General features: G+C 42.0%; 2 protein-coding genes across 3 annotated transcripts; both read left to right on the forward strand.

Annotated features, from left to right (window-relative positions):
- The first annotated feature begins 16,331 nt into the window (after positions 1 to 16,331).
- Positions 16,332 to 31,514, forward strand: LOC139421230 (probable G-protein coupled receptor 146). Of its 2 annotated transcripts, none has more exons than XM_071171917.1 (2): positions 16,332 to 16,667; positions 28,103 to 31,514. In XM_071171917.1, the coding sequence occupies exon 2, from the start codon at positions 28,146 to 28,148 to the stop codon at positions 29,151 to 29,153; it is 1,008 nt and encodes a 335-aa protein (XP_071028018.1). In that variant the 5' UTR covers positions 16,332 to 16,667; positions 28,103 to 28,145; the 3' UTR covers positions 29,154 to 31,514. The 2 variants fall into 2 exon arrangements, with proteins under 2 accessions (XP_071028018.1, XP_071028017.1); XM_071171916.1 differs by lacking the exon at positions 16,332 to 16,667 and adding an exon at positions 19,153 to 19,305.
- A 25,687-nt stretch (positions 31,515 to 57,201) lies between these two features.
- Positions 57,202 to 58,308, forward strand: LOC139422222 (G-protein coupled estrogen receptor 1-like). Its single transcript, XM_071173390.1, has one exon. The coding sequence runs from the start codon at positions 57,202 to 57,204 to the stop codon at positions 58,306 to 58,308; it is 1,107 nt and encodes a 368-aa protein (XP_071029491.1).
- The last annotated feature ends 7,785 nt before the right edge of the window (positions 58,309 to 66,093 follow it).

The following is a 66,093-nucleotide window of genomic DNA, read 5'->3' on the forward strand; positions in this document are numbered from 1 at the left end:
CATATTTTTGTTAAGTATATATGATCATAATCCTAGAAAAACCTAACCATGCTAGCTGAGAAACATCAGCTGATTCGAAGTGTAAGAAACATTAAGAACACCTGCAGTTCTTGACACAAACTGGTACGCCTGGCAACTACTACCATACCCCTCAATTGTATCAAGGCTTAAAAATCCTTCTTTAACCTGTCTCCCCCCCTTTATCTACACTGATTGAAGTGGATTTAACAAGTGACATCAATAAGGGATCATAGCTTTCACCTGGATTCACCTGGTCAGTCTATGTCATGGAAAGAGCAGGTGTTCATAATCTTTTGTCCACTCAGTGTATAAAGAACATGTCTTCCCATTTGATGCTGATAGGCACTATAGAGGCATTTGAGCTTGTGACATTAATGTTCAGTCTATTGACACTGTCATGGAAAGAGCAGTTTGTTTTGTACACTTAGTGTATTTGTACTGTGACCTGGAGGACATTCTCTTCTAGTTTTCAGAGCTAGAGCCAGTGAGTCAGAATGAGGCCCAAAGTAACCACTCTGTACTGAACACTTTATATGAGAGCCAGGCCACAATATAATATACACACACACACATTAACACACACACAAACACACACACACTAGACTGCGAGCCAGGGCTCAAAACAAATAAAGAGTCCTACTCCACAGAGAGAGAGAGAGAGAGAGAGAGAGAGAGAGAGAGAGAGAGAGATCCATTGAAGAAAAAGTGCAGGAGGGTAGTAATTTTTCTTAACCTCTTCACTTTCCCGTTTCTTGGAAAAAGTATTTGATAGTGAAAGTGTGTAAGGGAAAGAAAAAACACAGCCGAGCCAGAGCCAGGGAGAAGGGAGTAAAACACCATATGCCAGAGAACTGGGGAGCTCTCTGAGATGTGCTTGACTCCACAGCCGTTACACACACCTTGTGCATATACATAATCAAGAACGTACAGACTTGATTTCCAGTTAGATTATTTAAGGTAGCTCCTCCACTAATTTCCTGTTTAAAATGGTTTGCTATTGCATAATGAGAATGTCCTGTATGTTGCAACAGTTTCCCAGTAACCAGGGAGTAAGTCATTTACAGTAAGCAGTTGAAACACCTACAAATGTGTTCATCAGAATCCCTGACTCTCACCATGAGAGATTTACCATCTCATATCTTCCATCAGGGAACAGCTTTGTTCGCCAGGTTTGTTTTCAGTAAATAGGAGCTGTCACCAGCCACCAGTGGCAGCCATGGGGACATGAAATATGAGCACACGTGCGGACAGGATCTAAACAGGACTTGGCAACCTCACCTACTCTGTAATGGCAACAGTTCCCTCTGTCACATACAGGTTGCCGATATTTAGTAAACCTTCATAGACATGGCATTTGATTGGTGCCTTAATGGTTATTGCGAAATTTTTATGTTGACCTTATGTCCTTGAAAGGAAATGGTTATGTTTGGGTTTGGATCAAGAACTCTCAAGAGAAGCAATAATACGGTTGAAAATACTGTAGATGCAAAACCCAATATAGAACAATAGTTTTAAAAAAAAGTTAATAACGTTTAAAATACTTTCTTATGGTTTCTATGATACAGTGCATTTGGAAAGTATTCAGACCACTTAACTTTTCCCACATTTTGTTACGCCACAGCCTTATTCTAAAATGGATTCAAATATTTTTTCGCCTCATCAATCAACACATAATACCCCATAATGACAAAGAAAAACAGGTTCTTAGACGTAGTTTCAAATGTATTAAAAATAAAAACCAGAAATACCTTATTTACATAAGTATTCAGACCCTTTGCTATTAGACTTGACATTCAGCTCAGGGTGCATCTTATTTCCATTGATCATCCTTGAGATTGATTGGAGTCCACCTGTGGTAAATTCAATTGATTGGACATTATTTGGAAAGGCACACACCTGTCTATATAAGGTCCCACAGTAGACAGTGCATGTCAGAGCAAAAACCAAGCCATGAGATCGAAGGAATTGTCCGTAGAGCTCCGAGACAGGATTGTGTCAAGGCACAGATCTGGAGAAGGGTAACAAAAAAAATTCCATCATTCTTAAATGGAAGAAGTTTGGAACCACCAAGACTCTTCATAGAACTGGCCAGCTGGCCAAACTGAGCAATCGGGGGAGAAGGGCCTTGGTCAGGGAGGTGACCAAGAACCCGATGGTCACTCTGACAGAGCTCAAGAGTTCCTCTGTGGAGATGGGAGAACCTTCCAGAAGGACAACCATCTCCGCAGCACTCCACTAATCAGGCCCTTACTCGCCCTTGTCCCAGGATGGTAAGTTGGTGGTTGAAGATATCCCTCTAGTGGTGTGGGGGCTGTGCTTTGGCAAAGTTGGTGGGGTTATATCCTGCCTGTTTGGCCCTGTCCGGGGGTATTATCTGATGGGGCCACAGTGTCTCCTGACCCCTCCTGTCTCAGCCTCCAGTATTTATGTTGCAGTAGTTCATGTGTCGGGGGGCTAGGGTCAGTCTGTTATATCTGGAGTATTTTGCCTGTCTTATCCGGTGTCCTGTGTGAATTTAAGTATGCTCTCTCTAATTCTTTCTTTCTTTCTCTCTCTCGGAGGAGGACCTGAGCCCTTGGACCATGCCTCAGGACTACCTGGCATGATGACTCCTTGCTGTCCCCAGTCCACCTCTCTAGAGACAACAGGAGCGGTTGAGATACTCTCAATGATCGGCTATGAAAAGCCAACTACATTTACTCCTGAGGTGCTGACCTGTTGCACCCTCGACAACTACTGTGATCATTATTATTTGACCATGCTGGTCATTTATGAACATTTGAACATCTTCGCCATGTTCTGTTATAATCTCCACCCGGCACAGCCAAAAGAGGACTGGCCACCCCTCATAGCCTGGTTCCTCTCTACGTTTCTTCCTAGGTTTTGGCCTTTCTAGGGAGTTTTTCCTAGCCACCGTGCTTCTACACCTGTATTGCTTGCTGTTTAGGGTTTTAGGCTGGGTTTCTGTACAGCACTTTGAGATATCAGCTGATGTTAGAAGGGCTATATAAATTTGATTTGATTTGATTTGTGGTAGAGTGGCCAGGCTGAAGCCACTCCTCAGTAAAAGACACATGACAGCCCGCTTGGAGTTTGCCAAAAAGCACCTAAAGGACTCTCAGACCACAAGAAACAAGATTCTCTGGTCTGATGAAACCAAGATTGAACTCTTTGCCCTGAATGCCAATCGTCAAGTCTGGAGGAAACCTGGCACCATTCCTACGGTGAAGCATGGTGGTGGCAGCATCATGCTGTGGGGATGTTTTTTTAGTGCCAGAGACTCGGAGACTAGTCAGGATAGAGGGAAAGATGAATGGAGCTAAGTATAGAGAGATCCTTGATGAAAACCTTCTCCAGAGCACTCAGAACCTCAGACTGCGGCGAAGGTTCCCTTCCAACAGTACAATGACCCTAAGCACACAGCTAAGACAACGCAGGAATGGCTTCAGGACAAGTCTGAGAATGTCCTTGAGTGGCCCAGCCAGAGCACGGACTTGAATCTGATCGAACATCTCTGTAGAGACCTGAAAATAGCTGTGCAGCTTCGCTCCCCATCCAGCCTGACAGAGCTTGAGAGGATCTGCAGAGAAGAAAGGGAGAAACTCCCCAAATACAGGTGTGCCAAGCATGTACCATCATACCCAAGAAGACTCGAGGCTGTAATCACTGCCAAAGGTGCTTCGACAAAGTACTGAGTAAAGGGTCTGAATACTTATGTAAATGTGACTTATGTCAGGAAACTAGGCGTATGTCGCGGGTTACTACTTCACACGAGAGCCATTTGAACATAATCTTTATTTTTATCAAAGTGTGGTTTGTGTGGCAGAAATGCCTTCTGGAACATATGAACTGTCATGTGCTTTAATAACAAATGTGTATGCCATCTGTAAATACCAATACAATTGTTAAATGATGAGCCTAGTTGGTTTAGCCACAGAAAAAGACAGCAACCTTTCTGCTAGAAATGACTGGCTGAGATAATGAGAGGGCTGGACATGCCAAGAGATGAGTTTGGATTGGTCTGTCATATAGCACGCTTATGTCTATTTGAGCTGGTTTGTATGTGTAGGTAATCCTGTCTAAGTGTTGATCTCCACTTTCTCGAGGACCGAGTTTTGAAATCAGTGGAATTAGAGTACGATAGCTAAGGAGATAGAGAAAACACCTGTCGCCGGATTACATCTTCAAACTAAGGGCAACCATGGCATCCGTGACAGGGAGAAGCATCCAACCATGATGTATATGGGTAGGATAGTCTACATGTTGTCAAATTTTGACAAGTCGTTTTCAAGTTTCTACGTTAGCTGGCTGGCTCACTAGCTAAAGTGACGTGAATGATCTCATTATTCATTTCTCAGAGCCATTTGCTTGGCTAGTTATAGCTAATGTTAGCTAGCTAACATTGAACCTGGTTGGTTAGCTACCTGCAGATTCCTGCAGGGTAGTAACATCATGAGTTGGGATTATGGTTCATTGTTTAGCTATCTAGCTTGTGTCACAGGCCGGCTCATAGCCTGTGGCAAAAATGACGGGATGCGAACAACAGGTATCGGCCAATTAAAAAAAAATCTTTATTGAAAACAAAACTATTAACTTAAACTAAGAAAAATGAATGAGGTGTGGAAGTATCATAATGCAAGGTGTATGTAAAGTGCATGGATGCGTGAATCTGTGTGTGTGAATGACTGAGTGAAAACTATGCAAAACTACAAAAGAACAAACAAAACAGGTTCATACCTGGAGGAGCAGAGAGAGCGAGAGAGAGAGGTGATTAGTGACGGTTTAAATACTCTGATCCCAGGTGACTCCAATCACTAACGACCCTCCTCTGCCTGCAGGAGGAACCGCCCCTGCAATGCAGAGGAGGAGCCGTGACACTAGCTACATATCTTAACAAAAGACTCCACTATGCTATATCCATTTCAATAGAATGTCAATGCGACAAATGTTGATAGACGTAGCTGGTAAATTCGCTCTTTGCTATCTACTCCAATTTCAGACCACAGGTAAGATAGTCTAGCTAGCTACATTTTTCAGATTTTACACATTTCTAATTTTGACATAAAGTATTTTCATTTCAAGTTAAAGTGTACTGTTAGCTAGCTAGCTAACATTACGTGTATGATCTTATTATTCGTATCTCAGAGCAATTTGCTTTTATTGTTATAGCTTAATGCTAGCTAGCTAACATTGAACTTGGTTGATTAGCAACCTGCAGATTCATACAGGGTAGTAACGTCATGAGTTGGGATTATGGTTCATTGTTTAGCTAGCTAACTAGCTACAAAAGACTCCACTATGCAAGTGTCCATTTTAATAGAATGTCACTGCAACAACTGTTAGCCTGGGTGCTTGACTGCTGTTGTTAGGACAGAACGCTCGGATCAACCTTTAAAGAGATTGGTCTAGTTAAAGCTTAAGAGGGTGTGAGTGATGCTAAATGGGTGGAGACAAAGAAGGGCTCTCCAGCAGGTACCAAAACATTCAAAGGCCATTTTCTCAAAGTGAGGTTACAAGTTTATCAACTTTCAAAGCAGAATCACTTTCCCATTATTCCTCAAATGCTGTGTATGATATACAATTTTGTAGCTCTGTGTCTCTGCTTTTATCCAATGTAAAAAAAAAACCCATACAAATTTTGCTGCATAAGACTGAATCAAGGCAGTCAGTCACAAAAGTAATATTTCAGAGGTGGCGGTGGGGGGAGGCTGGGGCATTATGAAACACAGAGACACACAGCTGTGTATGGACGGCCTCCTGCCGGCACCCGCTGCTCGGCCCCAGCAACCCTCTAATCCCCCTTATATATGTGCCCATTGAGGCCAGACGGAACTCATCCAGTGGCGCTGCAGCATCTGGTGAACCAAACAACGTAATAATCTTGGCTTATGCCCAGAGAAGAATGGGTCATGGGGCCCAGGCCCAGAGACATGGGCTGGAGGCCAGGCTGGCGGCCCCGGGTCTCAGCTCTGTTCTTCGCTATGTCTCTTTACACCCAGAGGGAGACTGATCCTGTACACACAGGGGAGGAAATCAAACAACATCCTGGGGTAGCATCCACTTCACACTCCCCGATGCACACACACACATCTGACCTGTAACATCCCAGACACCTGTAGTGAGTGTAAAGGGTTTGCGGCAGGTGGTCTAGCGTTTAGAGCGCTGGGACAGTAACCGAAAGGTTGCTGGTTTGAACCCCTGTGTTGACAAGGTGAGTATAATTTGTCAATGTGCCCTTGAGCAAGGCACTTAACCCTAATTGGTCCTGTAAGTTGCTCTGGATAAGAGGTAAAGCCACAGAGTTAGCGGCTACCACAGACAGGAAGTTCTAAGGATATCTCCTGTATAAGAGGTAACAATTGTACTGTAACGTACTACTACTGGGGCCAAAAATCACATTTCCTGATTGTACTTCATCACTTTGCTGATGTTCGAATAGACTGAACCTGTGAAAATACTTTATGACATCTTTTGAACCCCTGGGTTAAGAGATTATACAGTATATAAAAAGGCTTTGTCACTTTCCAGCTGTTCTCCATCACAGAGCATTTCTGGGAAATAACAATGATGTTCCAATATATTTCTATAACAGACATCAGATTACCATTACCAGGAAAATGCATTGTGTGTCATTCAAATATCACACAAACACAAGCAGGCAGGCAACACAGACACACACACACTCACAAATCTCTTGATATGATGAATTAGTTAATTTGTACTATTTGTTCTTCTAGTTCTTGTCCTCTCTATTTACCCTGGATAATCTCCACAGACTTTACTGCCAATGTTTCAGTCCTTGTAGTAATTCTACAATTGCACAGTCATTCTATGTGCATGTGCAACTGCATGTGAATGCAATGACTGACTCCACAGCATGTGCCGATTGTAGCATGGACATCAACGATCAGCATTAAAACCAACAAGGCTCTCTCTGACAATAAAAGGTCTAAACCCTACAAATTCCTAACTGGATTAGGTGCAAGAGGATTACCATGGACTTTCCTGACCAGGCGGCATTAATAAAAGCTGTGGATGCTGACCTGCTGTAAGATCCTGGGGTGTTTTATATGACTTAACCTAGATGTGACCACCACCAGGCTGAAGGTGTGGTGTCGGTCTGGCCTGGCTGACCACATATGCTGGAGTGGTTGGCAAGGGTTAGGATTGGAATTAGGATTAGGGGTTAATCTCAGTTTAAGGTCAATGTGTTCTGATAACAGAAGCCACCTGGGGTGTCTCGGGAGCCGTTCTCTGCCCTTACACTCAGGATATGAGTGTTATCCCAAGGTGGACTCCTATTATGTGACAGAAGAGAACATGTATTAATCTCCCCTCCAGGGGATGAAAAGGGGAAAATGAGGGAAGGTGCCATAGAAAACACTGTTTAAGAGTATGGCGGAGGTGGATGTTATTGAAAAGGCAACATTGCCGGGTTTACTTCAGGTCAGTCATCTAAGCCTCACTCACTAATGCATCGATCACACCGACAACGTCATTGCATTTTGGTACACCAGAAGTACACTCATTTCCAATGGAACGCTGCGTTTGCCCTGCAGCATTGCGTTGCAGAGGCAGTTGCAGTGCGTTCTGTGTGGTGCATACGTTGGATTTATCAAACGTATGCGTCAAACTGTTTGCGTAGACAGCTTAACAGAAATGGTAGCAGAAGGTGAATGTTGAACTTTTGTTGCACACATATCCAGATAACGCTGTGTACCATTTTGCGCAACGACGCTGTAGGTATGATCGAGGCGTAAGACACCATGGGTCTGCTTGGAGCTCGGCAGACTCAGAGGACTCAGCTGAGCTGCCAGGTTCTATGTGATGCTGCTGCCTGACTAACTGACTACTCTGAGCCAAAAACACTTTAACCTCGTGACATCGCTGTGGACACGCGTGCCAAAACACCATCTGCCCAGTTCACTTACTCCAGGAATGTCTCTCTGCAATGCAGGCCTCTCTTCAGCCAAGTAGTATGACGCATGTACGGAAACCTCCCATCTGTGTGTGAGTTGGTGTTTTCTTGCACGTGTGTATTTGTACTCGCATCTGCGTGCAATCCTGCACATTTGGGATAGGTTCTCTGGGAATTACAGCGTCAGTGTTTTGGCTGGGTTGCTAGTTTTTTTCGCCAGAGTAACTCTGCAATTACTCTTTTAACCTCCTTGCTTGATTTTCATCTGACTCTAAAGTAGCTATGGCCTACAGCCGCCCCCTTGAAGCTTGTTTTCTGTGGGTAGGAGACAGAGTAGAGCCCAACATTGGAGCAGGCTCCCCTTGGCCTCATCCAGGGAGATTAACCCCTCAGTGGAGGGAGGCTCTAGGGAGATGCTGCCTCTCAGCAGAGATGATATCAGCTCCCTGCCACCAAGGCCCACCACTAATTTGAGTATAAACAAAGGAGAGAGTCCTGCCTGCATGGCAGAGCCAGGGATCACCACTGCCCATGACATAATTTGCCTCGCAAAGCACAAAACGCTAATGGGGAAAATCATATGAGTACTACAGCAGATGGGGAGGGGATATCAAAATGAAATTGTATTATTGAAAAATCTTTCCAATGCATAATTTGTTCCGGCAGACAAACACACAAACACAGACACCACACACACACAGGCTTATGAAACTGGCTTACACAGCCTTATCTTAATCCAGGACCAATGCCATTCCATTCCCTCTCTGCAGTGCCTGGAAACGCATACATACATCTGCCCCCATACACACAGATGCACATCCATGCATATATGCAAAAACACACAGAATCAAGTGTCAACACATGCACACATGCACACACACAAACACACACAGCCTGTGCATCTGGTCCTAGTCCTACAAACATCAGCAGCTCCATGGGGTCCCAGTCCCCAAGGCCTTTTTCCATGAACCTATCTGACAGGATGACAACCTCAGCGTGGTGCATTCACAGTCATCACATCTCTATCACCAGGATAAAACACAAGCAAGAGGATGGGTCACAGTGATGTTTGTATCATAAAGCCAATGTCCTCCCTGCAGGAAGCCGGATCTGATAAACAACTTGATTGTTCTGTCTCCATCTGCGATTCCTCCCAGGAAAAATAACATTAGGTAACCTTACAGGTTACTAGGCATCAGGCCTGTTGCCATGCAACCTGTTGACGTGCCCTGTTTTACAGTAATAAAACATTATAAAAAAGACAGTTGACAAATGGAAGTCTTAACCTTTTACTGAACAGACAGTAAATGTGTACAATGCATTTTTTGTATGTGTATTTCCAATGAATCACTATCTCTTTACATAGCACTTATACAAGATCCACAGAACAAGATGAGAAAATATCTACGTTATTGTAACTGGCTCTGCTCAGTGTTCTGCTATACGGCATTAATAAGACATGACTGTCTGCCAGTTGTCTGAATGGGATTGGGATATGTGGTCACATCTTGAAGTCATACTAAAAGTGGGGGGTACTCTCTCTGTCTCTTCCCTGGGGAGGCCACAGATGCTGTCCATCCGCCTGCCCGTTCCTGTGCTGGGCTGGCTGCTATAGGACATAATCTCCACCAGACTTAATGGGCTTAATGTGCACTACCATCAGGCCTCTATCTGGGTTTACAGGCCTCTGTGTGTGTGTGTGTGTGTGTGTGTGTGTGTGTGTGTGTGTGTGTGTGTGTGTGTGTGTGTGTGTGTGTGTGTGTGTGTGTGTGTGTGCGTCTGTGCGCGTCTGTGCGTGTGTGTGTGTTTGTTCTACAATCTTTGAAAATGACTTTGTTTATGTCCTCCAATAAAAACAAGTGCAACCTCTAGCTAGCTCAGGACATGCCTGACAACACAGTTAGAGTTATGTGATGAGTCCTCAACATACAAGTCCACAAACATAGAGGGATGGTTCTTGCTGGGAAGGCCTTTGCCCCAGCGACAGGAAAGCAGCAGAGAGCATCAAAGGGAAAAGCTAGGCTTCCTGTTCGGGAAATGTATGGTATTTCAACAACCCTCCCATTTACCAGGAAGGACTTTACTCAATCTCTTTAGAATCCAAGCAATGAGCATTTCAATGTTTCCAGCACCACCTTGCTTTTCTATTCATTATCACCCACACGTTCAGTATCACCCACACATTCTGTATTACGTGTCTCTGGCCATCTGGTGTGAGATTGATTGAGCAAACAGTTGACACGGAGCCGTGAGCTGTGAGTGGGGCTGATGCTGAGAGTACTGGAGGACTTTCATTTGTCAACAGCCCATTTGTAAACAGTCATTTGGACTGACCATGAATTTAAAACAAGTATTCCTCTGCCATTTTTAAAGTCGTGCCACCCTCCATCCTTGACTTTTCCTAAATAAGTCTATATAACACACTGCTGATGTTAGAATGTTAATATCACAGACAGAACTGGAGTCATAACCAGTTTTATGAGGGCATGTCATTGTCTTTATGGATTTACCCGGTGCCCCTGCGTCTCCCGACAGTAGGGCCGCAAAATGCTATTGTGTTACTTGAAATAAAATATAAATCATATTCTAATGCTACCTTAGAACTTTGTAAACACAACCAAATTATTATTTTTGCGATAGCATATATGAAATGTATTAATTACACTGTTAGAATGTTGCAGTCAAAATGACTGCTCATTAGCTTGAAAGGGGTTCCCTCGAGGCCCAGTGGTTTTAGTGTTAGAAGGAAGGTGAATGCAGGCCATGGCCTTACAGTGCTGCTGGAGCTTCCAGGAATAGGACAGATTTTAGAGCCTGATTGGGGATAAACAGTGATTAACTCTTCAGGGCCCATGGTGGTTCAATCCTTTTCCCTCTCTCTCCCCCCCTCTCACTCACTCTCCCTCCTCAAAGCAAAGGACATGCATAGCTATGCTACAAATCCTTCGAACAGACACAGACAGAAACGTAAAACACGGAACAAGTCTGCTCCCAGTTAAGTTGGATTTCTTCTTCTTATCATAACTGTATTATACGAACGCTACAAAAAGGCTTTTAATCCTCTATAACAAAACATTAGTCCTCCAATTCATCACAGCAACTCCTCCAGGGGTCATACAGTGTAGTACACCGTGTGAAGTTAACGTTCTAGGAGAGCTAGACAGTCTCTGCTTCATCACTGTCGGTGTTTGGTCATGGTCAATATCAGGACGACTTTCAGAGCAGAACATTCAGCGCTGATTGCATCCTCATTCACAGCAGCCTGCATGCTCACTGTACAGCCCTCATACCACCAGTGATGATGAGATATCGTCCCATTAATTCTCAGTATGACTCACATCTTGGATAAAATCATAAAGGCCATATAAGGGGGCAGAATAACGCTGCTTATCTGAAATACATGCTGTTTCCTGTCAATGGAATACCTCTGACATGGCCTAGTTTGACTCATGGAACAGGTTCTTTGTGAGGGAACTGAACTGACAGAAAGGAGATTCAACAGGGAGATTGTTGAGTGAACGTTCAAGACTAAAGCCTCTGAAGTAGCAAACACAGTAACTCAATAACAGTTTAAAAAATGTGATAAACAACCAAATTGACAGTATGTTTGTAAAACCAGACCACAGTACAACTTTCCAAAATGCTATCACTGGGCAGATCCCTATATATAATATCACCATATCATACAGCATGCAGAGTTCTTAATATGATTTGTCAGTTGAGTACTGTAGAGATGTAGGATCTTAATTTGAGCCAGTTTGCTACAGCAGGAAAATAATACAGCAGCAAGAGGAAAATGTAATTATTATATATTATAATTAATGGACATTTGTATAGCCAGCCGTTGATGCATTTCTCCTAAGATAAAATTAAGTCTGAAATTTCTAAGTGTAAATTGCAAACTTCAGAAGCCTTTTTAAACCTCAAATACACTACAAGTTTTAAATGTCCTGTATTGCAGGAAAGTTCTCCTGCAACAGGATAATCAAATTGGGATCTTACATCTGTATAATGAAAAATGCTAAGTACCTAAGGGATATGGGATCTATCAAATCTCTAACTCGTATTCTGGGACTTAGAAGATCATATGAGGCTGTTCATTTCCAGCCTGTATCTGCCCTTTTACAGGGTCTGCCTGTCAGTGAGCTCATGTAGTGTTTATTTCCCCTGCCTTTCATTCACGGATACACCCATTAATTATTTCTCACCTCTGAGACACAGCTGCTCCTGCTGGAGCCGCCAGCAAAACATGTATTTATGTCGGATTAAACAAACAATAGTACATATTTAATCCCCATCTCAATGATAGGTTGTGATAAGACTCTTGTAATGCCATTATCATGGTGTTAATGTTACTCTAATATATGCGCATGAGATTGAGAGGGGAAAGTCTATGCTTGTGCAAGGTCAAGATCATAAGGTGTTTGGGGGAAATGCAACATGGGCTCTATAATCTTGTCAGATGGCACCCTTTTGACTTCTTCGTCGTTTACCTGGGAGATAATAAACATTCAAAGGACTAAAATGGGACAGCACTCCAGTGAATCAACTTAAATTTACATATTTTTATTGCCGCACAAACGTTTCGTATGTGAGCCCTTCTTCAGCGTGCAAAGGCAATTGCAATCATTGTCACAACAAGATCACATTATCAGTCAGTATTGGCCCAATCAAGAGATCCCAGTGAATTCAAATGTGCATCTGTGCTGTGATCCTAGCCCTGACAGCAGTGGTGCAAAGTACTTAAGTAAAAAATACTTTAAAGTACAGTCGTTTTTTGCGGTATCTGTACTTTACTTTACTATTTATATTTTTGCCAACTTTCACTTTTACTTCACTACATTCCTAAAGAAAATAATGTACTTTTTACTCCATACATTTTCCCTGACAACCAAAAGTACTTGTTATATTTTGACACGAAAATGGTCCAATTCACACTCTAATCAAGAGAACATCCCTACTGCCTCTGATCTGGCGGACTCACTAAACACAAATGCTTCGTTTGTAAATTATTTCTGAGTGTTGGAGTGTCCCTGGCTATCCTTCAATACAAATTGTGCCGTCTGGTTTGCTTAATACAGTATAAGGAAATTTTAAATGGTTTATACTTTTACTTAAGTATATTTTAGCAAATCAATTTACTTTTGATACTTTTAGACTTTTACTCAGCATTTTACTACTTGAGTCCTTTTCTATTAAGGTATCTTGACTTAAACAATGACAATTGAGTACTTTTTCCACCACTGCCTGACAGTGAAAGCTAACAGACACATGTGAGGTTTAAATTCCAGCATTACCTATCCAGCACCTCACTCCCCCAGATAAACTGGACAGCTCACAAATCCACTCTAAATTGGAGACAAAAGCCAATCGTCTCATGCTCTGGATACAGATGACCTCCCTTTCTTTACTCCTTCCCTAACTTACGGTTATTACTACAAATGCATACACAAATCATAGCAGAAGAAATAGTAATACCTAAACAGCGTAATCCTTAGGAGTTGTGAACATCTCAGAAGACACCTGGGAGAGACTGTGTTCCAGAGTCAGGAACTGGGTCAGACAGCACGAGACACGAGTCTCTGGCAAGGAGCACGCTAGGCCTGGCTGTCCCAGGGACTTTTAGCACAAGTCAACTCAAAACGAGAGGCCATTTAAGTGGCTTTATGATGGCGCTGGAGAACTGCAGGAACTGAAAAATAACCTATTTTTGGTTAGAGTTCCCTGAGTCTTAAACCTGTCCAGCCACAACCATGCATTGTACCCTGTAATTACGTGTTAGAACATCCTGGATTTCAGGAAGTTCGACATTAAAATGTGTTTATGTGTTTTTGTTACATAAATCCCACAGTGCCAAACAAAGGTACACTTGAATCTCTATGAATGGAAAACACAGACGAATCCCAATAATTTCCCTCACAGCACAAACAAGAAGAGGTAAACCATTATTTGTTTAGTTTTTTTCATGTAAAGCACATTGTGTTCCATTCCATGTATGAAAGGTGCTATATAAATGAAGCTTGATTTGATTTGATTTAAAACTTTGATATGCTCGTCCATATTCATTGGGGATATGTACTGTAAATATGCACATCAATCAATAGGATGACGTAAACTCTGCTCTTATTCCCTTTTTAAAAGGTGGAGATCAATACCATAACCTTTCCCCGAGGAGAACATTGTGGTCTGGCACACATATCCTTACTACTATGGTATTCATATACTCCCCTAGTGCCTCTGTATGGTCTTACAGTAACACATTGAATGGTTCAAGCAAAACACTTACACCAGGAAATCGGCGGCATGGATCCTCTTGGGGCGAACTATTTAGCTATTTACAAAAGCTGACCTTCTCAATCGTAGTTCACTGTTTGAGTAGAGGGTGTGAGGGATAGACAGGGCGTATACCAGGAAGTTTCAAATGAAACAACAGCAGCAGCAAGGCCATCACATGCCTCACACCACTGATGACCCAGAGGGTTTGGCCCAGGCTGTTCTTTTGACGTATTTCTTCTGCCCCTCAGGTGCAGAGCAGGAAATTAAAGTATGGCTCTGTGTTCATAGGAGCCCAGCACTAATAAAGACTTTATGTCACCATGTCATCAGAAGCCTCTGGTGACATCTCTTCAGAGAAATCTCAAGGAGCCGTTGAGAGAGGTGAGTTTTAGCAGGACACACAGACTAATGAAATGTAACATGATGGTGATAGTAGATGTATTCTCTGTGTGATATGGTCTAACCAAAAAACAACATTGGTTTCACTATCAAACTGAATATCCAAAATAAAATATATTTGATGTATTATCCACTTAAAAACTACTCTACAATGGTGAGAAGAGCAATCAGTGATTTCTCTCTTAACAAGATTAACTATACCCATCTAAAAACAAGCTTGTAGTATATAATAAGTAGGTTTCTAAACAAATTATCATGCTGGCATATCTGGGTCAGAAATCCATCTGTAGACATTACAACACTGTTATAATCATGATTATAAACTGGGTGGTTCGAGCCCTGAATGCTGATTGGCCAAAAGCTGTGGTATATCATATACCACAGTAATGACAAAACATTTATTTTTACAGTTCTAATTACATTGGTAACCAGTTCATAATAGCAATAAGGCACCTCAGGGTTTGAGGTATATTGCCGTGTTGCATCGCGCATAAGAACAGCCCTTAGCCGTGGTATATTGGCCATATACCACACCCCTCGGGCCTTATTGCTTAATTAATGAACAGATTAGTGTTTATTGACAATCTGATTTAAGATGGAACAGCATTATCAATAATATGTTTCACCCTGTCATTTGTATATGAGCTTCAACCTTGCTGTTGTCCAATTAGAACACACACAGAGTTAATTTCAAACCCTCTCTCTGTGTATCTATATACATAGATAGAGTATGTGGGTCATAAACAGTAGTGAAGTATTTACAGTTGGCCACTACTTCTGTAATCCTTAATCTTCTTAGCGAACTCCAGTAGTCTCATTCCAACCACAAACAGTGTGTCTTATCATGTAATAAATGTTGTTAGAACTAACAGAACATCCTTCTTGTTCATTTGAGTATATGCTTATTAAGAAAATGCTGTTCATCAGTACCTGTTTGTATTATACGATTTCCCCCTCTCAGTTAAAGTAAGCAGAGACTGCTGTTAGATTTCTGCCTGCCAAGTCCACCAGTACAGACCAGTGGTAGATTAGATTAGATTTGTCTGATTCCGGGATTTCTCCAGTAAGGTTTAAGTTAGACCTGCCTCTCTTGAACTTGACAGGGACAACACACAAACCTACCCCAAACCGACAACCCTCTCCTGTCAAACACCATTTAGCATTTCGTGCATATTTGGTAGATCTATTTATGTAAACACTACCAAATGAAAACACAGAGATGAGGTGTGAAAGATTAGAGTATAAAAATAGCCTTCGCTCCAGTTATCTGATACAGGCATTCCATGTCCAGATATAATCCTGTTACATCATGCATAATCACAATTTCTGCTTATTACTAGCTACATTTCTATTTCCAGAATTAGAGCAGTATCCGTTTGGAGTTGTCAGATTTATATTAGAAGCAGGTGATTGTGATGTACATTGCATACATGCACTTTGAAGACAGAGAATTTTCAGTGAATAGTAGGCTATTACTGATTGAGAAAGACAAAAACACAGGACACTGATAACGGCAAACTCAAAGTAAAACTGATTTCCCAACAAACTCTTTCTGCATTTAACAGCATACTGGCCTAAAACTGCTGTCAGGCTCCCTTGGTATGACTGGGTGTTTTGCGCACGTAAAAGCGGGGTATGTTGTTGAGAGTCCCCCCAACTCCCCCTCTGATCTGCTTCGTCCAATGAGCGCGTCGAGGGCGAGTCAGGCCTCATCGACGAAACGAAGGAGACGGTGGGGGAGGGTCACGTGTGTATACACTGTAGGGTTCAGTACCACTCAATTCGTAGTAAGTTGTCAACGTCCTCCCCTTTCGAGAACAAACCTCGTCAGACTAGAAACTGTGTCGCTAAATGCAGCAGTAGCCTAAGTAACTACGCAAAAAGTAATAGATCTAACTATACCGTTTTTGTATTTTTTTCTTCACGAATAGAAAAGGATACGACGTTTGTTACAAGTGAACACCAAATGTAATTACAGAGAAATGTCAGTGGAAGTACAGCAAAACCCGATGCCTCCGTAGACTTGTCGCCGTGCCAAATCTGTACTTTTCTGGTGAGTTTTCCTAAAATGTTTGTATAATTTTTCAGCAGACTGAATATTGAGTTACACACAAACATATTTCCTATCTATGTTCGGACGAAAGCATTGACTTTACTGTTTCATTTGGCTGTAGAATAAATAGGTGGGCTATGATAAAATATAGCGTGTGTTTGAATGTAGTGGTCAACAATATCCTCACAGATGTTATGTTATCTATAGTTTTATCAACTATAGATGACAGTTATCCTTGCTTAGCTCCCAATGGTCCGTAGCACCCATAGGAAATCGGTGCCGAATAGGTTACAAGCAAATGGATACAATGTATCCGCGAGTCTAGATTCTGTGACCGATATAATGATACATTGCTTTTAGTTTAGCAGGATGTATTACATTGGACAGTTCAACAAGTTACGAAAAAGTAATCAGCTTTGTGCTTTAATGTTTCTGGAAACACTTGCACAAATAGGTTTCGTAATCACTAAAGACCCTATTACCAGCAATCTGATTCATGCATAGGTAGATCATACTGTGACTATCATCTATAACATTGATTTGAAGGATGATGTAACTTACAAACATATTAACATTTTACATGAACCTACCGTTAAAGTCAGACTGGTCTCATAGACTAGACATAGTAAACGTAAATCCGGGACACTCAAATTAGTATGATAAACTGCATGACCAAAAGTATGTGGACACCTGCTCGTTGAACATCTCATTCCAAAATCATGGGCATTAGTAGGGAGTTGCTCCCCCCCCCCAGCCTCCACTCTTCTGGGAAGGCTTTCCACTAGATGTTCGAAGATTGCTACAGGGACTTGCTTCTTCTATTCAGGCACGAGCAATAGTGAAGTTGTGCACTGATGTTGGGCGATTAGGTCTGGCTCGCAGTTGGTGTGCCAATTCATCCCAAAGGTGTTTGATGGGGTTGAGGTCAGGGCTCTGTGCAGGCCAGTCAAGTTCTTTCACACTGATCTCGACAAACCATTTCTGTATAGACCTCACTTTGTGCATGGAGGCATTGTCATGTTGAAACAGGAAAGAGTCTTCCCCAATCTTTTTCCACAAAGTGGGAAGTACAAAATCGCTTAGAATATCATTGTATGCTGTAGCGTTAAGATTTCCCTTTACTGGAATGAAGTGGCCTAGCCCGAACAATGAAAAACAGCCCCAGACCATTATTCCTCCACCACCAAACTTTACAGTTGCCGCTATACTTTGGGGCAGGTAGCGTTCTCCTGGCGTTCGCCAAACCCAGATTTGTCTGTCGGACTGCCAGATGGTGAAGCATGATTCATCACTCCAAAGAACACATTTACACTGCTAGCTGTGCCACCAGAGACTCTGGGTTCGAGCCCAGGCTCTGTCGCAGCCGGCCGCGACCGGGAGGTCCATGGGGTGACGCACAATTGGCCTAGCGTCGTCCGGGTTAGGGAGGGTTTGACCGGTAGGGATATCCTTGTCTCATCGTGCACTAGCGACTCCTGTGGTGGGCTGTGCCCAGTGCACGCTAACCAGGTTGCCAGGTGCACAGTGTTTCCTCCGACACATTGGTGCGGCTGGCTTCCTGGTTGGATGCGCGTTGTGTTAAGAAGCAGTGCGGCTTGGTTGGGTTTTGTTTCGGAGGACGCATGGCTTTCGACCTTCGTCTCTCCCGAGCCCGTACGGGAGTTGTAGCGATGAGACAAGTTAACTACTAACAATTGGATACCACGAAAAAGGGGGTAAAATTCAAACAAACAAAAAAGTTGGCAGCTCTGAATTAGGATTCAAAGATGCAGAAATAATGGGGTGTCAGCTATAATTTGACACCTTGAGTTTGACATTTTAGTTTTTGTTTTATTGAACTACAGTAAGTGATGTGAATGTAATTACATCATGGGTCCCGGATCTGTACTACATAGAAATGCATAATTATGGGTATGTCATTATCTTCGTGGTGATGTATCCTGAATAGGTACACATAGGTAGAAATATGCAATATCCTCCTTTGCATTTTGGGGTATTATTCTACACATTAGCTATTATTCTAATGAACTCTGCCCCCAAACAAGACCAAATTTGGTTATTCTGGACCGGACCAAATTTCAACCAATCCTAGACTTATATGTTTCATAAGTTTGGACATCATAGTTTAGCACAGTAGAGCACAGTAGAGTACAGAGGTACCAATGCCTATAACTGTTAGAACCCCGAATTCACCCATATAGGGCTCCAGATTGTGGTGTGTGGGGCAACGATGAGGCTAGTCGCTCCTAAAGACATTGGACATTGGTACTCTTACTGTACTGTGCTGTCCAAACTTGTGAAACATAGACGTCTATGATTAGTTAAGATTTGGTCCGGTCCAGACAAACCAAATTTGGTCTTGTTTGGGGGCAGAGTTAATTAGAATCCAGCGACGGCCAGAGCAGATGCTGTTTACAGTAAATGGAAAGAGAGGGGGCTCATGGGTAGGTGTCAGTAAGAGCCGGGAGAAGTAACTTTAACTGGCAAGAGAGAGAAGAGAGAGGCAGAGAGAGGGAGGGGTTGTCCAGACTGTTTTCACACTTTCACTTTGACTACCAGACAACAGAAAGAGAAAGAATGAGCTGAACATAACAGTATGCCAGTGGAAGGGAGGACAGTAGCAGATGACCCAACTCTGGTTTGTGACTACTATGATTTTCCATTGTAGCCAATTCAATTACAGTAATTCTGTTACTGATTTTCACAATTCTGTAATTGATTTGGTGATAGAATTAAAAGTGTTAATAAATCAAAATGTGTATCAGTAAAAACATTTGTTGATAGGTCTACCTTTTTACTTGTTACATGTGCTAACTTTCATTATCCTCCCTCCTCATGAGGGCGAGAAATTCAAATCTATCAAAAACATGTGGGTTTTTGGTAACAGTGAAAAGACAGAAGGCAATGTTTCTTAAACTTACAGAAGGCAAATCATTTTGCCAAAAATAAATATAAATACTGATATTAGTTGTCAGAGATCTTTACTTCAACATTATTGTGTTTTGATGTTTTCCTAATTCCTGGTAGATGTTTTCTGGCCTCTTTTCATTCTGTTTGACCAGAAGTCAAAGTCATTAGTTATGCCTAATTTTTAAGATGGAAAATGGATGAAAAATGTATCTATGCCTTCATTTCCTGAAAATATAGACTGTTAGATTTGATTTGTCACCTAATTTGATACACATGAGTCATTTTACAAGTAAACTCATGACATGAGTCATTTTACAAGTAAATCATGGGAAACTATTTCACAGGTGGCATGATGTTCAAGAAGACTGACAGGCCATGCTCTCACAGATTACTTTGGTTTTAGAAATGTACTTGCACTGCAACCAACTACACACTTTCCTGTCAAACATACTTTTTTCAGGGTGTATTTACATAAGTCATTTGAGAAGGGGATTTTGGTTGTGCTTTGGCATCCCTTGATATAGTAGCCTACTGATATGTAACTTCCATATGACTAAATTTACTGATATCATCATGTTGTTGTTACTTAATTGGTAACTAATGCATTCAATTGTGTTTATGATATAGATGCACTTACTACTCGTTAAAAGTGTCAGTGGTGGTTAATTACAGTGTTAAAACATATATTTTGGAAAATATTCACAGATTCCTATGATTATTTTCTCCCTATTCTGCATTAAAACTGCTATTTAAAGCCCCCATGCAGTCTTTTTAATTGTATTCTTAAATCATTACTGTATGTCTAATAAATCACTGTGCGTGTTTATTTAAAAACATGTTTTCATTTATTTCCTTAAGGCTCTTTTCCATTGAAATGCTCAGTCTAATCGTGTGGCGTGTTGATACAAAGGTAAATATATTTACATACACAGCCCTGATTGGCGGATAGGATCTTCTAGACCAGGGGTGTCAAACTCATTTCACTGATGGCCAAGTGTCTGCGGGTCCTTTTTTTTCTCCTTTCAATCAAGCCCTAGACAACCAGGTGAGAGGAGTTCCTTACTAATCAGTAACCTTAATTCATCAATCAAGTACAAGGGAGGAGCGAAAACCCCCAGACACTCTGCCCTCCGTGGAATGAGTTTGACACGTGTGACCTAGACTATAGAGCCCTCAAACTCAACTCTGGACCTCGAAGCCAGTTCCACTGCTTTTAAAAAAAAAATTGCCCTTTAATCAGGCACTGATTTAGACCTGGGACACCAGGCTGGTGTAATACATTTTCAGGTAGAACAGAAAACCAGCAGGGTCTGGACCTCGTAGGGTAAGAGTTAAATACCTCTGCTCTAGATCCTTCCCGCTTACCCCTTCAAAGTAGGAGGATACATATGCAAATAAAATATGACTGGTCATTGGTCAGAATAATCAGATCTGATTATGATGTCATGCAATGGGCCAAAAACTCCATCCCACCTGAATAGGCTGAAATTCTAATAATACTGTATTATTTTGTCAAGCCATTTATGAAGAAAAACTCTGGAATGCCAATATAGAACAGAAGTTCATTAGTTTACATGAATTCATGCTTTTTTAGTAGCAGCATTCCCCTATATGAGAACTAGGGGAAGCACTCGGGTGTGTTTTTCCAAGTGTGTAGCTGACGTGTTTCTACTGGATTACATAAGAGACATATCACATTTTCCCATTTCGTCATCAACATTGTCTTCCTTCAATCACTTCACTGAGTGCCGTCCAGACAGGAATTATTGTTTACAGGAATTATTGTTTACAGGAATGATTGTTTACAGGAATGATGCAATATTTAAAAATTTTAATTTTCAAGACGTCCCTCTTTTAGACTGAGGCTGATCACTGTTCTTTATCTCCTCTAGCCTCTTGTCTAGCATTTATAGTACATAGACTGGCTTAGATTAAGGACCGGCTGGACTATCAATAGAAAGCACAGAGGTGAGGTGTGGAATAAAGTCAGTAGATTAGACTAAATTAACAGATCTATTTACTGCAATATTGTAAATAATTCTGTTTTTTTTTGCACTGAAGTAGTTAGAGAAGCCACCTGCCACATGACATACAAAATCAGAATGCATAGTTTTGCTCCTCATTTTGCTGTGATTGTGTAACAAAGTCATACTATGCCATTAATTATAATGAGTGAAAATGCACCAGGTTTTACACTGTTGAGCGTTATGGTAAATAACAAACTCTAAGCCTGCAGCACACCAGAGCGGGCACCTTAACACAAATCACACGCCACTCCCCTCGCTTGTTATGCTACCCTGAGGGAAGCGAAAGCAGGTGAGAATATCAAAGGGAGCTATTCATGAGAGCTGAATAACTTTCACAGGTGGAATTATTCATGAAACAGTAACGTGTTCTCTCATCGTTCTCAAATGTTCATGTGTGTTCCCTCCTAGCCTCTCCTCAAACGAAGTGCAACGGGGACAATCGGTGTGAAACCAGACGTGATGCCAGTGTTATCCTGTTTGGGAGAATAGCTAGATTTTTGAGCAGAGGAAATTGCTTGTATGGTATGAAATGAGTTTGAATGAAATGTTGTCCTAATCTAATTGCGGTTAGATTCAGAGTTGATTGAATGCTCTGTTGTTAGTTTGCGCAACATCTGAAAGTAAGTCTCCAAGTGTGCAGTATGATCCTTCCAAAAAGTTGCTCTAGCTATCAGACACGATTACAGACATGTATGTGCTCTCATGTGACTTCATTCAGGCGATTCTGAGAAATAGCTGTACGTTCCAGAGGGGAAGTGAGGGGTGTGAGCCTATCACAGCGTGTCACACTATTCACATCAAAAACCCTGAGATATCAAACCCATCTGTATCCCTCAACACCCGGTCTGGAGGGAGGAGACCTGCCAAAGCAGAGTTTCTCCTTTTCTACTTCTGGTAATATTAAACTAACAACATTGAACCTTGAAGATGAGTGAAATGAGCAGATTGTCTTGGATCAAGTCAGGTGTAATATCTTGGTGTTCCCATACTAAATGTGTTGTAGTGAGCTCCTATGGTTACAGCATACAATATTGGACCAGGCTAGTGTAAAACCACAGTCACGGTAAGGTTATTCACATCAAAAACCCTGAGATATCAAACCCATCTGTATCCCTCAACACCCGGTCTGGAGGGAGGAGACCTGCCAAAGCAGAGTTTCTCCTTTTCTACTTCTGGTAATATTAAACTAACAACATTGAACCTTGAAGATGAGTGAAATGAGCAGATTGTCTTGGATCAAGTCAGGTGTAATATCTTGGTGTTCCCATACTAAATGTGTTGTAGTGAGCTCCTATGGTTACAGCATACAATATTGGACCAGGCTAGTGTAAAACCACAGTCACGGTAAGGTCATTCACATCAAAAACCCTGAGATATCAAACCCATCTGTATCCCTCAACACCCGGTCTGGAGGGAGGAGACCTGCCAAAGCAGAGTTTCTCCTTTTCTACTTCTGGTAATATTAAACTAACAACATTGAACCTTGAAGATGAGTGAAATGAGCAGATTGTCTTGGATCAAGTCAGGTGTAATATCTTGGTGTTCCCATACTAAATGTGTTGTAGTGAGCTCCTATGGTTACAGCATACAATATTGGACCAGGCTAGTGTAAAACCACAGTCACGGTAAGGTTTCGTGACATACTGTTGACCGAAGGCTTTTTACAATTCAACCAGGTGTCCTATGAATGACATTTTCCCATCTCAACCAGGTGTCCTATGAATGACATTTTCCCATCTCAACCAGGTGCCCTTTATAGTGGAGAAAGCGCCTATGGGATGCCCTGTTGTGTTGATGTGCCTGTTACTGTCAGTGAAGCGTCAGTGGCGTAGCTCACATTTTTCACACCCTTAGGAATGTGTCTAACATCCCAGTCCAAGTTTTGTCATGGTCTCTTGAGAGAGAAAAGGTTCTGGAAAACCGGTGAATGAAAAGAGATTTACAGAGAAGAACTGCAGTCTATTCCAACACGAAGATTGTACTGGAATACAAGAGAAGTTAGTTGTGTTTTGATGTTCGGTGTGGGTAATTAAGAGGGGATGACGGTGTGACATAAAAGGTGATTATGTCTCAAGCACACAGTGTGCTGTGCCTTTTGATTGTTCACACACACTCCCACAGCCCGTTAGGCTGCTGTGTTCATTATTAACACACTGCCCAAGTCTCTGGGAGGACTCACACAGTCAACACTGCTGTCCCATGAATATAGAGACATTTCATGTTTTTCACACTGTATTCATACACTGTATTCTTCACATTGCTCATTCTGCAATGTCCTACTGTACAGTGCAGTTTTGTTACACTGTTTATACACACTGCGTATTTATATACTGGATTCATATTTATATGCTGGATTATAAACTGGGTGGTTTGAGTCCAGAATGCTGATTGGCTGACAGCCGTGGTATTCCAGACCGAATACCACAGGTTTGACAAAACATTTATTTTTACTGCTCTAATTACGTTGGTAACCAGTTTATAATAGCAATAAGGCACCTTGGGTTTGTTGTATATGGTCAATACACGATGGCTAAGGGCTGTATCTATAAGGCCACAAGGCGAGACCCAAATGCAGACACAGGAGGCAGATGGTTGAGCTCCGATATTTATTATAGCAAAAGGGGGAGGCAAAAGGCAGGTCGGGTACAGGCGAGAGTTCATAAACCAGGTCAGAGTCCAAATGGTACAAGACGATAAGCAGGCTCGAGGTCAGGGGCAGGCAGAGTGGTCAGGCAGGCGGGCTCAGAGTCAGGACAGGCAAGGGTCAAAACCCAGGAGGGTGAGAAAAGAGAGACTGGAAAAAGCAGGAGCTGAGACACAAAAACGCTGGTTGACTTGACAAACACAGGGATAAATACACCGGGGATAATAAGTGACACCTAGAGGGGGTGGAGACAAGCACAAGGACAGGTGAAGCAGATCAGGGCGTGACAGTATCCAAGCACTCTGCTTTGCGTCGTGCATAAGAACAGCCCTTAGCCTTGGTATATTGGCCATGTACCATACTCCTTCAGGCCGTATTGCTTAATTATATACAGAGTGTACAAAACATTAAGAACACCTGCTCTTTCCATGACATAGACTGACCAGGTGAATCCAGGTGAAAGCTATGATCCCTTATTGATGTCACTTGTTAAATCCACTTCAATCAGTGTAGAAGAAGGAGACAGGTTAAAGAAATATTTTTAAGCCTTGAGACAATTGAGACATGGATTGTGTGTGTGTGCCATTCAGACGGTTAATGGGCAAGACAAAATATTTAAGTCCCTTTGAACGGAGTATAGTAGTAGGTGCTAGGGACAGGTTTGAGTGTGTCTAGAACTGCAACGCTGCTGGGTTTTTCATGCTCCACAGTTTCCTGTGTGTATCAAGAATGGTCCATCACCCAAAGGACACCCAGCCATCTTGACACAGCTGTGGGAAGCATTGGAGTGCAACTCCGTATTAGGAAGGTGTGCTTAATGTTTTGTGTATCCTGGATTCTTATTCATATACTGTATGTTATGTTAGGAGCTAGTAACTCAAGCATTTTGCTGCACCCACTATAGGGACCCATTATAACATCTGCAAAACTGTGTACATGTCCAATAAACTTTGATTTGATTTGAGGAGAGACAGAGTCTAAGTAGGGGGTTGAGAGCTCAAGATACACACTGTTCTTCCTGTTCGGTACGGCAGGGTGTTATTCCAAAAGACGGGTTACTCACATGCCTTTGTCTTTAGTCTTGGTGAGCCCTCCCCCACCCCTTTAAACTGGAGCAGAAAACGAGTCACCTGGTGGCTTTAGAGTGGTTTTTACAAGGGGCAGTGTCAGCCCCATTTCACCTGTCTCTGGGAAAGGAAAGCATCTGGGAGTTTTTGAAATGGTAACCGTACACCCCCCCCCCCCCTGCTGCATGCCCCTCCATGCAGTGTACTCTCCTTACAGCCAGCTGCAGAGGTGTGGGGGAGCACACAGGAACACTGTGTGTGTGTGTCAAATCTAATTGTATTTTTTTGTATGCGCCGAATACAACAGGTGTAGATTTTACCATGACATTCGTATTTACGAGCCCTTACCCAACAACACAGTTAAAAAGTTAGAAAAGATCAGCTTTATACAAGGAGTACCGGTACCTAGTCAATGTCCGGGGATACGAGGTAATTGAGGTAATGTCTACATGTAGGTAGGGGTAAAAGTGTCTAGGTAATCAGGAGAGATAATAAACAGAGTAGCAGCCGCATATGTGAAAGTGTTTCTGCGTGAGTGTGTGGCGTCAATATCCGCGTGTGTGTGTGTGTGTGTGTGTGTGTGCGTGTGTGCGTGCGTGCGTGCGTGCGTGCGTGCGTGCGTGCGTGTGTGCGTGCGTGCGTCCGTCCGTCCGTCCGTCCGTCCACAGGGTTGCTTGATGTTTGTCTAAATCTAACATTTTTTTCAGAATGGCACAAATTCCCCGATATCAGGGTACTCATGTCCTCAGGCCGAAACTGAGGTTATGTAATTGAAAGAAGGAATGTTCTCTTTACTGGCTGTGGTATCTTCTTAGCCTCTTGCAGACAAAATCATCCGTCTGCTCTGTTTCCAAAACATTGTCTGGAAATGTTATTTTGTAGAAGTCTGACCAGGTCACCAGGTAAACACTACGTAATATGAGTTTGTACATATGCTTCCTTACTTTGCACAGGAGCTGCTTGTGCACCAGTTGATTCATCCAACCTTTTAAAATCATATGTTTTTTGTCTCGCGCTTTTACGAAGCATCAAACCCCATGTCTCTCTTCTGGGAATCTTATCATTGATTCTATATTTTTCATTTTGAACTGTCTAAGCTTGAATACAATGTTGAGAATTCTCCCCGTGTTCCATTCCCTCCTGACATGAGCTCTTTTGTTAGCGTATGCTTTCATTTTTTCCTGAGCAGAACTAATATGATCGGAGTTGGCATGTTCCAGTTCAGACTCCGGCAGGCAGAGTTATGTAACGGCTGTTTTAATGAGCAGCCTCTCACTGCACCGAGCAGCAGCATGACCCCCCCCCACCCCCCCACCCCACCCCCTCCATGTGCCCAGGCGTTCTCTCTGACCTTGCCCTGAACTCCAACCTCACGCTCAGTCCACTCCACACTGACCCCTCCCTGGGACCGCCCGGCCAGGCACAGGGGGGCTGCATCACATTTCACAGTCTATAAATCTACCCATCACCCGCAACATCCCGCAAACTCCTTCGCTCTCTCTCGTCTCTGTTCCTCTCGCTCGCTCGCTCACACACACACACACACACACACACACACACACAAGCCAGTGTAGTAACCTGAACAGAAGGCGCTCAAGCTTTGGAAGAGACATGGATGGGAAGAAGTAGAAGCCAAGCGGCCTGCAGAGTCAGGCGATGGTAAATAGGGAGGTCTTCATCTGGAGGGCAACAAGGGCAACTCTCCGAAGGCAGCCTGGCCCCTGCATGTTATTCTTCCATTAGAAGGGATTCACTTGCTCTGGCTGGTGAGGCCCTGAACACTGCAGAAAGAAATCACTTTTTTTAAGGCTGGAGCTGACCAATGAAACATATTGTGAGGAGTTTTTATTCAGCCAGTGAAATGCAATGAAGCGGAATTAATGGTGTAACCCAAGGCATAATAGCATGCCGTGTGTGTGTGTGTGTGTGTGTGTGTGTGTGTGTGTGTGTGTGTGTGTGTGTGTGTGTGTGTGTGTGTGTGTGTGTGTGTGTGTGTGTGTGTGTGTGTGTGTGTGTGTGTGTGTGTGTGTGTGTGTGTGTGTGTGTGTGTGTGTGTGTGTGTGTGTGTGTGTGTGTGTGAGAGAGAGACTGGTCTTGCTTGCTCTCTCTCCACAGCGTAGCGCTTTTAAAGAACCACAAGAATGACTAATAACATAGATAGTCCTAGAACATGTCTCAAGGAAACACTTGAAATGAGAAAAACCCATGCCTATTGTTTAGTTTGTGGTTTCCCACATAGAAAAATATATTTAAAACAATCTACTGATCTTCTTCATGATGGATTATGAGATTGTTTTAAAAGAGAATGGAATCGCATTCTCTCTTCATATTTGAGTTATTTTAATTCACACAGTAGGAAGGAGAGCGGGAGACAGAGGGTGGAGAACATTCTCTCTTCATATTTGAGTTATTTTAATTCACACAGTAGGAAGGAGAGCGGGAGACAGAGGGTGGAGAACATTCTCTCTTCATATTGACTTATTTTAATTCACACAGTAGGAAGGAGAGCGGGAGACAGAGGGTGGAGAACATTCTCTCTTCATATTTGACTTATTTTAATTCACACAGTAGGAAGGAGAGCGGGAGACAGAGGGTGGAGAACATTCTCTCTTCATATTTGACTTATTTTAATTCACACAGTAGGAAGGAGAGCGGGAGACAGAGGGTGGAGAACATTCTCTCTTCAGTCATCAGTGTTAATACTTGACCACACATCAGCACTTTTTTATGTAATGAAAAACAAGATAACTTAACTAATGTTGTTCTCCTCTCTCTGTCTGTCTCCAGCCAAGCCAGTGCACCAGTGCAGCCCTCTCTCAGAGCCCTAGCTATGTGGAGCTGTATAGCTTACAATGAGACGGACTCCAGCTCTGAACACCGGCTCTGCCAGGACTTTGGCCTCGTCCTTTCCGTCTTCTCCTTGTTCTACCTCATGGTGTGCTTCCCCATAGGGCTCTGCTACAACGCCCTGCTGGTGGTGGTCAACCTCTCCAACAAAATGTCCATGACCATGCCAGACGTCTACTTCGTCAACATGGCCATCGCTGGCCTGGTCCTCAACCTGGTGGCCCCCGTGGAGCTGCTAGGCCCTAGCTTCACACGATGGCCTGTGTGGGAGTACAACAATGAGATCTACATCACCCTGCTCATCCTCTTCAATATCTCCTCCCTGGTCATCATGTACTCCACCACGCTGCTCAGCCTGGACTACTACATCGAGCGAGCGCTGCCGCGCACCTACATGTCCAGCGTGTACAACACCAAGCACGTGTGCGGCTTCATCTGGGGCGGCGCCGTGCTCACCAGCTTCTCCTCGCTGCTCTTCTACGTGTGCAACCACGTCTCCACCAAGATCATTGAGTGCTCCAAGATGCAGAACAAGGAGGCTGCGGACGCCATCATGATGTTCATCGGCTACGTGGTTCCGGCCGTGGCCGTGCTGTATGCTTTCGTGCTCATCCTGCGCATTAGGAAGGAGTCCACCCCGCTGGACCAGGACTCATCCCGGCTGGACCCTTCTATCCACCGGCTGCTGCTGGCCTCTGTCTGCATGCAGTTTGTCCTATGGACCCCGTACTACATGACTCTACTGGTACACACTATAGCCGGGGCGCCGGGGAGCTACGGCAGCAACAACAAACAGCGGCTCACAATTTACTTCTTCCTGAGGTGTCTGTCGGAGCTGCTGGCCTTCTCCAGTAGCTTCGCCATGCCTCTCATGTACAGGCAGATGAACAAGAACTTCTCCCACAAGCTGCAGCGGCTGCTAAAGAGGCTAAACTGCAGGGACACACCCTGCCCTCACGAACACTCCTCAGTGCAGCAGGTGGCGACGTGAGACAGGGCCAGGCCTTACTAACCCCTAACCTCTTACCCAGGCTGCACTTATTATCACAGACCCCACAGAGCCCACAACACGTGGCCTTAGAAGTCAGCCACAGGTCCACTGCTGCCACTCTGGCTGGAGTCTTGACTTTTAATGAAGCTAAGGAATCTTCAGTGACTTTCTAGAACTTTACTTTCTTTGTCCAGTTCTGTAGCGAGAGGATGAACCAAGTAGAAACCACTAAGTGCATTAGCAAGCTTGTCACTTGGATACTTGGTTGTGAGATTGGGGGCGCAAAGCCGTTGTAATGCGGTGTCTCTTCTAATACACACATGGGTGATTCACCAACATAGGCTGTAGAGATATTGCGCTGCACACCAAAACTGACAATGAGTTATACTATTGGAGTAACAATTGTTTTTATATCTCATGTGTCAATCAGCATGTTACTACTATGCATGTAGCTGGTAGTAGGTAGGAAGTGGAATACAATCTGTTTATGACCCTGTCAGACCACCCAGTGCCCCGGAGCCTGAGGCCATGTCTCATTGAAGAGTTCCTGTCCAGCCTCGGCCACAACACTCTGGAGGGGTCTCAAATGGCACCCTATTCCCTACATAGTGCATTACATTTGATCAGAGCCCTATGTGTCCGGTTAAACAGTAGTGCACTATATAGGAAATAGGGTCCCATTACGGACACATCCTCTGTCCTCCACTGTCTTGCACCTGGAAAAAAAACGTTGCCTGCTCGTCACCCTCAGCAGTTTACACAGTACTATACATGTACCTCGTTTAATTTTACACCCCTACGGCATTACATAGGATCATGTGAACTACGGAGAGAACTCTCCACACAGCTTCTATTCAGGGTTCAGGCATGGCCAACTTACCTCTTGTGTCCTAGAATGCTCTCACTTATCTGGCTGCACACAACACCCAGTCATTGTGTGGGGAACATTTGCCTTGGCTCAGTTTATGTGATGTCTAAAAGCTGCTTAGAGGCACAGAAGTGACCTGCACAGCTGCTTTGCTATCTTGCTTCCCACTAAAGAGGAAGACTGTTTATATATAAAACATGTCCTATTTATATTTCAGCTAAATAATGAACACGCCAATCACATTTCACTCTTGTCATGCTGTGGTGATGTCCGTTATTGCATGTGATTATGTGATGGTTTGAAGTGTTGAAGTCTTTGTTGCTAAAATGAAAAGGTCAGTTTAGTCATCTCCACTTTGAAAGAGACAATACAATGATAAGCTGTAACCCATTGTTTAAACATGTTGCTTCTTGCTACTGCTGGTGTATCCAGGCCACCTCATGATAAGTATTGACTTAGTTAAAAGCTCAGCAAAACCCTTTGAGTTTTATGCTGAGGAACCCTAAAAATGAGTCCACACCCTGTTAATCATTATTTAAGCTCTGGTCAAAGTCCTAATTTCTTACAGTTGAAATGCTCTTTCTGAGCAGTAGAGCAACAGAGGGACAGATATGTCACATGTTCTGCCCTGCTACTACCAGAAACAAACAAATGGCTTATGTCTAGACTTATATTGGCTCATTTTAATTCCAGGGTTGTTGAATGATGGTAGAGTTCACTGAAAATGTCATGCAAGAGCCAGAATCCTTTTCATTGTATGGTAAAGTTAGTTATAAGCAATGTTAATCTACCTTTAGATATGACCGACAACACCAGGAAATAAAGAATGGTTAGGAATAGGAACTGAAATAGGAAACAGTAAATTCTCACAGTTAAAGATTCAGTCTGAGATCTTAGGCACTTCCAACTTCCTAACATATCACACGAAATGGATGACATGGTACACAATTATTTTCTACTTTCAGGTACCAGTTTTGTCTCAAGAGCACTACTTTCAAAACTACTGGCTGAAATGATACAAAACCTTTGGCACGTCACTTTAATGTGATTCTTAGTTTTAGAATGACAGATTCCATCACCCTTTACCTCCCCTTTATGTTGTGCCGTTATAACCCACCAAAATGAGTATATATTTTTTAAAGAACCAGTACTGTATGTTTATGGTAAACGTTAGAGTATGCTATTCTTTTAAATCCACCTATATAAGCAGAGATAAGAATGTATTTTATTTCATGAGGTTTAGCTACATAGGGCAAGATGAATCCAGTTTCAGATGTGATGCTTTTGTGACTGTGTATATACCAGTATATATGTATAATATGAAATATCTGTATATATTGTATGTTAGAGATTTACTGGAAAAACACCATGTCCTCTCACAAATACAGTATTATTTTCTCAAATATATATTTAGATACTGTAGCTTCAGTAATCTTCTCTATTGTCGGTTGAGTCAAAGACTGATTACACAATAAACTAACATGGGAATTAAACACAATGTCTGGTTCTTTTAGTTTCTCTTTGTCTTGATGTTCATAGTGTTCTTTTGACATTGTTGCTAATGTCAACTGTACAGTATCCAGTCTCCACAGTACATTGTCATGACAAATCAATGTCAAAATAGATGACATTGTAGTCCGTTTCTGAGGGTATGCTTGTGTCAGTAAACAATGCCAAACATATTTTTCATTGCTGTTTGAAGCCATGGGGATAGTGCCAGCTATAGAGAGCAGAAACCACACTTATGTGTCATCTTGCAACATACTGTAATTAGGTTTGGTTGCCCATCTGCAGAGCTTGGTAAACCATAGCCGTTTATACTGTAAAAAGAGCTTGTTTCTCCCATTGGCAGCTGGGTCTCTTTTTTTCTCCAAATCAACACACTAATCACATGGGACAGGCTCAGACAATCCCACCTGGGACCCTGTGACCTGGGGGTGTTTCCCTGCGTTGGTCCAAATACAGACCTGTCATGTTTTATATCCATGTGGTTGAAACCCAGCCTCGTCAACAGCAGAATCTACTTAAATCACCCGCACATTTTGAAATAAATCGATGCTATTTATATATTCCGATGAATTTAAGCCCCCTTTAGAGAGATGATGTTATTATGGGTTGATATCCCCTCCCCGATGTCCAATTCCAAGGTTAATGTTGAGCTACCGTTGTGCGCTATAGAGGTTAAAAAAAAAATAATAAGAAGAAGAATCTGTATGACAGCGGGACACATCCATTTCCAATGTTAATCTCTTCATATACCGAGACCTAGAATAGACTCTCTGTCTGCATTGTAAACCCACTAGGGTAACCGTGGCTGTGGCACGTCCCTTTAACCACACTGTGTAAAACAGGAACAATCCAGGCGTTCTGTGAATTCTTTTGACATCCGTGGGCCTGGTTATACAGCCCAGTGTTGTTGCAACTCTCAACAAGAGCAATATTGTTCTGATATACGATAACAGTGTGGAGCAGCTGATGTGGGAGTCGTGCTAGAGATAAAGGAGTCCGAAGAAGCAGAAAAGTGAAGAGATTAAATAGCGAGTTGTTTTGTTAGAATGTCCAACCGAGAGGAGTAGAAGGAGTGTACACATGGTTCGGACGTATTCCAGCATGGGGAAAAGGTGACAGACATTAGATCTAGCCCTGGAGACTTTGGCAGGGTTTATACTCAACAGACCCCTCACACTAACTCAAACCGTCTCAGTCGACATTTGTAATTACTTTTGAGGGGATGAAATTTGAGCTTAACCAAATGAAAGCACCATTGCATAAAGGGAAACCCTTTAATCAACTTTAAAGGGATTCCCTGCTGGGGGAAAAAAAATACTTAATGATCAGTTGCTGCTGCTTCAGCTACTGTTGATAGATACAGTAAATTTTCAGGCTTTAGGAAGTCCTGAGTCTGCACAGTCGTGCAACATACACAGTACATTACACACTACTCGTAGCTATAGGTCTTGCCAAACAGTGAAGACATAGTTTAAAAGAGAAGGCTTAAAATACTACCGACTGTGCATCTGGAAATGATATGATAATGGAGTGAATTGAAAACGGTTGCCATGGAAGCAGTTCCCTTCTGAGAATAGGAGTTTCTTAAGGTAGACTCAAAATAAAGCAGCATTAAGAAAACAACACACTGACCATCATCAGTTTATGTTTCCCTCACTATGATAACATGTTAACCATTTTAGTTGCTGAAATAAATAGACTACTTTGTGGCTGCATGTCGTCATTTGTAGTTATTTCCATGAATGAACAATGGTCTGTACGATAATATCCATCTGTCGATATACTATATTCTGTGTGTCAGCTGCAAGTTCCAAATGGGAGAGAGAAGCTGTTTCCAAGAACACAGGAAGTTCTATCTAGGTGAAGAGCATTGAAACATGCTGCCAACCAGCCTGAGGACAGACAACAGGACATGACCCTGTGCCTGGACAAAATCAACTAATTGTCTCCCCTCAGCGCCATTGTCAGAGCAGCCATCAAACAACAACAACCTGCTATAGCCTGGCCAGGAGAGAATGTTGATGTTCTTGATGAAAAGACGTTGGTGAGGTCACCATGTTTGCCACTGACCCCTTTACCCTCGTATCCTATGGTCTATTTGCTGAGTTACTAAATATACATAGCATTTGGCCAGGGGCTCTCTAAGTTCATTGGATGAACAACAAGAGAAAAGCATGTATTTAAGCTATGTTTCAGGCTGCAGAAATAGCATGAAAAGCTATTATACCAGCTAACAGAGGGTTAATGCAGTTAACACGCTAACATAGGATAATGAGCTGCTATTCTATTAACTGTGACCTGCTGTTAGGTCCTTAATTAGGTTAAACAGGAGCTTACATGTGCCTTAGAGCATGCTAGACCACCTATGTAGCTTGCACATTTGGTTTATCACTTACACCTAGCTGTTTCGGTTGGCTGGCACCCAGATCCCTCACAAGATCTTTCAAAACACAGCCAGTCGGTTCCTTCAATGACATGTACCAAAATCAAGTGCAAGACAAGCCTAAATTCTGTAACCTCAGGAAAAAGAAAAAACAATCAGTGATTAAAAAAACATTATTTGAGAATTTCTGGGTGTCGAGCACACTGAATCAGGCTTGCAGTCTGACGGTATTTCCAGTCTTGTCAGTTGGCTAGGAATTTGCTTATCTCCTATGACAACAGCACTGTAGGGCGGATGATGAGAGCAATGACCTCATGATCGGAGTGGAGTTGAACTCTGGCTACACTATTGTCCTGTCCCTGTAACTTCCTCTGACGGCTGATGATAAGCTGTACTACACATCATGGATTTGGGGTGGGGAGGTTAACTTTAGAGATGATCAGTGAAATCATTCTCCCTGTCCCACCCTATCCTCTCCCCTCCGCTGGGAAGACAACCAGACCAAAGCAGATTTTTGAAACACTATCCACCCTCCCTCGCCTGCCAGCCATACTCTATGATCTCTACCTCCTCTCCCTCAGATGGGGACCAGAGAATCAAAAATACAATAACAATGAGAACAGCGTCAGCAGAATATCAAGCAGGGCCCTGGAACCGCTGGAGGATCCTGTCCGTGTCGGATGCACCCATCATGAGGCTGTGGTTGTGGGTCTGGAAGACTGTCAGAGAGCCAGCAGCATGCCAGGCAGAAAGGCCTGTTAAGTGAAGGCAGATGAATGTGTTCTTCTCCCCAGTTTATTGAAGCCCAATAGACCTCCCACCTCCTTTCCCCCAGAACCCACAGACAGAGAACTGGCACGGCACTCCACTAATAACATTTGGATGCTGTTCACATTGTCTTGTTCGTTACTTGTTGCGGTATGCGTTGTTGTTCTTTCTTTGATGGTGAGCCTTTCCTTTGTGCTGCCGTACCGAGGGGGTATGAGTTGTGGAAGGGTTACTGCTTTGACATGTTATTACAGGAATCACAACAAAACCCTCACCCTACCCCTCTTTCTTCATCCTATCATCAAACACCCACTCAAACTGAGAATCTAAACAGTTTGTCATAATCCGTCAGGGAGTTCTATCAACGTACATCATATCATCTGTCTAATTAGCCTGGTGGACAGCCATTAACAATGACTCTCTGTTATCAATAAACAAGGAACATGCTTACATTATGGCTCAAAGGATGTCCAATGTGGCACACAGATAGTCATTCTTTCAGATAATGTTGGTCTTTCCAAATGCAACACCAACAACAACATGTGTGGCACACACGCACACACACACCTCCTCCTACTCCTCCCAACCCACCTTCGCCAGCGTCGGTGGGAGCCAGTGGGGTGTCACCCAAGAAGACTAGTGCACTGTTCAAGGAGGCAGCTGGACCTGCTTTTCAGAGCGCACGTGCACAGTTCACTGTGGGTGTGTCACAACAACAGCCACATCAACTGATCCCAGGTCAGTACCCTCTGACCTCTGCCAGGTGGGGATATGAAGTACACCATGATCTCTTCTTAGCCACATTACACTAGCTTTGCCAGGGAGGTCACAAACGAGTCTGTTGTACTAGAAAAAAAGGTGCTATCTAGAACCTAAAAGAGTTCTTTAGCTGTCCCCATTGCAGGCCCACGGACCAATGAAAAAAGAAAAGAAGCTCAGTCGGAGTCTCAACTTACTGCTGAGAGTTAGAATAATAGAATACAGTAAGCACAAATGATACATTTGGTTGTTCATCAGCAGTCACTCAATTAGCCCATGTCAGCTACATTTTTTTTTTAGATTGGTAAGTTAGCAGCCAGCTATCTAAACTTGTAGTTGGTCGAATTATCAACCGGGGTGGGGCCCATTGATCATCAGTAATCATATTAAAAACTGCAAACATCCACCCTATTGGCAAAATTAGTAGAATTGCCTGAAACTAGTTATAACATTTAAAAGTTATCTTTGCCCTATGGCAAAATGTGTAGAATTGCCTGAAACTAGTTATAACATTTAAAAGTTATCTTTGCCCTATGGCAAAATTAGTAGAATTGCCTGAAACTAGTTATAACATTTAAAAATGATCTTTGCCCTATGGCAAAATGTGTAGAATTGCAGAAAACTTGCTTTTAAATGGAAACATTTTCTCTACGCCCCATGGCAAAATGTTCAGAACAGAGGAAATTAACTTTATTTGTTTTCTTCTCTTTGCTGTCAAGATGGGGCCACTAAAATGGTAGGGGGGGGGTGAGTTCCATTTTGTTGTGGCCCCTCCCCCATCAAAGTTGCCCATCCCTGCCATAGGAGAAACCTTTGAAGAACCCTATTTGCGTCCAGGTAGAACCTGGAACTAAAAAGTGTTCTACCTGGAACCTAAAGGATGCTCCGATGGGGACAGTCAATGAACCTTTTTGGAACGTATGACATTGGAGTGTATGACCACTGTGAATCACATCTGCAGTAAACAAACATTTTGTTGCTATTTTTCATAATATACAAGCTCTCTTGACTCTTGACACAACTATATCCACAAAAAGGATTTCTCGAAACATGCCAAGCCACTATTGTAGCATTGTTTTTGTTAAATTCATAAATCATCAATTATTAATACTAGTGTGCCTCCCAGTGGTCATCCATTGATGATGCACCAGTATTTGACCACAGTTTTTCTCAGTTGCTACAAAAAAAATGTGGATCTGTGTTGAAACCTACAGAGTGCGAATTGGACTGTGACATTCAGGGGGTCTCTATTTTTCTTATTCTACAACAAGTCATGAGGTTTTCATCTGATTGTCGAACAAATCACTTCACAAGGCTACCTGCAAATGTTCGTCCATTCCAAAATAATTCCAACTTCCAAACAGTACACTTTTTGCATGTCTTAGACCACCTTTTGCAAAACTTTAAATACAAATGTCATCAGTGAATACAAAATTCACTGCTAAAGACCTACTCCAGCCTCATTGTGACCTGTTCATCATGTGTTTTTACTTGGCCTTTCACACGTGGCAGGAGAAGTGTGCTGGTTTATAGTATTTGTTTTGTTCACAGAATACTTACACAATATTTTCCATATTTCCCTCCCTTAGTTACATATTTTTTATCATAAGAGACAAGTGTGCAATTGACCTTTCACTAAGCCCCCCCCCCGGTTACTGTTGCAACCTCCGCCAACATTTTCCCAGGACGCTCAATCCCCTCACAATGATCTCATACTGTGGTTCTAATACACAATTAAATTTAACACAGACTACCCCTTGCTAATTAGGAAACTCTGTCATTACAATTACTTCACGGGAACCTGGTAAAATTGTGTTTTTAGTGTAGCTAGCCACTGAATGGCTCTGAATTCACTGTCAGCATGCAGTCAAAGCTATAACCCCTTGTAGAGCTAACTAGTGCTCTCAAGTCTTATCCTGATGTGGACAGAAGATGGGAGTTGAATTTATAACATTGCTAACTTTGCGAGAAAGTGACAGAGATGCTGGTTAACGTGTTCAACATCTGCTCTGACGACGAGTTCATGCCTGAAGGAGACGACGCCTGCGAGGGTAAAAAAAAACACGCCTGTTAAGAACTCTTTTTATTTTTTAAAATATTTTTTATATATATTGACTTTCAACATACACTACCTTTCAAAACTTTGGGGTCAATTAGATATGTCCTTATTTTTTAAAGAAAAGCAATTTTTTTTGCCCATTAAAATAACATCAAATTGATCAGAAATACATTGTAGACATTGTTGTAAATGACTATAGTAGCTGGAAACGGCTGTTTTTTAATGGAATATCTACATAGGCGTACAGAGGCCTATCATCAGCAACCATCATTCCTGTGTTCCAAGGGCACGCTGTGTTAGCTAATCCAAGTTTATAATTTTAAAAGGCTAACTGATCATTAGAAAACCATGTTGCAATTATGTTAGCACAGCTGAAAACTGTGAAAAGAAAAGATTAAGATGGGCAAAAGAACACAGATACTGGACAGAGGAACTCAGCCTAGAAGGCCAGCATCCCGGAGTCGGCATCCCAATTAGCCAACTCCAATGGGGACAGCTAGTCTTACTGGGGTCCGACACATATACATTAGAAAAATACATTAGAGACAAAAGACTTTACAATTTACATTCACTTAAAAACATTAACATGTGGTGCATCTATCAGTTACACATACATGTCAGTACATACACACAACAAGTAGTTCACATGGTGGAGAGTTGTTGTGCCGTGAGGTGTAGCTTAATCTTTGGTAAATGAGACAGAGAGCTAGCTAGCTAACCAGCTGAGCTAGCAAACAATGTAACTAAAGCATAATTTCAGATTCTAAGAAAATACTCTATCAAAAGGCTCTGCATTTCAAGAATCACAGTAGCGAGTAGCATACTGTTCAATAATTTAGCCATTTAAGCATTATTATTTTACTAGCCATAACCCTCACTATTTTTCATGCTATTTGAACGTGAGCTTGGAGCTCTGCAATTGGTTAGCCAAAATTCTGGGGCGGGTAAATTGTGCACGAAATTCTAAATTACCCCATCAGTGTCATACCACAATTTTAGAGAAAGATCTGTCTAATTGTTGTGATTTTTTAACAATACTGTGGACATGCAGAGATGCAGAAAAATAAATTGGGTTATTTCTTACTCCTAAATCACCATCTCCAACATTGGGACCTTCCATTAGGAACTTTGCTTTGGTGTGGATTTAGGCCTATAGATTATTATCAATTGTGTTCCTTGTATTCACCTTTCCTTATTTCTATTGTGGATTGGGTTTCTGTGTGCCAATGGAAAGTCTACAAAACTATGACCAAACCAGCCTTTGTATTCAATTGGATTGTGATGATACCGATGAATGAATGTTGCATACAATGTGCTAATTTGTTTATCATTTTTTTAAATTCTCAAATAATATTTCATTTGATGTGTATAAAATATGCAAAAAATGAAGAGTATTTGCCTATAATTCTGCACCTTTGGATAGTTGTTCATGATTTATCACGATTTATCGTGATTTAGTGACTGCAAAAAAATGGGTTGATCTTCTGGGATTTTTAAAAGACAGACTAACTTTCTGTTTTGTCTGCTTGGGCTCAAGAGATACAGTTGAAGTCGGAAGATTACATACACCTTAGCCAAATACATTTAAACTCAGTTTTTCACAATTCCTGACATTTAATCCTAGTAAAAATTCCCTGTCTTAGGTCAGTTAGGATCACCACTTTATTTTAAGAATGTGAAATGTCAGAATAATAGTAGAGATAATTATTTATTTCAGCTTTTATTTCTTTCATCACATTCTCAGTGGGTCAGAAGTTTACACACATTCAATTAGTATTTGGTAGCATTGCCTTTTAATTGTTTAACTTGGGTCAAACGTTTTGGGTAGCCTTCCACAAGCTTCCCACAATAAGTTGGGTGAATTTTGGCCCATTCCTCCTGACAGAGCTGGTGTAACTGAGTCAGATTTGTAGGCCTCCTTGCTCGCACACGCTTTTTCAGTTCTACCCACAAATTTTCTATATAATTGATCTCAGGGATTTGTGATGGCCACTCCAATACCTTGACTTTGTTGTCCTTATACCATTTTTTCACAACTTTGGAAGTATGCTTGGGGTCATTGTCCATTTGGAAGACCCATTTGCGACCAAGCTTTAACTTCCTGACTGATGTCTTGAGATGTTGCGTCAATATATCCACATAATTTTCCTACCTCATAATGCCATCTATTTTGTGAAGTGCACCAGTCCCTCCTGCCACCCCCGTGATTCAAGGTTAGGATGTGGTTCTTCTGCTTGCAAGCCTCCCCCTTTTTCCTCCAAACATAACGATGGTCATTATGGCCAAACAGTTCTATTTTTGTTTCATCAGACCAGAGGACATTTCCCCAAAAAGTACGATCTTTGTCCCCATGTGCAGTTGCAAACCATTGTCTGGCATTTTTATGGCGGTTTTGGAGCAGTGGCTTCTTCCTTGCTGAGCGGCCTTTCAGGTTATGTCAATATAGGACTCGTTTTACTGTGGATATAGATGCTTTTGTACCTGTTTCCTCCAGCATCTTCACAAGGTCCTTTGCTGTTATTCTGGGATTGATTTGCACTTTTCGCACCAAAGTACATTTATCTGTTGGAGACAGAACACGTCTCCTTCCTGAGCAGTATGACGGCTGCGTGGTCCCATGGTGTTTATACTTGCGTACTATTGTTTGTACAGCTGAACGTGGTACCTTTTGGCGTTTGGAAATTGCTCCCAAGGATGAACCAGACTTGTGGAGGTCTACATTACAATTTCTTTCTGAGGTCTTGGCTGATTTCTTTTCATTTTCTCATCATGTCCAAAGAGGCACTGAGTTTTAAGGTAGGCCTTGAAATACATCCACAGGTACACCTCCAATTGACTCAAATTATGTCAATTAGCCTATCAGAAGCTTCTAAAGCCATGACATCATTTTATGGAATTTTCCAAGCTGTTTAAATGCATGGTCAGCTTAGAGTCTGTAAACTTCTGACCCACTGGAATTGTGATACAGTGAATTATAAATGAAATAATCTGTCTGTAAACAATTGTTGGAAAAATGACTTGTGTCATGCACAAAGTAGGTGTCCTAACCGACTTGCCAAATCTATAGTTTGTTAACAAGAAATTTGTGGACTGGTTGAAAAACAAGTTTTAATGACTCCAACCTAAGTGTATGTAAACTTCCGACTTCAACTGTAAGTACGATTGCAGTAATATTTTTGCAGGCAGTCGTGTTCTTTCGATAAATGTATTTGCAATTGTGACCGTATAAAATAGTTTTGATGAATGCATTTGTTTTAAGAAGACAGCTACGTTTCCAAAACACATTTACTGTTTTGCAGGCCACGGACTTCTTTGTCTTGCCGACTGTTTTGAAAATCGACAACATTGTTCCAAAAAATACGTGATTGAGAAAAACTGTAATGCAGCTATCACTGTCCTCAAAACACATTTTCACCTTTTACTGAAATTGAGAGCATTAACAAAGCATTCTCTTGACATTGTCTAGGTTCAATCAAAAACGTTGATGTGAGCTGAATAAATGTCCTTTGGCACTACCTTATGGTAAGTGTGTTTTTGGCATACTCTCGTGAGCCTCCATTTCAATGATAGAATCTTCAATGACAGATATAACCCGACTTACTGTGCTGGAATGAAACTGGACATGAGGGAACATAAAGTATCAGATAGTCCTGCCATGTACAAGCCCATACCATCCCTTGACATTGTCCAATAACTTCTTTCAGGACACAGAGTATAGTGATGTGCAGACATTCTCTAGACAAAACGTTGAAACGTACAGTATACTAGTCCAGGCAATATGTGAAAATTGTGTTCACTTTTTCATAAAAGCATGAAACCTGGTACAGTTTGGGACCCTGAAAATGTTTATATATGGAGGCATTGCAAAAATGCCTCCTTGCAGACATGGCGACACTTTTCCATTCCGCCATAACCATGTAATGTATTTTGCATCATATCTCTTGAACAAAATGTTATAACACAGAAAAGGTGATGTTTACCCTCATGTTTGGATGATCAAGGATTACAATGGGGCCATGTAAGACATCATAAACAATTCAGATGATTATATAATGGTGGACTGCCATGGTAAGCCATGGTAAGAAATCCAATCAAATCAAACATACACAATAGAATATTATTTCTGTGGCATACAGAGCCAACGTACAGTTGTCTGCTGGTATCTTCTTGCTCCTGGTTGTGAATGTGGATACTGCGTGACACTGTAAATTCATGGAACATAAGAATGCCTATGACTTGTCAGGACCCCGGGACATGGTGATTTCATGGGCACATACAGTGCACATAAAGTATTCATACCTTTTGACTTATTTCACATTTTGATGTGTTACAGCCTGAATTCAAAATGTATTAAATTGCTATTTTTTTCTCACCCATCTACACACCATACCCCATAATGACAAAGTAAAATTTGTTTTTAGAAATTTGTGCAAACGTATTGACATTTTTATACAGAAATATCTCATTTACATACAGTACCAGACACAAGTTTGGACACACTCATTCAAGGGTTTTTCTTTATTTTGACTATTTTCTACATTGTAGAATAGTAGTGAAGTCATAAAAACTAGGAAATAACACATATGGAATCATGTAGTAACCAAAAAAGTGTTAAACAAATCAAAATATACATCAGATGACCTGGCCTCCACAATCCCCCGATCTCGACCAAATTGAGATGGTTTGGGATGAGTCGGACCACAGAATGAAGGAAAAGCAGCCAACAAGTGCTCAGCATATGTGGGAACTCCTTCAAGGCTGTTTGGAAAGCATTCCAGGTGAAGCTGGTTGAGAGAATGCCAAGAGTGTGCATAGCGGTCATCAAGGCAAAGGGTGGTTATTTGAGCAATCTCAAATCTCATTTGTTTAACACTTTTTTGGATACTACATGATTTTATGTGTTATTTCATAGTTTTGATGTCTTCACTATTATTCTACAATGTAGAAAATAGAAAAAAATCAAGAAAATCCCTTGAATGAGTAATAGGTGTTCTAAAACTTTTTACTGGCAGTGTATTTTATATTGTTCAAAGTAGCCACCTTTTGCCTTGATAACAGCTTTGCACACTCTTGGCATTCTCTCAACCATCTTCATGAGGTAATCACCTGGAATGCATTTCAATTAACAGATGTGCCTTGCTTAAAGTTCATTTGTGGAATTTCTTTCCTTCTTAATGCATTTGAGCCGATCAGTTGTGTTGTGAATAGGTAGGGGTTGTATACAGATGATAGGCCTATTTGGGAAAATACCAAGTCCATAATTATGGCAAGAACATTTCAAATAAGCAAAGAGTGGAATAACTACAATGTTGTTGATGTATCCTCAGTTTTCTCCTATCACAGCCAGTAAACTCTGTAACTGTTTTAAAGTCACCATTGGCCTCATGTTGAAATCCCTGAGCGGTTTCCTTCCTCTCCGGCAACTGAGTTAGGAAGGACACCTGTAGCTTTGTAGTGACTGGGTGTATTGATACACCATCCAAAGTGTAATGAATCATTTCACCATGCTCAAAGGGATATTCAGTGTCTGCTTTTTTATTTTTGTACCTCTTCCAATAGGTGCCCTTCTTTGTGAGGCATTGGAAAACCTCCCTGGTCTTTGTGGTTGAATCTGTGTTTGAAATTCACTGTTCGACATAGAGGGACCTTACAGATAATTGTATGTGTGGACAGTGGTGTAAAGTACTGAAATAAAAATACTTTAAAGTACAACTTAAGTCGTTTTTGGGGGTTTCTGTACTTAACTATTTCTATTTTTGACAACTTTTACTTTTGTACTTTTTATAATGTACTTTTTACTCCATACATTTTCCCTGAGACCCAAAAGTACTTGTTACATTTCAAATGCTTAGCAGGACAGGAAAATGATCCAATTCACACACTAAGTGTCAAGACAACATCCCTGGTCATACCTACTGCCTCTGATCTGGCGGACTCACTAAACACAAATGCTTTGTTTGTAAATTATGTCTGAGTTTTGGAGTGTGCCCCTGGCTATCTGTACATTTTTAAGCAAACCAGACGGCACGGTTTTCTTGTTTAATATAAGGAATGTGAAATTAAGTACATCTACTTTTGATACTTAAGTATATTTAAAACCAAATACTTTAGACTTTTACTCAAGTAGTATTTTACTTGGTGACTTTCACTTTTACTTTAGTTATTTTCTATTAAGCTATCTTTACTTTTACTCAAGTATGGTATTTGGGTACTTCTGCACGATGTGGGGTACAGAGATGAGATAGTCATTCAAAAATCATGTTAAACACTATTATTGCACACATTTTTTTTTGAAAGACAGGGTCCTGAAAAAGGGCCGTTTATTTTATTGCTGAGTTTATTTAGGCTTGCCGTAACAAAGGGGTTGAATACTTATTAACTCAAGACATTTCAGCTTTTATTTTTTTATTAATTCATAAAAGTACAGAAAAAATAATTCCACTTTGACATTATAGGTTATTGTGTGTAGGCCAGTGACCAAAACATCTCAGTTTAATCACGTTTAAATTCAGGCTGTAACACAACAAAATGTGGAACAAGTCAAGGGGTGTGAATACTTTCTGAAGGCACTGTATGTACCTCAAGTGCTTTTCGGTCCCAAATGCCACCCACCACTCCTCAAATTATATTTCAGAAAATAACATTTCCATTTTGGAGCACTTCACAATTCGCCTTTATGATTGTATTAACAGTCAAGATAACATAAATCAAGCTGATTTTGAAATGTTCATGAAGAAAGCTACAGAGAAGGAGCAAGTCCTCTCACAAATTATGCTTTGGTGCGGCACATCAAAAGCAAATAATAGTATTTTTTCCACAACATTGAGTGCTTCACAACAACCTGGCCTAAACCCCCAAAAAGCAAGTGGTAGCAATGTGGAAAGGAACAATTAAAAAAAGATGAAAGGAACCTTCTTTAGCTGTACCAGGTTGAAGGTTGGAGTGCATATGACCATCCGGGCCAGACAAGTTGTAAATTTAGACAAGAGAGTATGGTAGAGTATGTGACAGTTAATGAATTAGTTGTTCATTTAGGCAATATTCATGGCATGAATGACCAACAGGGTCATAGTAGATGAGAGTGTGCTAGACCCTCTAGCCAGAGAGTTGTCCACATAGGTCGACAAAGATCTCATATTCTATATTTCAATCCACTTCATCCCTATTTGGGACATAAGTCCATAATGAGTCTTTATCTGGGCATTCTGAGAATGTGGCCAAGCCATTAGAGTCGTGCTGTGACATTTTGGCAACTGGTCTTTTTGTATAGCTTACTGAAGTATATTTTATTAGTCCAGAATACGCAGCAGATTCTCTTGAGACAACCACTGCTAAAAGACTCCACCCTTCTCATGTCATTCTTGACAACAGGGCAACACTCCAATCCATACAAAAGAACAGATTTGACATAGAGTTGAAGTCGGAAGTTTACATACACTTAGGTTGTAGTCATTAAAACTCGTTTTTCAACCAGTCCACAAAATTCTTGTTAACAAACTATAGTTTTGGGAAGTCGGTTAGGATATCTAGATTGTGCATGACACAAGTAATTTTTCCAATATTTTTTTACAGACAAATTATTTCACTTATAATTCACTGTATCACAATTCCAGTGGGTCAGAAGTTTACAGACTCTAAGCTGACTATGCATTTAAACAGCTTGGAAAATTCCATAAAATGATGTCATGGCTTTAGAAGCTTCTGATAGGCTAATTGACATCATTTGAGTCAATTGGAGGTGTACCTGTGGATGTATTTCAAGGCCTACCTTAAAACTCAGTGCCTCTTTGCTTGACATCATTGGAAAATCAAAATAAATCAGCCAAGACCTCAGAAGAAAATGTGTAGACCTCCACAAGTCTGGTTCATCCTTGGGAGCAATTTCCAAATGCCTGAAGGTACCACGTTCATCTGTACAAACAATAGTACGCAAGTATAAACACCATGGGACCACGCAGCCGTCACACCGCTCAAGAAGGAGACGGATTCTGTCTCCTAGAGATGAACGTACTTTGGGGCTAAAAGTGCAAATCAATCCCAGAACAACAGCAAAGGACCTCGTGAAGATGATGGAGGAAAAGGTACAAAAGTCTCTATATCCACAGTAAAACGAGTCCTATATTGACATAACCTGAAAGGCTGCTCAGCAAGGAAGAAGCCACTGCTCCAAAACCGCCATAAAAAAGCCAGACTATGGTTTGCAACTGCACATGGGGACAAGATCGTACTTTTTGGAGAAATGTCCTCTGGTCTGATGAAACAAAAATAGAACTGTTTGGCCATAATGACCATCATTATGTTTGGAGGAAAAAGGGAGAGGCTTGCAAACCGAAGAACACCATCCCAACCGTGAAGCACGGGGGTGGCAGCATCATGTTGTGGGGGTGCTTTGCTGCAGGAGGGACTGGTGCACTTCACAAAATAGATAGCATCATGAGGTAGGAAAATTATGTGGATATATTGAAGCAACATCTCCAGACATCAGTTAAAGCTTGGTTGCAAATGGGTCTTCCAAATGGACAATGATCCCAAGCATACTTCCAAAGTTGTGGCAAAATGGCTTAAGCCCAAAGTCAGTCCAGAACTGGGCAGAACTAAAAAAGTGTGTGCGAGCAAGGAGGCCTACAAACCTAACTCAGTTACACCAACTCTGTCAGGAGGAATGGGCCATAATTCAACCAACTTATTGTGGGAAGCTTGTGGAAGGCTACCCGAAACATTTGACCCAAGTTAAACAATTTAAAAGCAATGCAACCAAATACTAATTGAGTGTATGTAAACTTCTGACCCACTGGGAATGTGATGAAAGAAATAAAAGCTGAAATAAATCATTCTCTCTACTATTATTGTGACATTTCACATTCTTAAAATAAAGTGGTGATCCTAACTGAATCTTCATTAACTGAATCTTTACTTAATCTTTACTAGGATTAAATGTCAGGAATTGTGAAAAACTGAGTTTAAATGTATTTGGCTAAGGTGTATGTAAACTTCTGACTTCAACTGTAGCTTTTCTATTCTAGGTGGATTTTTGGCTGCTCTACTCTGCTAAGACATCCAAATGGGATGAGTTACGTAAATGCAGAATGAGAGGATGTTGTTTAGAGATGCTACAGCTGAGAGAAGAGGGTCAATACCTCTGAATTTGTGTGATGTGGTTTTGGTCATGATCCATTCAATGATAATAAAGTAAAGGATAGGAGAGATGAGTGACCCTGGCCTGTCTCACTCCAGATTGCACAGTGAACCACTTAGAGAGGGTACTGTCAAAGTGAATATACATGAAGAGGTCCAGAAACTGATTCTCAAATAGAAATCCCTATCATGTCTGTAGTCGATGTCATAGCGACTTTAGCTAGCTAAGCTCATGCACAGAAACACGCCATCGGGTCTAACGGTCACGCAGGCCGTCAAATCAAAGGGACTTCTTCGATATAAAGCTGTTTCTGACAGAAATTAGAACATGTCGCTTTCACAAGGTTGTTTTCATTACATGATGAGCTACTTTACATTGGCTTGAATCTAGGTTGTGCCTTCACAGAAAAGTAACTACTAAGGAAGACAATTTTCTTTCTCCCAATGACTACACAAACCCCACATTGGTCACTTGGAACTCTGGGTGTAATTCTTTGGTATTACCCATAATGACTCTGCATTTGAAGTAGTCAAAAACATGTCCATGATTGTAACAATACCATAGAATCTCAGAATCTGTGGAGAGACCAGACATCTATCGCATCCTTGTCATGTGCAGGATCATGCTTGCTCCTGCCTTAGCTTGGCTGACTCCATACATACATTTTCCGTAAAGCAGAATAAAAAATGATTGATTCCGCATTACTCCTAAACTGGGCTTCAAGTCGCACTCCAGTCTCCGTTTCATTTCATTTATCAGCTGATTTACTTAACAAAAGGCACATCTCAAGGTGGTCCAGATATCCTCATGACATGGCACAAGTGGAGGGTTCGGCCTTTCCTCTTTTGTTCTCTATTGCTCCTCTATTGTTCCCGCAAGCAAGGGGGAGGCCAATGACATCAGAGGGCAACATGAGACCAACTCCTTGAATGAGCTTTGCAGTTATGTCAACAACAAAAAAACTTTTACTCAAAACATATTTCTTTAATTAATAAGAGTGTGACTACATTACTGTATTTCAACAGGAAAGTTAAAAAAAATAGCTGGAGTGCGTCTTTCAAGTATGAGGTTTCTCCCCCAATTTTTTTTTATACATCTACAAGATAAATAATATGATACAGTGTACGTAGTCAGGAACTGTGATTTCATTGGATTCGTTCACATGGCTTACCATGGCAGTCCACAATTCTATAATGAACTGAACTGTTTTTTTATGTTGAGCATGGCATCACGTTGTGCATGGCTCCAATCAGGCCTTTATGGTAGAGTGGCCAGACGGAAGCCATTCCTCAGGAAAAGGCACATGACAGCCCGCTTGGAGTTTGCCAAAAGCCATCTAAAGACTCTCAGACCATGAGAAACAAGATTCTCTGGTCTAACTTTTTTCCTTCCCTGCAGATCCTCTCAAGCTCTGTCTGGTTGGATAGGGAGGGTTGCTGCACAGCGATTTTCAGGTCTCCCCAGAGATGTGCGATCAGGTTCAAGTCCGGGCTCTGGCTGGGCAACTCAAGGACATTCAGAGACTTGTCCTGAAGGCACTCCTGCGTTGTCTTGGCTGTGTTCTTAGGGATGTTGTCCTGTTGGAAGGTGAACCTTCGTCCTGAGCGCTCTGGAGCAGCTTTTCATCATGGATCTCTCCGTACTTTGCTCCGTGCATCTTTGACTCGATCCTGACTGGGAAATGGGAAATGGGAGGGACACCGATCCTGTAGAGGTTATTAAGGCTTAAACATCCTTCTTTAACCTGTCTCCTCCCCTTCATCTACACTGACTGATGTGGATTTAACAATGGACATTAATAAGGGATCATAGCTTTCACCTGGATTCACCTGGTCAGTCTATGTCAGAAAGAGCAGGTGTTCATAATGTTTTGTACACTCAGTGTATAATTTAGTGTGGAAATAGTTTGTTTATGCCAACAGGATCTTTGTGTGTTTGCCTGTGCATCTGTACTGAGATCAGTTACACAATGCATAAAGAAATAAGCCCCCTGTGAAGAAGAGCTTCCTGTTTGTGTGTCAAGGCCAAAATGAGCAGCATCAGTCTGCCTGCCTCAGATACACGGTGTGAATGGCGATGTAGAGCAGTTAGTATGGTAGTTACATGAGCAGTTCCGTTCCATCCACCAGATGGCCATGTCTAAACACAGACTGGCTCTGTACACTGTCAGATAGCTCAGCTGTCACAGAGGCACGACACTATCCACCATCAACCGCAATAAGAAGGGGGACACAGTCATAATATATTTAATAAAGTCTTCAATTGGGTCTATTGTCTGTGACTGTCTGTGACTGACTGTCTGTGACCCACTTGCTGACGTTGAGGACCAACCTCACAGGAAGTGTTCAACTATAAGCCTCATCTAAGCATCGTCTGGTGTCCATCCTTCTCTTTCTCTCACTCCCCCCTTTTCTCTCGCCAAAATGTATTCTGCTCGGGAGGTTAATTATCTTCCCTCTTGTTTTGCTTTCTCTCTTTACTCCTCCTTTTTTTCTCATCTTGATAACAAAGCCGTGTTGACGAAACCAGAAGCCTCTAAAGGGCATCAAATGTCATTATGAGGAGAATGGGGCAAACTCACAACTCACTTTGCTTTTAATACATAGCAGGGTCAACTATTACCTGTAAAATATAAGTAAGCTATGCTTGGCTGTCCTCATTTGGCCTCTTGAAAAAATATCTGTTTATAGTCATGGGTGTTCACTAACAATTATCTTCTAATCTATGAGTATCCTATACAAAAACAGTTAGTGACTAAAACGTTTTGTGATTGAGAGCTCTGCATACCCTTTTGGGACTAACAAATCTATTTACCTTCTACCGCCTGGTAAGCTTTCTTACCATCTGTGTTTTCCTTGGAAGCAGGCTGGTAAAAGTGGCATCAGTGGTATTTACTGGAGTTCCACATTAAAGCCACTCATGCCAGATTCCCTCCAGTTGGACCCAGTTAGGCTGTCCTATGCCAAATGTTTTTCAGTGCTTTTTGAAACTAGTGAAATATGTTCACTATGCAATGGAAACATTAAACAGATCTGCTGTGAACAGGATGTCAATGCAAACTCATTTGAGAGGCATAACTAAGAGGAATGAGGTATATGCTATAAAGTACATACAGTACAGTGATGTATGACTATGACCTTATACAAACGATATACTGTGTTCTCTGACGGGATGTGTACAGCGCTGTGTTTTCCTTGCTCAGACTAGATGGACTATAGATGGACTATAGACTATGTACATAGAGACCTGGGCCAAGATACATCTGGAATCTTTAGAAGATCCCATAGCGTCCACACACCTCGCTGGGTTAATAATTAGGTCACGGAACCTGAACGCCTGAACGCTTTGAGCAATTCAGCTAGGGTTCAGGGAGAGAGGTGTGAGGGAGGAGGGGAGAGGAGGAGGAGGAGGAGGGGGTAGATGAGTGAGAGAACAAGCATGGTCACAAACAAAGTAAGTTTCATGAGGGAGGAGGTCTAGTGTTTGCGTTTTCTTGAGCTCTCTCTCCTCCTCTTCTTCTGGCTCCCCTCTCTCTCTCCCTCTCTCCCTGGGTTGGGGTGAACAGCAGGTGGCGCAGGCAGTGAGTGCAGCCTCAGCTGGACACGGGGATTAGAAATCGGTGACACTCCACCGACTTCTGCACTGGAGCTTCACACTGGATGGACAACAAGCCCACCACGGAAAAGTAAGTGGTTTTCTCTGCTCTCCATCCCTGTGTGATATTGCAGCTGTTTTATGACTATTACAGAGTTGAAGAAAATAAATGGTCTCAGATATTAGAAGGGGAAGGTGCAAACTTGAATTGGGTGGGAGGTTTCAATCGATCAGGACCAGAGATTAATGGGATTTTTCCTCTGCTCATTGTCAGATTTAATTTCACTTCGATGGTGTTACAAATTAGACAGTTCAAGTTGTTATTTTTCAGATTTGAGATTGTGTAATAAATGGGGACATTCGGGAGTCCATTCTACAAAAGAAAATGAACATGTGTAGACTGGAGTGGATAAGCTGCCTGTTGCTTTTGGGGTTGATGGACCATTTGTACCTTCATGCCCAGTGAACAGAAAGTGATTAGTGATGTATCGTTTTTTTAATCCGCTCTTCATTTTTCCACACTAACCTACATGTCTGAACTGGTAGATTGACCTCCTGTTTCCCTAGAGAGACAGGAAGCTGTCAAGTCTCATGTCTAACTAGCACCATGCATCTCTTCTTTTGTCCACAACAAAATAACCCCTCTTCAGTTTCTAGAGATAGATGCCCAGCTTGATAGCAATGGGGCCATTTGGGGAGCTTTTTGCCTGGTGCTTAAGCTTTTTTAGCTGGCTTATAAATGGGGTGTTATGACAAAAGCTGTATAATAACGCAAAATGGGGTCACCAGCCTTGCTTATAGACAGTGCAGATGGAGGATAAACTAATTACATATCAAGCTAATTCATACAGATAGAATGCCTCACGTCATTCTGCCTCAGGCTATAAAAGTCTTGGTAACAGGAGTTTTCATGTATGACTGTACTAAACGGCATAAAGGGTCAAATAAAATGTACCAGTATGTTTATCTTTGAATTATACAACTGTATATAAGGGAATTATATTAATCTTAGCTTTCTTAATGTGGGTCCTGTTGATTCTTGATCAGCCATCCATCTTGGTCCATATCAAAATAAAGTCCCCATGTCTAATCTAAGTGGGCTGGCATGTCTTTCTACACTTATCTGCCTTCTAGGGCCGCGAGTGCCATTTAATTGGCAATATGTTCCAAAAGCATCACAGCAGTTTGAGGCTGAATTGTGAAAACATTAGATGATGTATTGCTCTAAGCGTCAAATCCTTCATTCTGCTGGAAGTCAAAGCAGACAGTCAAAGTTTGTTTGCCAAAGGATAATGGTAATATACTGCATGGTTGGGTTAGCAAGGCTTCCTGGGTGTTTCTCAAATGGCTCAGAGGCTATTCTCCCTGTGAGATGAGATCCCTAGGTCTCATTTATCCAGTTTTCCTGTGCATACATGCTTCATGGCTGAGATAGGGCTGTGAAAGCCGGCACTCAGGGGAGAGGAGGCAGCATTAATATTGCAGAGGTTTTCCTTTTTGCAAATGAAAAGACTGAGGGTCTGAGTGTGAACGCATGCTAAAGGTCAAGGTTCCCTCTGCACTGGCGGAAAACAGGCAACGGGAAGTGTCATGATATTATTTACACTGTAAAGAGGTTGCTGTGAATTGATCAGTAAGTTACAGGCAGCAAAGAAGCATGTAAGTTACTGTATTTCATATTGCACACACCACATACCAGTTAAATTGGTACAGCACTCTTACTAATAGGTGGAACAAATATAGTACCATTCGAAATACAGCAATTCTTTCCCCTCCTACATCATTTTCTCACAATGCACCATAATTTACAATATGCTGCAGTAAAAGGTTTCATGGTATTTTCCTGTTGATAATATCCCAAAATTACCATATAACTTAGTTTTCCTTTACAGTGTAGCTTAGACTATTATTTAGCTAAGACCAACGTGGAGAAATTAAAATTGGGATAATGTGCAAAACAGTCAGGGTTAGATTAGAGTTGTATTTTTGTAAATAACAGCTGGTGCACGATATCTAAGGAATTCTCAAGGTTTTGCTCGCCTGAGGTAGCTAGAGAGTTTTCATCTGTATTTTTCGTAGCTGTCTACATACCACCACAGACTGAGGCTGGCACTAAGACCACACTCAATGAGCTGTATTCCACCATAAGCAAACAGGAAAACGCTCATCCAGAGGTGGCTCTCCTAGTGGCCGGGGACTTCAATGCAGGAAACTTAAATCAATCTTCCCAAAGTTCTATCAGCATGTTAAATGTGCAACCAGAGGGATAAAAACTCTGGACCATCTTTACTCCACACACAGGGACTCATACAAAGCTCTCCCTCGCCCTCCATTTGGCAAATCTGACCATAATTCTATCCTCCTGATTCCTGCTTACAAGCAAAAATTAAAACAGGAAGCACCAGTCTCTCGATCAATAAAAAGTGGTTAGATGAATCATATGCCATTGAGGAGTACACCACATCAGTCATTGGCTTCATCAATAAGTGCATCGATGACGTTGTCCCCACAGTGGCTGTACGTGCACACCCCAACCAGAAGCCATGGATTACAGGCAAAATCTGCACTAAGCTAAAGGCTAGAGCTGCCGCGCTCAAGGAGCGGGTCTCTAACCCAGAAGCTTAAAAGAAATTCCGCTATGCCCTCTGACAAACCATCAAACAGGCAAAGCCTCAAAACAGGAATAAGATAAAAATCATCCTACACCGGCTCTGATGCTCGTCGGATTTGGCAAACCATTAAAGACTACAAAGGGAAGCAGAGCGGAGAATTGCCCATTGACATGAGCCTACCAGACGAGCTAAACTACTTCTATGCTCACTTCGAGGCAAATAACACTAAAACATGCATGAGAGCTCCAGCTGTTCCGGAAGACTGTGTGATCACTCTCTCCGCAGCCAGTGTGGGTAAGACCTACAAACAGGTCAACATTCACAAGGCCACAGGGCCAGACGGATTACCAGGACGTGTACTGCGAGCATCCGCTGACCAACTGGCAAGTATCTTCACTGACATTTTCCACCTCTCCCTGTCCGAGTCTGTAATACCAACATGTTTTAAGCAGACCACCATAGTTCCTGTGCCCAAGAATACTAAGGTAGCCTGCCTAAATGACTACCCGACTACACGTCTGTAGCCATGAAATGCTTTGAAAGGCTGCTTAGAAAGGCATTATCCCAGAAACCCTAGACCCACTCCAATTTGCATACCGCACCAATAGATCCACAGATGATGCAATCTCTATTGCACTCCACACTGCCCTTTTCACCCTGAACAAAAGGAACACCTATGTGAGAATGCTATTCATTGACTACAGCTCAGAGTTCAACACCATGGTGCCCTCAAGCTCATCAATAAGCTAAGGACCCTGGTACTAAACACCTGCAACTGGATCCTGGGCTTCCTGACAGACCGCCCCCAGGTGGTAAGGGTAGGGAACAACATATCTGCCACGCTGATCCTCGACACAGAGGCCCCTCAGGTGTGCATGCTCAGTCCCCTCCTGTACTCCCTGTTTACTCATGACTGCACGGCCAGGCACGACTCCAACACCATCATTAAGTTTGCCGATGACACAACAGTGGTAGGCCTGATCACCGACAACGACGAGACAACCTATAGGGAGGAGGTCAGAGACCTGGCCTTGTGGTGACTGGAAAACAACCTCTCCCTCAACTTGATCAAGACAAAAGAGATGACTGTGGACTACAGGAAAAAGAGGGCCGAGCACGCTCCCATTCTCATCGACGGGGCTGTAGTTGAGCAGGTTGAGAGCTTCAAGTTCCTTGGTGTCCACATCACTAACAAACTAACATGGTCCAAGCACACCAAGACAGTTGTGAAGAGGGCACGACAAAACCTATTCCCCCTCAGGAGACAGAAAAGATTTGGCATGGGTCCTCAGATCCTCAAAAGGTTCTACAGCTGCACCATCGAGAGCATCCTGACTGGTTGCATCCCTGCCTGGTATGGCAACTGCTCGTCCTCTGACCACAAGCCCCTACAGAGGGTAGTGCGTACGGCCCAGTACATCACTGTGGCAAAGCTTCTTGCCATCCAGGCCCTCTATAGCAGGCGGTGTCAGACGAAGGCCCTAAATATTGTCAAAGACTCCAGCCACCCTAGTCATAAACTGTTCTCTCTGCTACTGCACGGCAAGTGGTACCGGAGCACCAAGTCTAGATCCAAGACACTTCTAAACAGCTTTTACCCCCAAGCCATAAGACTCCTGAACATCTAATTAAATGGCTTGCAAGACTATTTGCATTTGTCCCCCCCCCCCCCTCCCACCGCTGCAACTCTCTGTTATTATCTATGCATAATCACTTTAATAACTCTACCTACATGTACATAATATCTCAATTACCTCGAATAACCGGTGCCCCCACACATTGACTCTGTACCTGTATATAGTCTCGCTATTGTTATTTTACTGCTGTTCTTTAATGACTTGTTCCTTTTATTTCTTATTCTTATTTGATCATGTTTATTTTATTTATTTTTTTAACTTCTTTGTTGGTTAGGGGCTCGTAAGTAAGCATTTCACTGTACGGTTGTATTCGGCGCATGTGACTAATAAAATTGTGTTTGATTTTGATTTGAGATTGATCTAATCTAGACTCTAAATAAATTACTGTACATGATCTTTTATCAATAATAAAACTAAGCAAATGTAAAGTGAAGAAAAAACATTGACTGGAAAAGGCTGTAACAAACACTCAAAGTGGACAGTTTTATCTCAATTTCAATCTCTTACTGACAGTTGTGGCTGCTTTGCGTGATGTATTGTTGTCTCTACCTTCTTGCCCTTTGTGCTGTTGTCTGTGCCCAATAATGTTTGTACCCTGTTTTGTGCTGCTACTGTACCATGTTGTTCTGCTGCCATGTTTTGTTGCTACCATGTTGTTGTCATGTTGTGTTGCTCCCATGCTGTTTTGTCATGTGTTGCTGCCATGCTATGTTGTTGTCTTAGGTCTCTCTTTATGTAGTGTTGTCTCTCTTGTCGTGATGTGCGTTTTGTCCAATATTTTAATTTTTAATCCCAGCCCCTGTCCCAGCAGGAGGCCTTTTGCCTTTTGGTAGGCCGTCATTGTAAATAAGAATTTGTTTTTAACTGACTTGCCTAGTTAAATAAAGGTTAAGTGAATAAAACATTGATTGAACATTGATTTATGAAATGTCTTTACTGTTTAGGAATATAAACATATCATCTCACGGATTAATGATATTTGCTTATCAAGAATATAACAAGGACTGTCTCTTACTTGTATAGAAATCATGTGCCCTGCTCTAGCCAAAACATCAGATTTAGAATGGTTTTGTTCAATGTTAATTAGCTTCAAATCTATTTTCCCACCATCCCACCAATTAATAAAAATTAAGTCTGGAGCAGGCTGAGCTAGGATTGGCTGAAGATTTCAAAGCAGCTGGTTTTCAATGAATCTGTTTAAGCCTGAGAATGTGCATTTTAATGTCCTTTGGTAACCACCAACGAACTTCGTCTCGTCTCGGAATTAGTAGAGACAAACTGTTGAGTTCAACCATCATATATGATTGATTGCTGTGTATACAGTTCGATACCAGTAAATACTTTTTTTACCTGAGATGAAACCTCTGGTCCTTTGGAGTTTGATATGTGCTCAGTCACTAGACAGACAACCAGACATGTCATTTGACCAAAGGCTGCTGAGCACATAATCCTTCTTTCATGTAATGACTTTCTTCTTCTGTCTTCTCCACAGCTCAGGTGTCACAGCAATAGCGTCACAGGCTGAGGTTGGGTGAATAAACATGCACATGGACTGGATGAGAAAATCCAGCACTGGAATCAGAACGTGTGAAAAACAAACGGCTCAAAAAAAGAGAAAGAAGCAAAGTCCCTTAGTACATGTTGGTCCTTAGGTTGAACCACATGGATCATGTAAGTCCTTAGGTTGAACCACTTGGATCATGTAAGCCCTTAAGTTGAACCACATGGATCATGTAAGCTCTTAGATTGAACCACATGGATCATGTAAGCCCTTAGGTTGAACCACTTGGATCATGTAAGCCCTTAGGTTGAACCACATGGATCATGTAAGCCCTTAGGTTGAACCACATGGATCATGTAAGCCCTTAGGTTGAACCACATGGATCATGTAAGCCCTTAGGTTGAACCACATGGATCATGTAAGCCCTTAGGTTGAACCACATGGATCATGTAAGCCCTTAGGTTGAACCACATGGATCATGTAAGCTCTTAGGTTGAACCACATGGATCATGTAAGCTCTTAGGTTGAACCACTTGGATCATGTAAGCCCTTAGGTTGGACCACATGGATAATGTAAGCTCTTAGGTTGAACCACTTGGATCATGTAAGCCCTTAGGTTGAACCACTTGGATCACGTAAGCCCTTAGGTTGGACCACATGGATCATGTAAGCCCTTAGGTTGGACCACATGGATAATGTAAGCTCTTAGGTTGAACCACATGGATCATGTAGGCCCTTAGGTTGAACCACATGGATCATGTAAACCCTTAGGTTGAACCACTTGGATCATGTAAGCCCTTAGGTTGAACCACATGGATCATGTAAGCCCTTAGGTTGAACCACTTGGATCATGTACCCTTAGGTTGGACCACATGGATAATGTAAGCCCTTAGGTTGGACCACATGGATAATGTAAGCCCTTAGGTTGGACCACATGGATAATGTAAGCCCTTAGGTTGGACCACATGGATAATGTAAGCCCTAGCAACATGGCGATAAGAAGGGTGATATCAAAACATGGAGGTGCTGCTCTGTGTCTGTACCCTCTGTCATCTATTGCTAGGCAAACCTTGATATAAACATGGGGTCAGATAACCCTTAAACTATTTCTATATTATAAGAACTGACTTCTGTCAGCATGCAAATGGAGCATAGATGAGAGAACCTTTCGAGACAGAGAATCGGGCACTGACACGATTGAAATATGTAGGCTATATGATCTATGATTCAAGACCTTCAAAGCAAAGACACGGGCAGTATGGAAGTGCAGACCACCTCTCTGGTTCAGGCATATGTTAATGGTAAGGAGCAACTAAACACCTCATATGACTACAACGTCACGGACGCGTCTGAGAACCCAGACACCTATCAGTTCTACACCATCGGCCTCTTCCTCTCCTGCCTCTACACCATCCTCCTCTTTCCCATCGGCTTCATTGGGAATATACTCATCCTGGTGGTCAACCTCAACCACAGGGAGAAGATGACCATCCCGGACCTCTACTTTGTAAACCTGGCAGTCGCAGACCTCATCCTGGTGGCAGACTCCCTCATCGAGGTCTTCAACCTCAATGAGAAGTACTATGAGTACGCTGTTCTGTGTACCTTCATGTCCTTATTCCTGCAGGTCAATATGTACAGCAGCATCTTTTTCCTGACATGGATGAGCTTTGATCGCTACGTGGCTCTGGCCAGCTCCATGAGCAGTAGTCCTCTGAGGACCATGCAGCACGCCAAGCTCAGCTGCAGCCTCATCTGGATGGCCTCCATCCTGGCTACGCTGCTCCCCTTCACCATCGTCCAGACCCAGCACCGCGGTGAGGTGCACTTCTGCTTCGCCAACGTCTTTGAGATCCAGTGGTTAGAGGTGACCATCGGCTTCCTGGTGCCCTTCTCCGTCATCGGCCTGTGCTACTCGCTGATCGTGCGTATCTTGATGCGGGCGCAAAAGCACCGGGGTCTGTGGCCTCGCAGACAGAAGGCCCTGAGGATGATCGGGGTGGTGGTGCTGGTGTTCTTCATCTGCTGGCTGCCTGAGAACATCTTCATCAGCATCCAGCTGCTGCATGGCACGGACGACCCGGCCCAGCGCAGCACCTTCAGCGGCCACCTGTGGCACGACTACCCGCTGACGGGCCACATCGTCAACCTGGCCGCCTTCTCCAACAGCTGCCTCAACCCCATCATCTACAGCTTCCTGGGGGAGACCTTCAGGGACAAGCTAAGACTCTTCATCAAGCAGAAGGCCAGCTGGTCCGTGCTCTACCGCTTCTGCCACCACACCCTAGATTTACACATGCCTGTGAGGAGTGGGGTGTCGGAGGTGTGATGCTGCAGGATCAGCAACATCTTTGTATGAAAGGTTAGGATGTAACAGAAGTCCAGGGGGGAGTAAGAGCTATGTGCTGCTGTGTCTACCCAGCAGGATCCTGGGAATTGTCTTCATGACACACTCAAGGCTTCCAGAATTCAGCTTCTTATAAGTGGTAGAGATACCATGGAGGAAAACTGAAACTGACCATGAGGCAGCCATTTTGTCTCCTGTAAGCGCGGGTGGAGAACACACTGTGTATCTTCATTAGATATAAATAATGATTTTAGGGTAATAAATAAACATTTGGAAAATGGAGAAGGCAAATTGATGAAAATACCAGGTTTGGTGTTCTTTCAATGTCTTCTCATTATTCTAATGTAACAAAGCTATACCTGTCATGAAACCGCAACAATCTACTCAGAGAAATGGCAGTGTGGGAACAAATGAAAACAGACACATCAAAGGGACCAGTGACTTGCTTCTCCTTGACCCCAGTGTGGTTATTGTAACACTGTATACTGCTCAGAACTGTTTGGGTAACCCATAAGACTGCTAGACACACCTGTTGTCGGATCGTTTTTTATGTACTGACAATTCACTGTATTGTAAGTAGATGTCCTTTTCTTTGTTTGCCTGTGCAAGCAATTGACCACTCACACCACTTTTATTTAAATAAATAAAATAAACATTTGTTTTTTAGGAAGCTGTTGAGAAGCTCTTTGCTGACTTAGTACTGACAACCTTAAGTGTATTACAAAAAGTGGAAGTAAAAGACAGGATATGCCTTCCACAAATCTAAACAAATCATTTTTCTACATATGAAAACAAATTGTAGGTGGTGACCTGCTGCATGCGCCCAGACGTCAAAAAAAGCTTCTTTGCCTTTGATTTTCTCCTACATTTACAGAATTCATTTGAAATGTTTTTAACAAAAATATTCTTCAAATCAAGGTAGATAGCAAAGGAAACATGAATGCTCATTTTCCTCAAGCATGCACAAACAGTTGTGTGCCAGTGCCTTCAGTATTTGAAGAACGCTAAATATATCTAGTTAAGACCGATACTCATTCTAAAGACGGATGTTATCCACATTATTATGACCCTAGTTGTCAACTCCTGTTTGCCTGAGGCAGAAACAAGGAGGCAGGTGTTTCTCTGAGCGGAGGAGAGGGACTATATGTAAACACATTACTCAATGAAGACGACAGAGGCGCTGCTATCATCGCTTGTGTTTACTCTCAGTCGCCAACAGTTTCAGTCATTTTAAAACTACAGTGAGCAGGGACAGATTTATTTACCAAATGCTTGTTTATTTACCAAATACTATTTTGGGTAAGGGATGAGGGTAAGGGTTAATATCCCTTTAAGCATCATTTTCTGTCTTGCTAATCTGTCTGTGAAATAAGGCTGAATAAAGACCAGATATTTTAGTTCTTGTTACAGTTGAGAGTATGTACAGTAGGCTACTGTAAGGAGTCTCACCTGCTCCTGTTTTGCTAGAAAAATCTCCTCAATTACAAGAACCCGGCAAAAGGACTGCTCCCCTCCACTGTTGTTCTCATTCACTGTAAACACAAACATTCTGCAGAAATACACCAATCTTTGTAAGTTTATGCCATGACCCTGTTAACCCTTATTGAACTCTAAGACCCTCGCCTCAGTCATTACCGTCTATGAAATCCTTACTGTGCATTACGGTGCGTTCTGAGAAAAGTATCCATTTTCCATGAATGTAAAAGGAACTGAGAGAAAAACAAACAAATACATTGGATTCCAGTAATTGCAGTTCCCAGCAGTTAGGTTTTTGTGCTATTTGTTTGTGTTTGTGAATTACTCCTAGGTTACTCAAACTGTAACAATCCATTCTATCTCTAATTTGAATCTGGTGAAATGATGGATTAGTGCATGTGTCAGATATCGTTTGACTAATAGGCCTACTTACTGAAACCACAACAGAAGAGGCATGGTATTTTTTTTTATAGACATCATAAAATATCTTATAGAATCTGCCAACAAGCCCTTCTATGTGCGCCTGAATTCCCACGCGTGAACCACCCATAACAAGCAAACTAATTTATATCAAGATATCAATAATAGCATAGTCTGGGTGTTGCTTCCAAGGCATTTCCTTTCCACCAACATGTACACATCGATAACCTCGAGATTTGAGATGTCGACCTTTGGAACCAGTTCAGCTCATCATTGGAATATGTGCTTGGTAGTAGAGTAGTGTGAGGATTCGTAGAGAAATCATTTTGATTTGTAGTTTAGCAATAGCAAAACACACGCACAGTGTGTAACTGCCATTGCTGGTCATAGGCAATTTTAGGTGATGTACTTCAGGATTATGCAACAAGCGGGCCACGCAAACAGGATGGCAGTGGCTCATTTGGGTGCCACCACTTTGTAACATTTATGGCCTAACCCATGTGCGTTGGTGAAGAATACAATAGTACATTGATTTTCTTTTAAAGTGCCTGGCTAAAAAAAGAAACAGGGCATCAAAAGCTGGGTTCCTAGTTGGAAGGAGACAGACTGTCATGATCAACTTGTTTCTTACCTTGTAATAAATACTAACACTATCAAAGGAGAAATAAGGAGTAGTAATTAACAAACAATTCCTAATAATTACAAGGCAAATAAATACTGGCTACTAAGCAACACAAGAGGAGGTGAAAAACCTTTGGACAGTGCCATAAACGTATTCATTGAGGCTCCAAATCATCTGACGTAAATCCAGTTTACAGCCTCTGTGTATATCATTGTCAGATGGAGCAAGTCAATAAACAGTTAATGCGTCAGGTTGAATCTGACATGGCTAAAAGTGATCTGTCTTTTTATTACTATCTCATATTACTGTAAATTGCACCCTCTATCCTAAACAACATTTTGGGATGAATATTCTCCAAGCCACAAGCAAAAAACTACTTCGGTGTCATTCCAGAGAGCAAATAGGTTCCCATTGAAAAATGGTTTCAAGGATGATACAGGGCACGCCTGCATGTACTGTAGTCGTATCCTGTGGTTTAATTATTGTTCCTGTGGGTGTTGCTGAGACAACCTCCCTGTGGGTCTGTTACAGTAATGCCAGTGAGAGTTCAGTAAATTACATTGTGTGTGAATGGGAAAGTGTGCTGCTGGGCTGGATGGCCAGCCTGTGGCTGTGGTAAGGCTGGGCTGTATTTGTGGATGGAGCTGCTCAGCGGGAGATGGCGGCTTGGCGTAGTCTGGGAAAAGCATGAGCCCAAACCACAAACTGTTTTTCCAGCTGTGATAATCCAGGCAGCCTGGGAAATCAGCTCAGAGCATTGTTTGAATAATTGTTTGTAGGGGGTCTTTCGTGAAAATGTCAAACTTCTTGTGGTACATGATAAAACGATCTGTCCTTTTCACACAAAACACGTCATATCCTTTCAGAGTGTACCTCATCTCTTTTGGGTGAAATAGCATGTTAAATTGCTTGAACATGAGAACATACAGGTGATACTCTCTGTGTACACTTGTGAACCACATATAGCAGAATGTTCAGAAAATACTAGAACGGGGCTGGGTATGGGTTGGGTATACAATGTTTGGATGAGATTTAGTAATAAAATAAAGATCCCTGTGAGAATGACCTGAGGATGCGACTATCAAGGAAGGCGACAGAAGGGACCAAGACAGGAAGATGAGTGAGTGATAACGCAAGGATGACTGACAAGTTCATTAATATACAGAAGTGGCGGCCAGACAGACAAAACCAAAAGCACCCCAGGTCACCCATCCCCTGGGGTGAGGCAGAGCAGGACCCGTCCGGCACACGTGTGGTGTACACAGACACACACACACACACACAGGGAGGTATAGACTGTGAGAAGAGTTTGACAGGGGACTGTGTGCGCAGCTGTCGGGTTGAGTCGGGGTCAGAGTTGGATGTGACTGACGTCATAGAAGCAGAAATGGTGTGACTTTTTCCTTTGATTTCTCTTCCGCATTTTTTCTCTTTGAATGAGGTTTGGTTAGACCCTTGAGCATGCTTGGGCAGTATAACTTGACTTTTAAAGATGACCAGAGTAATACACTCTGACATTCTATTGCAAATTGAAGAAAGGTGAAACACATTCACCACAGCCAGTGTTGGGAAACTACTCCAACAGTTTACCAAGCTGCCAATTGCTTCACACAAGAAGTTAAGCTACACTAAAGCAAACTTAAGAAAAATATATTTATATATAAAGTTACGTTGAAAACTTAAATTACAAATTGAACTACATGGAGTTCACTACTCCCCAACACTGACCACTCCAAGGAGTGAGAGAAGGCTGCTGCCATGTCAAAGTAATTAAGACTGGATAGGGCTCATGCATAATTGTATGACAATGCACGCTGTGGCGCTAGGTAGATGAATAATGGATCTGACTCATAATTGCATTTGTAAATTAAAATTATTCACAGAAAAACGAGAGGTGAAAAAGGAAGGTTGCATTCTGGGTGATAGAAGGGGCGAAGGATGATTTTTGCACGTATGCTGAGATACACAAGCGTGCATTCAAGCAAATGATTGGCTGATTTTGAGACAAGTTCAATTTAGACAGCAAGCATACATAAAATGAAGAGGGCACGTGGTGACGAAGTTTATGTACTTTATCAGAAGCTGAGCGAAAGCTTAATGTGTTTTCCTCCCTCCTCCCCCTTGCCTAGCAGCACCCCTGCTCTACATATAGATTTGACCTGCTACAACATCTGCACACACACCAATACGTACACGTACACGCACACACACACACACACACACACACACACACACACACACACACACACACACACACACACACACACACACACACACACACACACACAGGAGATATAGTAAACATGTTTATGGATATGTCCGAGGTAGATCAGAAGAGTATGTACTGTATGCAGCCACTGATAAGTGAGAAGTGTTGAGCAGGGTGGATATGGGCTTCATCTCCATCTTCAGTTCTATTTGTCTATATTATGCAACGTGATGAATCCCTGGATAAAGCACGGTCAGATAATACTACTCTTCCCTCTAGTGGCATACTAACCTAGCACTATTCTCTCTCTCTTTCTCTCTCTCACTCAAACATGCACGCACACACACACACACACACACACACACACACACACACACACACACACACACACACACACACACACACACACACACACACACTACAATCGATAGAACATCCTGTGTCACTTTATTTGGATGAAGAAAATGCACTTTACGACACTGTTAAGTAGCATTATGACCATCCTGTGTCACTTTACTTGGACTAAGAAAATACACTTTATGACACTGTTAAGTAGCATTATGACCATCCTGTGTCACTTTACTTGGACTAAGAAAATGCACTTTATGACACTGTTAAGTAGCATTATGACCATCCTGTGTCACTTTACTTGGACTAAGAAAATGCACTTTATGACACTGTTAAGTTGCATTATGACCATCTTGTGTCACTTTACTTGGACTAAGAAAATACACTTTATGACACTGTTAAGTAGCATTATGACCATCCTGTGTCACTTTACTTGGACTAAGAAAATGCACTTTATGACACTGTTAAGTTGCATTATGACCATCCTGTGTCACTTTACTTGGACTAAGAAAATACACTTTATGACACTGTTAAGTTGCATTATGACCATCCTGTGTCACTTTACTTGGACTAAGAAAATACACTTTATGACACTGTTAAGTTGCATTATGACCATCTTGTGTCACTTTACTTGGACTAAGAAAATACACTTTATGACACTGTTAAGTAGCATTATGACCATCCTGTGTCACTTTACTTGGACTAAGAAAATACACTTTATGACACCGTCAAGAAGCATTATGACCATCTTGTGTCACTTTACTTGGACTAAGAAAATACACTTTATGACACTGTTAAGTAGCATTATGACCATCCTGTGTCACTTTACTTGGACTAAGAAAATACACTTTATGACACCATCAAGAAGCATTATGACCATCATAATTATATAATCCAGCAGTGGTGGAAAAAGTACAACATTGTCATACTTGAGTAAAAGTACAAAGTAAAAGTAAATGCTATACTTCAAAATCCTCATATTAAGGAAACCAGATGGCACTCTTTTTTTCTGGACAGACAGGGACACATTCCAACACTCAGACATAATTTACAAACGCAGTATTTGTGTTTAATGAGTCAGCCAGATCAGAGGCAGAAAGTATGACAAAGTGTTATATTGATAGGTGTGTGAATTGGACCATAACTCGGTCCTGCTAAGCATTCAAAATTGAACTAGTAGTTTTGGGTGTCAGGGAAAATGTATGGAGTAAAAAGTACATATTGTCTTTAGGAATGTAGTGGAGTAAAAGTAAAAGTGATCAAAAATATAAATAGTACAGATATCACAAAAAATGACTTAAGTAGTACTTTTTTGCCTAAGTACTTTACACCTCTGTAAGCCAGATAGGCCTATCACGTACACGCCCTTATGCCAATCATCAGTCAAAAAGAGGGTGTCTGTTCCTGCTCTTGAAATCTGCTTCTGCGTTCATCCCAGTCATCTGAAACAGAGCATTGGGGTAGGTGCATGTCTGACATCAATGAGTGTGCAATGACAGAAATAATTTAATTGATTAGGTTTCCCTCTCCAAAATTACAATTGAATGTAGGCCCTACACATACAACAAGTGAGCAAATTTTACAGCAGATGGTGTTAACAAACTGTAGTTGAGTTTCAATCAAAGCACATAATGCCTAGTTGTGCGTGCTGTTGAGTTGTAGCCGCATGAGAGAAAAACGAGACCATTCGCACGTAGTGCAGTTTCGCGGTGCCCCCTGCAAGGGAAGAGAGAAGAATGTGCAGCTGTATAGGTATTCTCATGAGAATTCTAGCATGTAAATCTTGTTGGGGCAAACTCAACTTTTTTGGGGTTGATGCATGCCAGCAAAGCCACTACACAACACAACAGTAAACAATACATGAATTGCACTATAACAATAATGATAATTGCACTATTATGACAAACAGTGCCCACAAACTGTTTGGGCCTACATAAAGTTGTTCCAACAGCAGAGCTTTCTTTTCAGCACCATGGAGTGAGCCCTTACCACTGCTACAACTGGCTATCGGCGGGCCTTGTTTGGAAGCAAAACCGTTCATTCAGCCTAATTTAATGCCTTTTTAAAAACATAGCTTATATGACTGACTTTCTTAAATAAATGTGGTTTCTACTGACAATTGACATGTACAAACTATGGCATAAGGGAATGATGAGCGAATTATAGGCAAACCATCATTTCGATTAATACATTAATGAGCGAGCTAAGACGGACATAGTCAAGATAACTATTTGTTCAGCACTTTTGAAGTGTACAGTGACAGAATCCAGGGCCGTTCTTACAGTATTCTCCCTGTACACCAAGTCAGAACTGTAGGATAAATAAAGGGGACAAATAATCAGACAAGGAAAGCTCTTAGAATATTCGATGATGACATTTCTTTAAAACAGGCTATAGGCTACATGTGCACCACCAAGTCAGAACAGTAGGCTAAGTTATGAGGGGAAAAAGGACCAAATTATTAGGGTAAGGCACATGGGCTACTAACAGCTTACTACACAACATACACTTTGTATTACTTTCTTAACTACAGTATACATATCTCCCTGGCATATTGCATAATTTATGCAGCAGCATACAAGACATTTTTGGACTCACCATTGTGCTGTGCTCACTTGAACAGGAAGGTGGCGTGGTGGTCCTTCTTGTAGGCAAATTCTGTCATCAAACTTTGTCATCAAAGACTGGCATT

Source organism: Oncorhynchus clarkii, chromosome 12 (assembly GCF_045791955.1).
Source record: "Oncorhynchus clarkii lewisi isolate Uvic-CL-2024 chromosome 12, UVic_Ocla_1.0, whole genome shotgun sequence".
NCBI lineage: Eukaryota > Metazoa > Chordata > Actinopteri > Salmoniformes > Salmonidae > Oncorhynchus > Oncorhynchus clarkii.

Bases quoted from the DNA above. Each gene is read 5' to 3' on its own strand.
- LOC139422222 (XM_071173390.1), top strand. From the start codon at position 57,202: ATGATTCAAGACCTTCAAAGCAAAGACACGGGCAGTATGGAAGTGCAG.